General features: G+C 35.1%; 2 protein-coding genes across 2 annotated transcripts; both read left to right on the top strand.

The window, feature by feature from the left end:
- The first annotated feature begins 12586 nt into the window (after positions 1 to 12586).
- Positions 12587 to 23049, top strand: LOC131076693 (uncharacterized). The gene is made up of 11 exons (XM_059219455.1): positions 12587 to 12833; positions 12989 to 15271; positions 15365 to 15430; positions 15524 to 15642; positions 15728 to 15949; positions 20253 to 20363; positions 20818 to 21006; positions 21303 to 22034; positions 22131 to 22497; positions 22594 to 22758; positions 22898 to 23049. The coding sequence occupies exons 1-11, from the start codon at positions 12587 to 12589 to the stop codon at positions 23047 to 23049; spliced, it is 4653 nt and encodes a 1550-aa protein (XP_059075438.1).
- A 378-nt stretch (positions 23050 to 23427) lies between these two features.
- LOC131875355 (uncharacterized) lies at positions 23428 to 25607 on the top strand. The gene is made up of 6 exons (XM_059219454.1): positions 23428 to 23449; positions 23598 to 23684; positions 23824 to 23940; positions 24039 to 24176; positions 24520 to 24842; positions 24975 to 25607. Exons 1-6 carry the CDS (start codon positions 23428 to 23430, stop codon positions 25581 to 25583), a joined length of 1296 nt encoding a protein of 431 aa, XP_059075437.1. The 3' UTR covers positions 25584 to 25607.
- Positions 25608 to 72089: the final 46482 nt, after the last annotated feature.

Here is a 72089-nt window from a genome sequence, read left to right as displayed (position 1 = left end):
GAGAGAGGATTTCTTCTGCAACTTTTACCAGTAAGTATGCAGTAAATGTGTTGATTCTCCTTGTTTTTTTGGATGTTATAAACCACTGGTGTGTAGTATGAGGGTCATTTTTCACCCCTCAGTATTCCTGAGACCCCTCCTAAGCCTTATGCCTCAGTATTGTGTTGTTTTCTGCAAATTTACCAGAAACACTATGGAAACACCCAAAAGTGATTTGGTATGTACTAGGAGAGCTATGAGAAATACCATAAATGCCACCATACTCCCCAATAATTCCACTGTTCATGCCAGAAGCCCTGAGAAACATACCAAGTGTGCAGGGGTCCTGATTTGCAAATGCAAGCAAAATGACAAAAAATGCCATCCTAGAGACCAAAAATGCTAGGGTATGAACCAAAAACACCATGGTAAGTACCAAAAACACTAGCATACATACCAAGGGAGCCAATCTATGTACCAGGAGCACTAAACTGCCCCGGGGGTCTCTGAAAGTCTATTTTTAGCCTGTTTGAGTGCATTTTTGGATTGTGTGATTACTCTAGAGGTTGTGCAGTGTGTATTGATATTCTCAAAGATTATTATGATGTATTTTTATCCCTTATTATGTTTCAAATTCTCTGATAAGAGGCTTCATCCCTTACCATTGAGGTGTTTCCTATGTGATTTGATGCTCCGGTGAGAGGGAGAATGCCTCACTATTGAGGGATTGATTATATGACTCTAGTGGGATGTGTTATACCTCAATTTTGAGGATTTGATGCTTTTTGGATTTATTTTATATTTTTCATTCATGATCATCTTATCTTTGATGTTGCATTGGTGAAGGCCTCCTTCGTTAAGTTTCATTCATGAGTCCATTTTGCTTAGTTTGTGCTCAATTTTTGTAACTATTATTGTATATTTTTTGGGCCTTCATAATGATATTATGTGTTCATTTGATATTTATTTCACCCTATGGTAATGGTCCATGGTAAGGAGAGTGGGCTCTTACATGTGTGTGTAAGGAAAGCACAGTGCAGAAAAACACTTCCCTAATGTCAATTTGCAGGGGAAATAAGACTAGTATGTTTTAAAACTTTACAGAATACTAAGACTAGCATATACAAAATAGAAACAATATCAGAATTTAAACATACACAGAGATAAACACCATGAATTTACATGGGAAACCCTTTCGATAAAAAACCCACCACCGACAACAAGAGCATTTTATTCACAGCAAAGAATTTTTACAATAAAGTTTGTTATCACAGCACACATGTTCACTCTGATCACTTCAGCTACACACCACAGTATACGGCTTATCATCAGACAACAACCATATTCGATTTTCCTCTTGGCTTCATATACATTTTTCATGTTGACCGTTCAACTGTCAGTTTGCACCAATAATTTAGACATCAAACTATCTGCATCAGTCTACATTCGTGAGAAAATAATTATCCCACATGCACCCAGGAATCGCACTGGTTTGTATTCAAATACACTGGCAGGAACTTCTAATGTGACCATGAGCTCATCTTTTGGACTTCGGTTCGAAGTGAGCACCCACGGTTAGTCGCACCTTATCGGTCATCGAAAGACCCTCAACGAGGTTACCTCGATCCCCGATAAACAAGTATGTGGTTCCTAAACATGCAGCTCTAGACAAGTCGACTCCATCGGGTATCGACATAAATCCAAAACTGCATCTTTGATGACTGAAGATAGACCTGATCGCTGAAGGCGACTTCATCAGGTATCGGTGTAACACCGAACAAGTCCACTGGATAGCCGATGTCAACCCGATTTCCTAAGGCGATTTCACTGGGTATCGATGTAACACCGAACAAGTCCACCCGATAGTCGATGCCAACCTGATCGCCTAAGGTGACTTTATCGGGTATCGGCGTAACACCAAACAAGTCCACTTGATAGTCGATGCTACCCCGATGACCGAAGATGACTTCGTCGGGTCATTGGGATGACTTCAAACCTTCTTCTCCAAGCTTTGTTGCACTTCAAGACATAGGAAGGAGGACTCATCGGGTATCAGTATAGTAGAATGAGACCACTCCCGATAGCTGATACCTACTGCGATATGTCAAGTTCATTGGCAAAGGTTGTGCCAATAGAGCTCGCAAATTTTCTTCACATTGTTTCATCGGCCAAAGTTAACCCAATCAGTATGAACAAAGGTCAAGTGAATTTGAGGAACATTTCCAACAAACTCCCTCTTGATGAGGAATTCACTAGATTGCTTGAGCACTTTCCAAACATTATAGAGAGGGATGGGTACTGAGACCCATCAAGTTAGAACACCACCTGAACTTGTGAGTGTTCACCGGTTTTGTTAATGCATCCACAACATTTTCCTACCTTGTTCAGATTAACCTTTCCATCTTCTACCATGTCACACACAAAATGGAATTGCACATCTATGTGTTTAGTCCTAGCATGGAATGTAGGATTCTTCACTAAACATATAGCACTCTAACTGTCACTTCGCACTTCAACTTGCCCTGCATCAAAGCCAACATCTATACTCAAACGCCTAAGCCAAATAGCTTCTTTACAAGCATGTGTGGCTGCCATGTATTCTGTCTCTGTAGTGGACAAAGCGACTACAGATTGTCGCTTGCTCATCCAACTTATTGCTCCACCATTCAAAACAAAAATATATCCACTAGTGGATCTTCTGCTGTCAATGTCCCCTGCCAAATCAGAATCCACATAACCATGAATGCTAAGAGTTCCCTTTGAATCATTCAGATTACCATGATAAGATAATACAATGTTTGAAGTACCCTTCAGATATCTAAAAACTCTCTTTATAGCATCCCAATGCGGTCTTCCTAGATTTGACATAAATCTTCTTAATACTCCCACTGTTTGGGCAATGTCTAGCCTTGTACAAACCATTGCATACATCAAGCTACCAATAGCACTTGCATAAGGTATACTCTTCATGTCATCTATCTCTTCTGGAGATTTTGGACTATCATGCACAGACAATTTGGTTCCCTACAAAATAAGAACAACCTGTGTTTACAGTCAGACATATTAAACTTATCAAGAACACTGGTGATGTATTTTCTTTGGCTGAGCTAGAGTTTTCTCTTAGACCTATCCCTCTTGATTTCCGTTCCCAAAATGTAGTTTGTTGACCCTAAATCTTTCATTTCAAACTTCAAGGATAATTAGGACTTCAAGTCTGAGATCATACCTTTGTTATTTCCAATGAACAACATGTCATCAACATACAAAGCAATAATAAGTATCTTATCATCTTCAACCTTTTAGTACACATAATGATTAGCTTTCGATCTCACAAATCCTAAAGATAACACAAATGTATCATATTTTTGATACCACATTCTGGGAGACTATTTCAAACCATAAAGAGACTTCTTTAGTTTGCATACCAAATGTTCTTTACCTTTCTTCACAAAATTCTCAGGCTAGGACATATAGATTTATTCTTCAAGGTCCCCATGAAGAAATGTTGTTTTCACATCCATTTGCTCGAATTTCCAATCATATACAGCTGCAAGAGACAAAAGAAATCTAATAGATGTCAGCTTAGCTACAGGAGAGAAGATTTCTCCATAGTCAATACCTTCTTTTTGAGAATACCCCTTCGCAACCAATTTGCCCTTGTACTTGTCAATGCTACCATGTGGACCATACTTCCTTTTGAAAACCCATTTACAACCCATAGGATTTTTGCCTTTAGGCAAGGATACGAGATCCCATGTTCCATTCTTGTCCAATGATTTTATTTCATCATTCATGGCTTCCAATCAAGAATCTGAATCTAACATATCCATGGCTTCTTTTACAGTCCTAGGCTCATCAGTATCAGCAAGTAAAGCATAGGCACAATTTACATTCAACATTGAAAAATTATACCTATCTGGAGTAAACCTATCAAGTTGTCGCCTCTCTCGTGTGGATCTTCTTAACACTTGGGTTGAGGCTTCATTTTGTTCTTCTTCTGAACTTTTAGAGCTACTTGAACTCTCTTCATTCTCATCTTTAGGTACATCTAGAGTTTTCACTTCTTTTCCTAGTGGAACTTCAACCACATCCTTCTCTTTTTCCTTCTCTATTGGTTTATCTATAGACATAGGTTTCAACTCACGGAAGATGACACTTCTGTTGTACACAACCTTTCCGGTCTTAGGATTCCAAAACTTGTATCCTTTAACTCCAACTCCATAGCTAATGAAAATACATTTGACTGCTTTGTTATCCAATTTAGATCTTTTAACATCAGGCACATGTGCATATGCCTCTGAACCAAAAACACGAATGTGTCTTAGAGAAGGTTTCTTACCAGACCATGATTCCATAGGTGTCTTATCTACTAACGTTGTGGTAGGAGACCGGTTCAATAGGTTACATGTTGTGGCAACTACTTCTGCCCAAAACTTCTGTTTCAGCCCAACACTACTCAACATGCTTCTTGCTTTCTCCATCAGAGACTGATTCAACCTTTCAGCAACTCCATTTTGTTGTGGAGTATAAGGCATAGTTCTATGCCTTTTGATTCCATGGTCTACACAGTACTTGTCAAAATCTGTATTGCAATACTCACCACCATTATCAGTTCTTAAACATTTTATTCTTCTTCCAGTCTAATTTTCAACCAAGTTTTTAAATTCCTTAAATCAGCTGAACACTTATGACTTACTGTTCATAAAATAAACAAATGTCATTCTCGAATAATCATCAACAAAGGATACATAATACTTTGATTTAGACAAAGAAGGTACATCCACTAGACCAAACACATCAGAATGCACATAGTCCAGAATGTCAGAAGATTTATAAGAACTTGAATCAAATTGAACACAGTTTTGTTTTCTATATATGCAATGTTCACAGAAATCAAACTCAAGGTTACAATCAGTAAGTCCTTCTACCATATTTTTTCTCTTTAAGGTTTTCAAACCTTTTTCTCCAATGTGACCAAGCCTATAATGCCAGAGCATTGTCTTTTTTCCAGGAAGTTTAGCTTCCATAGAATTCACATCATATGTCAACTTGGTAGTTCTATCATATTTCTTAGTGACTATATTACAGCACATAGGTTCAGCATCTAACTTGTACAATGTACCAATACATTCACCCTTAGCCAAAATAATAGACCCTCTAGTCATCTTACAACCACCAAACACAAATGTTACCTGGACTCCAGCGTCATTCAGCTTACTTATAGAAAGTAGGTTTCTTGCCAAACCTCGTATGTGCAGAACTCCATTGATTCCCTTTATTCTTCCATCAGGAAATTTGATTTTAATTCTTCCTCTCCAAACAATCTCCAGTGTTGAGTCACTTGCTAAGTACACCTTCCCACCAGCATATGGTTCATACTTTGAGAACCACTCCTTATGAGCCGTCATATGGAAAGATGCCCCTAACTCAATCAACCACACATTGTCAGAAGCAGGTACTGCCAAAGCTACTACAAAGGCATTTGTATCACTATGAGAAGATTCATTGTCAGAAGAGTTCTTTCTCTTCTTCTCCTCTTTGTAGTCCTTTCGAATATGACCCTTTTGTCCACGGTTCCATCATTTCACCTTAGACTTCTTTCTAGGAGACTTGGACCTCTCTTGAGACTTAGACTTGGACTTCTTGTCCTTCTTTTTTCCTTTGTCCTTTGGTCTGCCTCAAACAGAGAGTGCCTCTTTAGTTGTCTCAGAAGATTTCTTCCTCATTTCTTCTGACAACAAAGAAGCAACTACCATATCCATATTGAATTGGTTAGTAGTGCTTCCAATGTCCATCACCAAATGTTCCCATGAATCTGGCAATGAGCATAGAAGCAACATGCAACGTTCTTCTTCTTGAATAGCCACACCAACTGATGTCAATTGAGCGAGAACCATGTTGAACGCATTCAAATGATCTGGCAACCCATTTTCAGAGAATATAACTTCTTCCTGAGGAAAAGTTTATTCACCAAGGATTTGCCTTGATAGATGTCTCCTAACTTCTTCCACAAAGCACTTGTAATCTTCTCCTCATTTACGTTCAACAGAACTGAGTCTGCAAGGCTTAGTCTTATGAGTCCTCTAGATTTGCGGTCTGCTAAGTCCCAATCTTCTTGCTTCATTACTGAAGGTTTATGTCCAATCACTACAATCCAAAAATCTCAGTCAACCAGCAGGGCCTCAACTTTAAGTTTCCACAACTCAAAATTGGAGCCATTGAACTTCTCAATATCTATTCTTCCAGAAGTGCTTTCCATCTTAATCTGTAAACAAGTAGACACACTAACAGACTCCCACTGAAATAAATTAACACAAAAAACCAACACTACCGAACAAGGATAACACAACTGGCCAGGCTCTGATATGATTTGTAAGGAAAGCATAGTGCGGAAAAATGCTTTCCTAATGTCAATTTGCAAGGGAAATAAGACTAGTATGTTTTAAAACTTTACAGAATACTAAAACTAGTATATGCAAAACATAAACAATATCATAATTTAAACACACACAAAGATAAACACCATGAATTTACGTGGGAAACCCTTTCGGGAAAAAACCCACCACCGACAACAAGATCACTTTATTCACAACAAAGAATTTTTACAATAAAGTTTGTTATCATAGCACAAACATTCACTCTAATCACTTTGGCTACACACCACAGTATATGACTGATCATCAGAACAACAACCACATTTGAGTTTCCTCTTGGCTTCATATACAGTTTTCATGTTGACCATTCAACTGTCAATTTGCACCAATCGGTTAGACATCTAACTATCTGCTTTGGTTTACATTCGTGAGAAAATAATTATCCCACATGCACCCAGGAATGGCACCGGTTCGTATTCAAATACACCAGCAGTAACTTCTAATGTGACCACGAGCTCATGTTTTGGACTTCAGTTTGAAGTGAGCACCTGTGGTCAATCGCACCTTATCAGTCATTGGAGGACCCTCAATGAGGTTACCTTGATCCCTAACAAACAAGTATGCAGTTCCTAAACACGCGGCTCCAAACAAGTCGACTCCATCGGTCATCAGCATAACTCCAAAACTGCATCTCTGATGGCCGATGACAGACCCAATCACAAAAGGTGACTTCATCGGGTATCAGTGTAATACCAAACAAGTCCACCCGATAGCCAATGCCAACCCAATCGCCTAAGGCGACTTCATCGGGTATCGACGTAACATAGAAAAAGTTCACCCGATAGCCGATGTCAACCTGATCACCTAAGGCGACTTCATCGAGTATCAGCATAACACCAAATAAGTCCACCCGATAGCCAATGTCAACCCGATCCCATAAGGCAACTTCATTGAGTATCGGTGTAACACCGAACAAGTCCACCCGATAGCCGATGCTACCCCAATGACCAAAGATGACTTCAAACCTACTTCTCCTAGCGCCATTACACTTCAAGACATAGGAAGGAGGACTCATCAGTTATCGGTATAGCAAACTGAGACTGCTCTCGATAGCTGATACCTACTCTGATATGTCGAGTTCATCAACAAAGGTTGTGCCGATAGAGTTCGTAGATTTTCTTCACACTCTTTCATCAGTCAAAGTTAACCTGATCAGTATGAACAAAGGTCAAGTGAATTAGAGGCACATTTCCAATAGTGTGGACCAGGGTCTTGAGCATTAGGCCTCTAGAAGGAGGGTCTAGACTTATTGGAACCACATGAAGAGTTTGTTGTAATTGCAAGTGATAACTTAAACAATTGATTAGTGGTTTTGGGTATTTAGGAATTCACTAAAAAAGATAATAACTAATTCTGTGCCCCTCCTCACAACCCTAGAAGCGTGTGTGCTCAAAATAAGCTTGGGAATATCATTGTAGCAATAAACCGATCTCCCTTAAAAGGATCCAAGGTTGAGATGGTTCCACATGTCTATCAGGGTGGGGCTTGGCCTCTTCTATTGTGATGATAGCATGTGATAACACTCTTTCCTTACATGTGTCCATTGCCCATATGCCTTGCTTTATTGATCTTGCCTTTGGAGGGTCTACTATTGATTTCAGCCTTGTGTTGCTTTTTGTATTGTGATCTCTTGTTGGAGTCTTTTTTAGTCTTGATGTATCCTTTGGTTTATAGGTGTCATCTTAGGTCATGAGTGTGAGTTGGAACCTTTATCATCTCCTAGCATGGGGGGTGGTTCCTTGATTGGTTCCACATGGTCGGGTGCTTGAATGCCTTCTTCCATTAGGGTACTATTCTTGGTGTAGCATGCGTGGATTGGATCCTTCATGTGACTATACTTCAGAGCTTATTCATGTGTTCTTGGAAGAGAAGACATTGTATTATAAGTGAATTGAACATGTATAAGAGATGATGTATTCATTTATAAGATCTACCATGTATTTGAAAATAATTTGTAATAGGACTTGATGTTGAGACTAGATAAAGTACTTGGATTATTCCTTGATGTATCAGTTGTTCATTATGTAATGTAAGATAGGGAATCTATTTGGAATAAAATGGTTTTGAGTTGTATTACATTTATGAGATGGTTTAGTATCATATTATGTTGTAGAGTGAATGATAGAAAGAATTGAATAGGTAGCATCAATCTTTACTTGAGTAACTAGGAGATCATTGATATTAACTAGATAAATAAATGATGAGATGTTTCTATTAGTGTTTATTATGTGATATAGACGTATGAGTTCTATCTTGTATATACATTTGTGTTGCATTTCTATTGAGCGTTAGTATCTTGCTACGTTGTCCTAGGAAATGAATATTGGAAAGGATAGTGGTGGTTTCTTGAATCCTAAGTGAAATGGTGATGCAGAGGTCTGCAAGGGAAGCACAATCAAGCCCTAACTCCAACCTTCTACATATGATCAATCCCTTTGTTCACTCTGACCCAATGAACAATGTTACTTTACTTAGCATGCTAAGGCTAATGGTTGACTAGACTACTTAGCAAAACATGGAAATACTTGAACCCTTTGGTTTAGGGAGTGGACAGGCTCCCCTATCTTGTTTCAGACTTGTTTTGATCAACCCAACAACTCCTAGACCCACAACACCCAAGTGCTGCTTTACTGTCATACCAAACTGATTTCAGCTTATAGCCCTCCAAACACTATTTTCTACAAAACAGCCCCAACTTCTCCAAAGAATGAAGAAAATAAACTTCAAATCTAAGTACCCTTTATTGAGTACTTTCATATTCTAAAAGGACAGGTTCCAATTCCTTTTGCTCACCTCTGAACTCCTCTAGGTCAGACAGGCCTAATAAGGGCAACTAGGTCTAGTTCTGAAGCAGCAAACTACAAATGAATTCACAAGGATAAATAAACATTTGGTTTAGGTCTAAGGATGCTCCTGCACACACAATCCAACCTTAGATTTGTTCAGTCCACTCCCAGAGTCCTTCTGCACTCCTACTTCCTAAATTCTAAGACCAAGCACACGGGCAGGCTTGGCCTACGGTATGGTGTGGAACCTAAGTGCTGACACTTCCCAGGATGCAACTACCAGAATCGTAACATGCATTGCTCTAACTTGAACTCCTCTAAATGCAGGAATCTCAAGTTAGAGCCATTGCTGGATGAAACCTTGATTGCACTTCACCCTGGTTGTCAGATTAGAACAAAGAAATTTCTGATTCAGATGTGTCCACCTGGACCCTAAGTCAATTGAAAATAAATGTAATTACACAACTCTAAACCTTCATGCCCATGCCAAGTCCTACCAATACGACTTATTGATTTTTCAACACAAAAGATGTTCTGTGAAACCAAAAAAACTTGCAACTATATTTATGTCTGCACCAAAAGATCAAATTACAATCGTTGAATCAATCTCCACTCCCCCTTGGAAATGATTCAAACATGTTCAAATAGGTCTCCACCAATGTCCTCAACCGAAATTCAAACCGGCCTAGCCGTTGGGAGGAGTTGGGAGATTGAATTCCTATTCGGTTATAGTTTCTGGTAGTTGGTAACTTCCATCAAGTCATCGGCATAGGTCAAAAATATGACCTCCAATGCGCGATGGCAAGTTTTACAAACATACGATTTTATCAAGTCATCGAGTTAACTCAAAAACAAGGCTCCCAATGTCCAATCACAAACTCCGCCAGTGGTGCATCTCTATCGGGTCTTTGGGGTAACTCAAACACCCGCTCTTCCGATGCCCAATGACTAGTGGAGCTCTTTGGGGTAACTCAAACGCCCACTTTGCCGATGCTTGATGACTAGTGGACACAAGCCTGCTTTTCCATCGTGTCATCAGGATGACTTCCCAACACTTTCTCCGATTGCCAATGCTAAAACTTTAAGTGTGCTGACTTATTGGGTCATCGGGGTAAGTCATGATCCTCGACTTCTGATCCTCGATGTCGACTCCTTCAATATGGTACTCTATTGGGTCACCATGAGTAGAGCAAAACAACTACACCGATACTCGATAAAAATCCTTTGAAATGTCACCCCTCCATTGGGTTATCGGGCGGCACTCAAAATGGGTTACACTAATACCTGATGACAAGTTTTCAAGAAGACGACTCTATCTAGATAAGTTACGCCAAAAATGCAACTTTTTGCAACATTTGGTCTATCAACCATTTATGCATTTTCCTGCACTCCAAAGGTTTCCAAATGAACCCTAAGCACACAAACATTGACTCTTCCTAGTCTACCATAGATTAGCTGACGAAGTTTGACCAAGTGGTTTATAGGTGTACCAACTTGACAATTGGTCTTACAAAAATGGATCTTTATTACAAAAACATGAAAATGGAAAAGGGGCTTCATTGTTAGGGTGCTCCTGCACCAAATGGTTAAGTAAATCTAAGATGCATTATGATAAAGGAAGTAATATTATGTGCATATGTAATTCGTAATATTAAGCATTTAGGATGTGATGTAGCAATAGAGACTATGTGCTTGTTCTATATACCCGTATGTATTAGGTCTTGATGAAATGGAAACAACGGTTTTGTAATGAAATGATGCATTAATCTTTGGTTCATGTTTAAGAAATGTTCATTATGTTGGGATTGAAATACTATGTTAATGGAATATTTAGGATATGTTATAGTATTAAATATGATTCTTGAAATTGTTAGTAGCATGGTATCCTAGTTGGAAGGTGATAAGTATTTGCTATTTTAATCTTATATAAGAATATGAAGAATATTCTTGATAAGTAATGTAATGGTTGTGCTTAAGGAAATGCGATGTGATGAGTTATGCATATGAGTTAATGTTATCCTAGTTGCATGAAATGTAAATAAATAGTTGAATGATAAGAGGTGATGATGTTCTAGGTGAAGAGGTGTTATGTGTTATGATGACAAGTAGTGACATTAAGATAGCCTAGGGAATGGATGTTTTTGCAAGAGTATATTTGAAGATATGTTGATATTTAGAAAGATTTAATATGCTTGCATAATATAGTTTTATGATTATGTACATGTTGGTTTATGTGATCTTGCAAATGGTTAATGTTGCATTGATGCATGTTAATGTTAACATAGAGTAATGAATGTTTAAAAAAAATTAAAAAATAATCTCCATTTGTTAGTAGATTTTAGATTATTTCTCTAGGGTATTTTGGCACGCATTACACAAACCATCATGTAAAACAATGAAATAGTTTGACAAAACATTTTTCCACTAGGTAGAGGAAGATCTAAGATGAGAGCCACAGGGACAAGTCGAGGCCAAATGTCCAGTAGTAAAATAGCATTTACAATGAAAAAGAATGCCCTCTTGATCAATCATTTGAGTTCAAGGACACTCATTCACTTGAAGAAAAATCTTGCATGGTAAATCCTTTGATAGATCCATATTCATAAGGATACAAGAAATGAAGAATGAGAGAAATTACTAGCCTTCAAATCCACAAAGATATGGGCAAAGGGAGTATCAATTATATGTCTTATTATTTGATATGAAAAAACATTTTTGAAAATTTATCAACCCGCCCTTTTGTTTAGTAAGTAGTTCCACGGAGGGAGGATTCCTAAAATAATTTAATGAGAATTATTCAAAACTTTTAGTAGTTTTCACAAGAAGGCAATCCCATTGATTTTCTAATCATAAATAAGTTTAAAACTTTAAACTTAAAAAATTTTAAAAATTGATAGTCTAATTTAAGAAACGATAAAAAAAAAATCTTCATCAAATTTTAGCTTAATAATAAAAATTAAAAAAATATAAATAAATGACTTGTATCAACAAATTTTCTTAAAGAGTGAAAATAAAAAGACATACCTAGAAAACACACTTGAAAATCTAAAATCTGCAAAGTAAAAACTTTTTCTTTTAGGTAAAATTTAAATTTACCTTTTGTTGTCTGCTAAGACACCTACACCACAAAATTAATTCCCGAAATAGAGCCCACAAGACCGCTTCTTTAAAATATTTTACTGACTTACAAAATCTTTCCGACTCCTCTCCGACTGTACTTCGTTTAAAGTGCCTCTATTTCTCTGTTTTTTTAAATAGGAATACAGATGTCATTTGTACAAACGGAATTACGCATTTGTGCATTTGTGCTCCTAGTCTAGTTTGCAATCTTGTTTTGGGTTCGCTTCTGCTTCTTCTTAACGTCTTGGCTTTGATAACCAGCTGAATATGGCCATTAGAAATTTCAGAAAGGTTGAAAGGAGCTCCCAAACTCCACCCGGATGGCGTTTGGCAACTGTGAAAGAAGCGCAAGAATATTCAATAAGACATATTTTAGACGATTGGGACAGAGTCCGTCTACTAGATGGCTGGATCGGAGGCTCTGGTTACTACGTCAATGTCCAAGAGCGTTTCAGACCGTGTCTTGGATACATGTTAGTCGTTGAGTCACCAACTCCCCAGATATCCGACGCAGGTCTGTATAACGTCTTTTTGCTTGATAAACTTGAATATAATAAAGTAGTTGAATATAGATGACAAAATATGTTTACTGAAAATTTCAAAGCTTCCAGTTAGTGGTGATGTTGCAATGTAAACTTTTGGCTGACGCTCTTATATTATCCGCAAAAGATGACAGGAAGGCACTCCTATATTCTGAGGTTCCTGAATTGAGTGAAGAGGGAAGAAGTGCTGCGTTCCTATTATGCTGTGAAGACTGGAACGAGGAGGTCCTTCATTGGTTGCTGCCAGGACTGGATATTCGTGCAATACACAAAGATGATCAAACGAAAGCGGCAAGCGAAGTAGTAAGCGCCATAGCCAGGAAGTGGCAGGATGTGCATGCAAAGAGCAGAGAACGAGAAAGGGAATTTTCTTTCGATGTCTTGGGGATGGGCTTTCAAGAGTCTTTGAAAGCATTGACAGTCGACACCAAAAAGTATTTGAGAGCCTTGATCAACGATGAAAATTCAGAGCAAGGAAAGATTATAGATGAGATTCTACAAGAACTCAACCGTGAAAGTGACTGGACAGAGAACTTCGAGATGTTTCAAGACTTTAGACTGGAGGTCGGTGATGAAAGTGTCTGGTATGTTGTGGTTGAAAACATGGCTTGGCAAACGTTCTACATTCTGTGCTCCGGATTATATGGTAAAGTGGTGATGCATTCTGATCCATTACTGACAGAACTGATTCACTACGCCTACTCTTTTTTAGGGAAAACCCAAAAAGAAGTAACAGCAGCGGCAAAAGAGGCCGACCCCGATTTCAAGCGGTTTGATGAGATTTTACGGTTCTCACTGTTCAGCTATAAAGGCAAGCCTGATGTTTTAAGCGCCTGTCTTCTTCGGGCGGCACAGAAAGGCGATGCAAATCTGGTTAAACGGCTCATAGATATGGACGTACAACCCTCTGCAGCAGATAATCTCCTTGATGGATCCACAGCGTTGCACCAAGCAGCAAATCTGAAAGATGAATCCAATGGGCTTAAAATCGCAGAGATGCTGCTTAGAAAAGACGAAACCCTTGCAAACGCAGTTGACAGTATAAAGAGGACGACTCTGCATAAGGCTGCCTATAGTGGCAAGGACAGAATGTGCGCACTCCTCCTCCACCACAACGCAAGCTTGACCGCCAAAGATGAGGATGGGTTTACTCCGCTTCACTACGCAATAGAAAAGAGAAGAGAGGAGGTTGTTGGTGTTCTACTTTCAGCAGGAGGAGAGGACAGTATTGAAGGGAGCGCTTGTTTGATGGATGTCGAGGACAATAAAGCAAAGACGCCCCTGGATTATGCTATTAGCGTAGGCTCCAATGAGAGTATGGTGGCGTGGCTGCTGTCAGTGTCCAGCCAACCACAATCTTATTTTGCGAAGCTGGAGGAGTACCAACCACTGTCAGCGTATCTGCGCGAGAGTTCGCGAATGGGGTATCTGGATCTCGTTCAAAAGCTGCTCGATGGAGGAGCCGATCCTCTTGAAGGAGACGATGAAGGAAAGACATCACTCCACTACGCTGCCGAGGGTGCAGACGAGGATGTGGCATGGAAAATTATTGAAAAACTGCTGTTTGATAAAAAGCAAGGAAGTATAAACTGGAGGAAAGCATCAGCGGGTGATAAATACGGAAGAAACGTGCTTCACGTCGCAGCTTTCCTTGGAAGGAGATGGCCTTGTCAACGGCTTTCAGAGGGTAACAGAAATCTTATAGATACCAAGGATCGTGATGGACAGAATGCTATGTTTCATGCAGTAGCTGGAGCCCATGACGATACCGATGTTTTAGACTACTTATTTGAAAGAAAAGAACCTAGAAATCATGTTTTGGCCAAAGATTTCAGCCAAACCACCCTTTTGCACGTGGCTGCTGCTAAAGGCAACGTAAAAATGGTTTACAAGCTTCTTTCGTTGATTTCAACAGAAGAGAGTAAGAAGAAATATGTTGGGGCACCAGACGTGCTGGGTCAAACAGCACTGCTCAAAGCAGCAAGAGGAGGCCACGGGAAAGTTGTTAAAAAGCTTCTTGAGGAGGGAGCCAATCCGTTAAAAGAACGGGATTGTGATGGCAAAACAGCTTTACATTTTGCGGCTCAAGCAGATGACGAACAAGCCGTGAAAATAGCTGAGATGCTTTTGGAAAACTGTAAATCGGAAAAACAGAAAAGCCTGCTTTTGTTTGCTTCTGCAGTTGGAATTAGTTTTCCCGTTTCTTCTCGGCTTGAAGAATATCTTAAACAGGAAAAAACTAAAATAGAGAAAACAATAGGCCTGGGGAATTCGCTTAGAGTAGCGGCAACACTAGGCGACACAGATATGACACTGGAGTGCGTCACCAGAGGCGCAAATATTGCTCTCATTCGCAATGACCAATGGATAACCACTCTCTCAGAAGACGAAAAAAAGAATGTCGAAGATGGTACGCTAGCTTATACTTTCTTTTTGCTTCTTTTCCCTATCAAAATTTTGAGCAGATAGCCGTGAATAATTTATCTTTTTTGTCCTTACACAGTTCTGAGCCAAATAAAGACTCTTGTTGAACAAGGGACTGACAAACCGGCTGTGGAGGATAACCTTGGTAGGTGTAATTATTTTGACTCCATAATTATCTAGTTGAATAATAGTTGAATATGTAGAATTTGCCAACATTTTCTATTATAACATTGGTCAGGACGAAGTCCCTTTGCCATTGGTCTGTCTGCATTATTTTTGAATCCTTTTGTGAAATCCCCTGTTACCGTGGGAATCTCGGGAGAATGGGGAATGGGCAAATCCAGTGTTATGCTTCAGGTAATCATCCTTTCTAAAGATTTTAGCACATTTACTTTACATTAATTATTAGATGTGGTATTGATCTGGTTCATTGTGCTTGCAGACAGAGAGCAATCTTCTAAAGGCAGCATCACAGTTAGCATTCTCAAAATCATTTAAAAAAGACAGTTTATTTGGAGCAGGCGAATCTGAATTATCTATCATTGGAAAAGGCAAGCGTAGGAAAATAGCATATGCAATAGAGAGGTTTGAAAGGAGGGATGACCCTGGTATAAACGAAAACATTGGAATGTCGATTAAACGAGTAAAGAACTTCACAGCAAAGGTAGATGTACACCCTACATTCATATATTAGATGCCCTTATTTACAGTTAATAATTGGTTTGATTATAAAGAAACGAGATGAATAATATCTTTTTAGAATCATGTAATAAATAATTTGATTTTAATATAAAATTTATATAAATATGTTAAATACATATTATCTATCTAAAGAAACGCATATCAATTAAAATTATTTTATTTATCTTAAAAGTATTTTATTTTACTTTAAATCATATTTACTACATATAAAAACATTTAAATTTAATTGTATCTATCTTGTTTTTTTCTCTTGATACAAATTTTTATTTTAATTTCTTAAATTTTGATTATTTGCTTACAATTTTTAATATTTAGATTTGAAACTTCTTATCATTATTAAGAAAATTATTAAAAATATAAATTTATAAAATATTTTTTAAGTGAAATAATTATTTTTTATTAATAACTTTTAAAAATTATTTACTATTAAGGATAATTATAAAATGGTATGTTAATTATTTAAGATTATCTATATTTTGTATTTTATATTTATAAATCTATGTGATGACGGTATATCTTTGTTTTTAAGTGGTGTTTATTTTAAGGTATATTTTTGTTTTTCAATGGTGTTTATTTTGAAATATAGTGTTTATAATTAATGTTAATATATCATGCTAGGATAGTCTTGCTACTAATCTTGTCATCTTATAATCTAGTTTATTGCATTTTTAAGATCATGCATAGCTTAGGATGCATTTCATTGTAAAATCAATTAGAACATCCCTCGTTCTTGCATTTGTCATCCCTAAACCATTTTGCTCAGTGATCTGAGAGCAAAAACATTGGTTTGAGGGACCTTGTGAGATAGAGAACCATGGAACCATCCTTGGGAAGTTGAGTCATCCTTCATGACTCCATAACTTGCACCAAGAAGTCTTGTTGGTGTGTGAGCAAGGCTCCTTAGGCTTCATTTTTCACATTTTAAGTTCTATTGACCTGCTTTTTCCACATACAGTTAATATTTTGACATGTGAATGGTTGTCAAACTTAAGTCAAAAGGTAAAAATTTTTGTTTGGACTAACACACTGACACATTACATTCCACCCCTTGCTGCCATTGTAGAATATCTCTTGGCATTAATAATCTATTTTAAAAGAAAACAAAACTAAAATATATAACACAATTTTAACTATCTCTATAAAATGACTCAAACAAATTCATAATGTATTTTAGAGAAGAAAAATGAGTTTTAATTCAAAACTTGTCATATTTTGTGTGTAAGAAAATAAAATCATTAAACCCTTTAGTTAATAATGTACCTCAATATCTAATGGGTCACATCAACTCTTTCTTAAATGATTCATAATGCATCTTACATTCAACTATGTAAACAAATATGTTCTTTAGACATAATTGCACCCATGATCTCCTTGTTTCTTCCATTCAAACATCTTTCACATATTTTGTTTATCACCTATTGACTTATATGCCAATAATTCAAAATTGAGAGTCCAAGATCTTTATTTAAGGACAAGCTCTAGGTCGATGGAATCATTGAAATATATCATTAGAATATATAAATATATTATAAAAATTCATTTACATTCACATGGAAACCTAATGGTAAAAAATGATACCATTTATTTATGCATGGATTATTTATGAAACTTTTGTTCTTTAGAATACACTTATTCTCTAAAACCCTAACCTAATTATTGTAATAAATTAGTTGTATTTAATATAATTTCAATATTTAATTTTGTATAATATTTATTTTAATGGATAATTGTTCCTTATATTAATATAGCAAAAAAATACATTGTATGTCTCTTGTATAACCATTTCATCATAGTATAGAAACAGACGTGTCTATTCTGGTTCCAAAATGACAGTACGGATTAGTCATGCATTTTACACCGTCATTTTGCAATTAACGGCTGCAAAATTGACTACCCTGTTTCTAACACGCTATACGAAAACTCCGTTTTGAAACCAGAAGAGACGCAGCCTATAGAAACCACTACCCTACTATCATCTACTCCCAGACATAAAACTAACTGTAAATTGGACTCGAAGTCCCTAATCAAATCATCACCAAAAATGCCTAGCCCCAGAAACTAACTGAATTGTTTGGCAATTGGGCACGCAATCCCCATTCAAAACATAATAAAAATTAAAAACTTATCCGTCACATGGTGCTCGTCTTCTGCGTCATGATACTTTTGCCTCGGTCTTTCATCTCATCTGCTACCATCACATTCCTAGGTTCATCTATCAGACTCTCCATGTGGAAGTACGAGGAACCCTCAAGGAGTCTCCTCCGTTTAGCCGAATATGAACCCACCAACTGACCATGTTTATGTTTTATGGGAGACGACTCAGCGTTTTCTTGGCCTTTATTTCTTGGAAACCACTTCGCAACCTCCTCCCGTACCATCTGTGCCTTCCTCGACTTTAGAAAGTCCTTGACTCATTGTAAACCAATTTGGGCCAATGCTCGACAGACCTCCTTGTTCCCATTAGCACTCCATACTAAAAATGATCTTAGTGGCGGAATGAACTCACTGACATGCAACCAATCACTATAGGAGCACAAAAAGCGTTCACCCCTTCTCGCCATTCCTAAGGTTAGCCATTCCTCAAGAGTCAACACCATTCATCCTTCACATAACTATGCATGATCCAGAATACAAAATCGTTCGACTCCAATTTTAAAGACCAGACCATAAAGATTGATGCAATATCAATGTCGGTACACTACCTATATTGAGCATTCAAGTATTCGTCACCCAACACAATTTTCACACTGTTTAGGAAAGATTGGTCACTAATCTTGAATACATGAGACGACTGTTCATCTGATATCTTCCCCCATAAAGCAACCATCGATTTTGTAGTCTGCAAAGAAAAAATTGCTTGCATTTTGTCGCCTGCTCTTCCTTATCCCTCTAAAATTAGTGGCTTCTCGCAGACCCTTTGTGTTTCTACCAAGCACCTTGGCATTGAATGACGATCCACAAACCTGATTCCTCTCGAGCATGCTACGTTATTACTATCAGCTACTTCAATTTGAAAAGATATGGGCAATCCCACTCAAATAGAAACTTGCTCCTTGCCTTTAAAATACCATCTGGCTGTCCCCAACTTCAGCAATAAATAAGTTAGAATTCTTGTTAAAGATTAGATTTACTGCTATATCCATCCAGTACCAAGTGCGCTATCCTTCCAAGCTTCGGCACTCTCACCTCGTCCTTTCGCACATGCGAGAAGTTAATGCTCCCTCAAGCTACCATAATCACCCTCGAAGCTTTACCATCCACAAATGCACATTGTCTCTCTGGTTCACTCTGCCACCTTCATTTATGATCATCTTTCCCGAAATTTCTTCACTACTAAGTCTCTAACGTGCCCAAATTTAAATTCAAAATGATCGCTAATGTTTGAGGCCAACTCTTTTAACACATCAGTCTCGAAGTATTGCCACTTGATTTCACCAACCCGGAGAGAAAAAGTCGAATTGTCTTGTGAACCACTTCTTTATTACCCTCCCTTAGAACATGGGACACCTTGAAATTATTAAAATCGGCCAAGCTTTGGATGTTCATTTGAATGATCTAATCAACTTTACAATTGTTTGCCATCCCTTTTAATATCGTATTCACAATAATTTGTGAATCACCTTCAAGATGAAAGTTTTCCACATTCAACTATTTTCCATACGAACTGCCATAAGAGCAGCCACTGCCTCTGCTTCATTATTAGAATCCCAGACCTCTGGCTATAATTCTACCTTCACGATCCCTAGCTACGTAACCTGCACTAGTAGGTCTCAGGTTCCCTTTTGCCATGCTATCGAAATTGACCTTGATGAAACTTTGATCCAGAAGTTTCCATTTTCTTAATTTTACATCACCTGTCAAAGGATTAACCCTTTTAGACCCATTAGCAGGTCTAAATATGTTGCCCATCTTGGGGTTGGAACCCACTTAATTTGTACAATTTTGTCCAATACGGTAACTCTTTATAATAATCATAATTTCTAATATGTAGTAACTCTTTAGTTTACATCAACAATCACAACTATTGATAACTTATAAAGTTGTATCTCCTTACAATTATACTTTGATATGTTTCTTAGAGAAAATAGTGAAAATAAGAACAATGAAATCTAAATTGCTCATGGTTTCTCTTTTAAGATTGTGAAGTATAATATAAAATCTTAATAAGATATATGATGAATAGTGTCTTGACCATATTATTTTTGAACTATTGAGAACTTATTAATGTTTCTGATCACATACTGATATTAAATTGGAAAGAACAGGTTTCGAAAACAATTTTTGAAAAGAGCAAGAAACAAGCAGCAGAGCAAGCAGACTCGAAAAATCCCTCCAAGGTGAATAATTTGAGCGAGAAACAAGCAACAGCCTCCGAGGTAAATAATTTGAGTAATAAAAAAGCAATGGAACACCCAGACTCAAAAATATCCTCGAAGATAAATAATATACGTGATCTAATTATAATGTTTTAACTTCAATTCATCAATATTATCAATAATTTTTGTGAAATTTAATTTAATAAATTATATTGTTAGAATGTTTGATTTCCTCTTTGAGAGCATCCTATTTCAGGTGGATCTATCTCTATTTTATAGAGAAGGCATCTCTCAACTAAAGCTTGTATCATGGGTTAGGAAAATGACATGGATAGAAGATTCTTTGAAATATTCGTTATTTTCCATTCAATTCGAAATTAATGGTGGAAGAGTATTAATTGCACTGAAAAAATTAATTGAATCAGGTCGAATTAAGTTGTTTGATGGTCTTTGAACCAAACTTTCGCCATTGATATCCAAATTAAGAGTGACTCCATTGTACGGATTGTTGCAGGTGACGGATACCCACATTTCTTCAGGGTTCCCCTCAAGGTTTCGCAAATTTTGGAGTAAGCTCCGAGCACTATGGGAGGAATCTGCACCTTTCGATTTGCCCAAGTTTAATGAGTTCTTAGGAGGAAAATATGAACTTAAACATCATCAAATTTTTAAGTCCCTGGCCGTCATTGACAGGCGTGATATGGTAAGCAATACTTCAACAATTGTAAATGTCGTTGACTTTTTAACCCTCTCCTATATTCCAACTCATCCACGCAACTGGACTGTTGACATTCTGATGGTTTTATTTAAAAGTATGATATGGTACTTAAGAGTACGAGCTGAAAACCTAGTAGTAGAGAGTTCGACCTACTTTACATGGATATATTTTCTATAAAACATTTAAACTTATAAATTCCTTAAGATGATCGATTCTATCTCCATTTCTCAGCATATTTTAATTTAACGATTTGTATTTGTTCTGGATCTGGCGAGATTCAGTTTGAACAAGAGGAAGCAAGTGGGTCTGGAAATCAAATGGTCAGTGAAATGCCATGGGAGGAATACTCGTTGCAGGGGAACACACCTTCCATTTTGACAGTACAATACAATGCCTGGCATTACAGAGATGAAACCGAGGCATGGGCTGGTCTCGCAGTAGAAATCACAAAAGAATTGGAAGCAACGATGACGGTGGCGCACAAGCTGAGGACTAGCTGGATATATAATTGGATAAACCGCAGAGACATAATCTGTTTGAATGTAATCTTCCCATTCATTCTCGCATTACTGGTGGCCATCTTTCTCACTATCATTGTATGGTTAGTATTTGATACAGCCCATAATAAAGATATAAAGAAACTTAAATATGGAGGTTTACCAACATCGATGATTGTATTTGCTTGGGGTTTAGGGAAGTTGGTCATCTCTTTTGTCAAACCTATCAGTTCTCAGGTCGTCGATTATATATGTCTGCCAGACCATAGGCAAAAGCTTGGTTATCAAAAGCAGGTTATTTCTGATATCAACTTTTTGAAAAAAAATCTGAGTTATAAATTCTCCTGGAAGTGGGAGGCGTTTGCTTTTATATGGTGCTGCATTACTTGGAGATGGAAAGATAACTATGTTCCAGGAACAAAGATTCCCAAGATGCCCCCTGCTTCTGGTAATAAACTCAGGATGATAGTCTTCGTCGACGATCTCGATCGTTGCGAAGAAAATGTTATTCTGCAGGTATAACTTTTAAAACCCCGTCTATTTGTAGTTGCTGTAATTATCAAATATTAGTCTCAAGTTTTCTAAATTTCTTAAATAACTTTTGAATTGCAGGTATTGTCAGCAGTGAATCTGGTTTTGGCCGCTTGCGAGATCAACGTTATTTTGAGCATGGAAAAGAGCATGATCCAAAGGGCAATATTAAGGAAGTACGGGAACATCAAGAACAAAGATAATAAGTCCAATGAGGAGTTAGCAGAGAAATATTTAAGGAAGATAGTTCAGCTGCCGCTACACCTTCCAGACCCTAGCGACTCAGAGTCCAGTGACTTTTTGAAATGGCAGCTAGGTATGTGGGATAGTATACATGGTTCTACGGGTCTAGCAGAAGAAACAGAAAAGAATACTGCTCATGAGTGTAACAAACTGAATCCGAAGTTTCAAATTTCAACTCCTCCACCTTTAGAGAAATTTAAACAAGGTGGATATCTCTAACTCTACATAAGTGGGATTAGTCATATTTTATATTTGCTCTAACAGATGAATTCTCTTTCTTCCAATAAAAATGTTCTTGTAGGTAGAGAAGCAAGAAAAGAATATTTTAGAGAATGTGTAGCTAAAATCCGAAGAGACCTAGCCAAGTCAGAAAATGGGAGACGATCCATCTCTGGAGTTGAAGATGCAACGACTGAGACAGATGAGACAACCGACAGTGAACACTCAATAGATGAAGAAGGCACAGGTTTCAAATTTATCATATTAATTTTGTTATCTATGACTTTCCGAATCCAGATTGCTTACATTATAAGTTTTATTTTTCTTCATAAAATATATGTAAATTGTATTTTAATTTATATGTACAAAATGTTTGTTACCAAAAGGCTCCGGAGTTGAAGAAGAAACGACAGAGATACACGAGACAACCGACCGTGAACATGCAATAGATGAAGAAGGTGCGGGCATTGTGAAACGTGACACACCTGGCATTGAGAAAGCAGGTGAATATATCATTCAAATATACAGAGCATTTTAGTGATGATTTGTGCAATGTACGATCACACAATTCACAACCCGTTCTCATTCAAAATGTTTCTTAGCAGAAGGCTCCGGAGTTGAAGATGCAATGATCGAGATAGATGATGCACCGAATATTGAACAGACAATCAAAAGAGATGAACAACAAAAAGAAAATGAAAAAGCAGGTGCATATATCATTCAAAAACGCAGAACATTTCTAGGTAATAATCTATGCAATGTGAGATCACACAATTCACTACCCGTTTTCATTCAAAATGTTTGTCAGCAGAGAGGGCATCTCCGATGACACAAATATTCTGTTTTTGCAACAAATATCTCCGATCACACAAGGAGATAGATAAAGCAATCGAGATTGAACAGCCAATCATAGGAGATGAACAAGGCGCAGGTTTCAAGTTTAATAGGCTAGCTATTCTTTTCTTTATAAAATATATGCAAACTGTATCTTAATTTACATCTACATAATCATGCCCGACTGCGACTATAAAATGTCTGTTCATTGAAAAAACTGCAAGAAAAATAACAGCTTGACGTTTGTTGCAGGTGATCAACAACAGCTAGTAGGCAGCAAGGGCAAGCGCAAGACAAGTCTTATGGATGATCTCTCCTCGATAGATGAAGAAGGCACAGGTTTCAAATTTATTATATTGATTTTGTTTTCTATGACTTTCCGAATCCAGATTCCTTACATTATAAGTTTTATTTTTCTTCATAAAATATATGTAGATTGTATTTTAATTTATATGTACAAAATATTTATTACCAAAAGGCTCCGGAGTTGAAGAAGAAACGACAGAGATACACGAGACAACCGACCGTGAACATGCAATAGATGAAGAAGGTGCGGGCATTGTGAAACGTGACACACCTGGCATTGAGAAAGCAGGTGAATATATCATTCAAATACACAGCATTTTTAGTGATGATTTGTGCAATGTACGATCACACAATTCACAATCCGTTCTCATTCAAAATGTTTGTTAGCAGCAGGCTCCGGATTTGAAGGTGCAATGGTTAAGATAGATATGACACCCAATATTGAAAAGAGAATCAAAAGAGATGAACAAAAAGAAATTGAAAAAGCAGGTGCATATATCATTAAGAAACGCAGAAAATTTCTAGGTAATAATTTATGCATTGTGCGATCACACAATTCACTACCCGTTTTCATTCAAAATGTTTGTTAGCAGACAGGGCATCTCCGATGACACAAATATTCTGTTTTTGCAACAAATATCTCCGATCACACAAGGAGATAGATAAAGCAACCGAGATTGGAGAGCCAATCAAAGGAGATGAACAAGGCGCAGGTTTCAAGTTTAATAGGCTAGCTATACTTTTCTTTATAAAATATATGCGAACTGTATCTTAATTTACATCTACATAATCATGCCCGACTGCGACTATAAAATGTCTGATCATTGAAAAAACTGCAAGAAAAATAACAGCTTGACGTTTGTTGCAGGTGATCAACAACAGCTAGTAGGCAGCAAGGGCAAGCCCAAGACAAGTCTTATGGATGATCTCTCCTCGATAATCAGTGCATTGCTCATCCCTAGATATACCCCAGGAGAAACGAGTGCCTTTCGCTTTCTTCATACTCGGTGCACACGTAGTAGAAAACTTCCCCGAGAGTGGAAATGTTTGATGGCATACCATCGCCTAGCATGGAATATTTTGTCTCTAACCCCCGACAGTATCAACAGAGTGGAAGGATGGCAGGTTCAACTTATTGCATGGATTTTCGTTTGCTGGGAGTGGAGGGACCTCATAACAATTCTTATTAAAGTAAGATACCATCACAACCAGTTTTTACTCGTGTTCACTTGAACGGACAGCAGTAGTTAATTTATTTCCGTAAGCACAAAATTTTACATCTTATAAGCAAAAATTAAAAATTCTTTGTATGCACTGATGCAGGATTGGAACAAGCTTAAGGTTTTAAGAAATTGGAAAGCTAAAGAGGGGCCTTCTCTGAGAGAGATTGTTGAGCATTATATCGATGAGAGGTGGCCAGCTGACAAGGAGAGCGAGAATTTTCGGGGAAACGAGAAGAGCGCCACAAAAAAGGAGGATGATGCCACTGAAAAAGAGGAGAAGACAAGTGGGAACATGATAACAATTTCCAGCGAGGACACAGAGGGAGATGATTATCTAAAAAAGATTTTGAAAGAGCAGAAGGAGATGAGGGAAGCTCTAGCAAAGGTTCAGGAAGATATGAGGGAAGCTCTAAGAAAGGTTCAGGAGGATATGAGGGAGATGAGGGAAATGGTCAAGAATAAAGTATTCAAAGGGGAAGAACACAACAAAGGAGAAAGCTCTCAACCACAGGGCACAACAGTAGAAGACATGGAAGGACAAAACACAGTGCAACAGTACACAACTGCTGAGGAGCGAGAAGAATGGAATAAGTTGAGAGACGCATTGCGGCGATACAATGTTTCAATGGATGGCTTTCAAGCCTTCCAAAAATTTAGGTTTTACTGCCAGCCTGGACATCTTCCATGGCCATTGCCCGAACAAGCCTAAAACTCACCTGCCATGCAAGGCATTTCTGTTGCTTTTCTATGGTACTATTCATTTCAAAAAATTGATTACAGATTGATCCATGAGCAAAAATACATTGTCATAAATTTTTGTTTTATGATTTGAATAACCTTATTTATGATATTACATAAGAATTGTTGACTATTGTGTCTTTTCCTTATCTGTAAGGATGAGCTTCAAGCAGAAATTAGCTTCAAAAACCTGTATTTGTAGCAGTGCACATATAAAATTAAACTAAGATTAATGATCATTGTTATCGGTACTTTAATCCTGATGAAGGAGAGATTTTAAAATATTGGATAGAATAAGATTAAAAAATATGGTCTGTTGCACCAAACAAAAACATGTTCCAGTTTGTTTGCTGCAATTTTGATTTGTTCTGGTCTTATTCGGCATTTCTCAGCTTTGCAGGAGTTTCATCTTCGCCGTCGCCCAAGTGTCTAAACCTCTTAAATATCTTTGATCACATTGTTTTTTGCGGTCACGATTATAAATATTGCAACAGTCGGCAACGAGTAATGTAGATTAAGCCAAGTGAATCCAGAACAAGGATGCTGAACTGATTGAGAAAATGCCTTACAAGGATAGGAGTGAAAATGGCCGCCATGATATTTGTTTTATGTTGCAATGAGAAGGTTCAGCTTTGGTTTAATTAAGGATCCGACTTTAAATAAATCGGTTGAAACGCATTTAATAGTATCCAGTGGTAAGCCCGGTGAATTCACAATGGCATAGTGCCCAATTCTCTTAACTCAACACCCTTGAGGTCTGCCTCCAGCACCTGTGCGATTCCATACTGCAATTTGTTACTATAAATTGCATAGGCTTGCCTATGTTCTTCATGGAGGTTTCTAATTTCGATCGACATACATTTGGGAGGATAGGTTGGGATGTTTTTTTTGGCTAGGTGTGTTAATCATAAATCAGCTGATACCAAATTCAAGTCAATAATCGTGCCTATCTTTGTTGATTGCTGTTGGGATTTTTCCCTTTTCCCTTGTGCTTTTTCTTTTGGCGTTATTCTTTCTTAGCTTCTTGAATGTCGTTGTTTTTGGTTGCAGGGGTTCCCCTTTATCATTCAAAGAGATCATTTGTTCTGACCAACCCTCCTCTTTTAGGTGAGATGTAGCAAATGAATTCAGTTTAGAATAATATTCTGAACATCATATTAATTTTTCTTTTTACTGGTTGTCAGGAAAAGAGTGCAAATAGATCAATTATCAAATGATTTGCTTTAAATTTGAGAATGTGTTCTGATTTAAAAGTTCATGGGTATTTGGATTTCCTTGTTCCTCTTGAACGTATAGACTCAAAGAAATTGACAGCCTAAGTGGAATATAGAATTTATTTTAGTTGTGAATGGATACTTTTTTTTGTTGTTTTTTTACAACAGCAGATTGTAATATGACCTTTTAAAGGGCTTTGTATTTTCATAATCAAACAAGATTATTTATTAGGACATAGCATGTGGATTCAAATCTGATGGAAGAACTCCCTTCAAAAATTCCAGCTTGAATTTGTAATAAACAAATTCATATAGAATTTTGGAGAAATGGTATTTTGTAGCAGTTTTTACAATCCTTCAGCAACTTTTTCAGATTTTATGGAGATAAAAATCATGCTTGTGTTTTGATTTGATTCACTTCATATGAACTTTATTCTTGCATATTTGTTGGAATATGAAAACATTAAATCTTCATCCTTTATTTTGACATCATATAAGGTTGGAAACATGGAGTATATGGAGTATTCGCTTTTGTGATTAATGATTATGATGAGAGGCATTCCTATATAGTCTCAACACATTGATAAAAGAAAAAAAATATTAATTTTTTATGAGTATGGAATTTGAAAGGTCAGTCATTTCATATGTCATAGCTATGTATGTGTTTTTCTATTATGTTTTCTTTACAAATTCCATGATTGCTTGCAGATTGGAGAAATTGAGAGAGTAAATTGCTGAATTAGATGTTTTGAAGTTTTATTTCTACAACTTATTTATCAATTTAGATGATTTCAAAGAGCTGTGGGATGCATAAAAAATGCTACAAATGCTTTTCCAAGGCTGTGACATTGTATTTAATTAGTTATTGTATTGTTTTTATTTCAGCTGCAACAAAAGAAAATCTGTGTTCAAAAAATAGAGCATCCCACCTTTAAATATAGAGCAGTCTGCTGTTAATGAATTTCATTCATTTTTCGATTTCTTATTTTCAGAATTATGTGTGAATTTGCTAAAAGCAAACAACTTACATCTTGTTTCCTTTGTCTGTTGAACAAATATCTGCATTGGACACCATAGTAGGAAATCAAATGCACCAATCACTGTAGTGATTAGGGCAAACCATCAAATGATAAGATGGGAATGTTGAATGAAGTTGATCAGAATTTTCTCAAGGAAGAATACAATTCCTCAAAATAATTCCCAAGAGTTTTATTTTGAATCTATACATAGACAGTTCTCCTATTTTTGTTGAAATTTTTAATTTTTTTTCTATTTATTTAAATGATCTATTCACTAATTTCTATGGATCTATTAATATTTAATATTGGGTGAGCCTTGGAAACTAATGTTCAGATGCAAAATTTTACCCAATTTTCATATATTTTTTTGTTGTGCAAATTCATTAAAATGTTGATATTATTTATTTATTTATTTATTGTTTGGTCTTGGTCTAATTGTTCAGTGAACAATTTCACATTCTTATAAAAACTCAATTCTTCTTATTAGTCTCTTTTGCTATTTTGTTTTGGTTATTGGGATTTAGCTATTTTGCCAAGAAGACAGATTGCAGTTCATATAACTTTACTAGGATCTAAAATCATTCTCAAACTGTAAAAAGTATGGTAGTAAATAGAGACAAGTTTTGTTCCTTTTAGTGTACATGAATATAGAAAGGGAGGCAATGCATAGATCTTATTATCATTCAAGTAGATAAAAATGGAGTTGAAATTTTAGAACGTGAAATTTGATTGTTTTGTTTTGATTTGTTGTAACATTACTACAAGATATAAGCGTCATTTTTGGCATCTTCCATAAGCTCCATTAAACCCCAAATAAATGCATTGAGAGAATACATGCCTTATAAGCATCATTTTTAGCATCATCCATAAGCTCCATTAAACCCCAAATAAATTTTTCCTATCTTGAGCTTTGTATAACAACATGCATCTGAGAGAAAATACATGCCTTTTTTGTATATTGAATTTAGAGCATAATGATCAAATCATGAATGTATTAATGATCAAATCATGAATGTATTAATCTATATTCCAAAAGGAATTTTTGTTGTTGTGTAAAATTTCCAATCTGAATTAAAAAGATTGAAAGTTTCAATATGTCTCAATTGTTGAAGTACTACTTCTTTCTAAAAATTAATATACATAGTCATTTCACTTTAATATTTTAGATCTAATGTCTTTTAATGTCTTCTATGTTGTTTAGCAATGTTGGTGTAAATAATTATTCATCCTGGATATTATTACACCTTACTTAAGCTTACTTAGGAAATGCATTTCATAGTAGTTTAGGTATGAGACACTTGGGTGTTTGTGCCACATTGGGATAGTGTGTGTAGGAGAATTTCCACCTTTCATGGTGTTGAGCTTGTTGTTACACTCCACATTCAGTGGGTGATCCACCTCATGTGGACTATTATATTGTTTCTCCTACCTACCCACACCTATTTCCTACCTACCCTTGTTTCTTATTGAGCCACATGTCATGTTTGTGTGCTCACATATTCATATAGCCTTGCCTATATAAGTGGGCTTATATTCATTGTATGTAATGCTTAATGATCCAGTTGATCAGTATTTTCATCTTGATAGAATATAGTTTATTTCTATCATATATTTTGTCTCTCTTATTTGTGCTTTCCATTGCCTCTTGATCTTGGCAAAATCTCACATGGTATCAGAGTGGGTCCATGTCTCACATGAGCTACTGAAAAAGGCAATCCAAGGTCTAGTGGAGATGAATGTAGAACAATATCCAAAGACTCATATGTCTCCTCATAAGATAAAGAGACCTCTTTCAAGTGTTGTACAAAAGTATCCACAATCATGTCAACCTCTAAAGATTGATCATATAGAGAATGCACAAGAGGGTCAGAGTTATCCCTTGCAACAATCAAAGAAGGATCATCTTCATCAAAGAGAAGATGAATGTCATGAATGGTGTCTCCCAAATCTGAAATGTAGGAGTCCACAAACAGACCTGCAATGTCTGTCAAGTAGGCATCCCAATCAACTGAAGCTGGAAGACATGAAATATCCTGCTGCACTGAATCATAAGAAGGCAAAACTATCGCACTAGCTGCATCATCAGGTGCAATAGGTGGTGTGATATCAATAGAAGGAGATGATATGCAAGGCTCAAGAATGGGATCACATGTGAGAATCCCCAAGTTCAAATGCCCAAAGTTCTCCTCAAAATCAGAATCATCAACATAGGAAGAATCAAACTCATCAATAGGACCAAAATCTAAAAAAGAGTACAACCGAGATGCATGATCAACCACCCCAGTAGCAATGATAGCTCCACTCTCCAAGTATCTAATGATAACTGAATCAGGTGTGAACTCCACAGTTTTCCTAGTTGCCCCATGTGTGATTTGATAGATGGAAAGAAGATTATTTGTCAAGTGGGGTACACACAACACATCATTGAAGGAGTTATCCCCAATGGCAATGGATCCTTTCCCAATCACATCCATGTATGTATGATTGCCCGTCAAAATCTGCAACATGTGGCAAGGCTCAAATGTAGAAAATATAGATTGCGAAGATGCCATATGATGAGAAGCCCCTGAATCTAGAAGCCATCTCCCTAAATCATGACTTGTAGTAGCACAAAGAGCTTGTCCCTTTCCTTTATCTGTCCCAAAAGAGTGATCCTTTCCTTTATCCTTGGAAGAAGAAGCTGATGTAGACATTCTAGAAGGTAGGTTGATTCTATTCTTCTCAAGAAGATTCTTCAACTCATCAATATCCTTCTTATAACAATGATGTTCATCATGTCTTGACTTCTTGCAATATCCACAAAACAAATTGTCCTTATATGATTTCCTCTTAGGTGATAATAGTGAATCACCTTGTTGTGGAGAGGAAGATTGTGCTCCATCTTGTTGTGGTTTAGACTTAGGTTTCTTTTGATTCTTTCCTTTTCCTTGATTGCTTTGATTCCCTTTATTAGCTACCAAACCTTGTGACTTTGAAGATTTGAGAATCCCCATCGTGGTCAACTTAGATTGCTCAAGTATCAACATCTCTGTGAATTAATCAAATGAGGGAGAAGTGTATGAGGAACCTTGAGCTAACCTATGGGTGTGAAAGCTAGATACAAAGGTTGCATACTCTAAAGGAAGCTTGTCCAACAAGTTATAAACCAATTGAGCATCATTTTTGTCAATTCCACAATCCTTTAGCTTTGCTCTTAGCTCAGTTGCTTTTGTGACATAATCTTGGATTGTATCAAAATCCTTAGGATCCAAAGTTGTGAGTTCACTATCAAGCTTGTAGCCCTTAATCTCATCAACTTGACCATACAATTTCTTTAAAATATCCCAAGCCTCTTTAATTATTGTACACTTATTAATGTGAAAAATGAGGTCATCTGATACATACTTTCTAAGTGTTCCAAGTGCCATAGCATTCTTAGTAAGCCATTCAATTTGAGCATTAGGATCAACCTTATGATCAGGTGGTGTTGTAAAAGTTTCATTTACATAATGAATAAGTCCTTTTTCCATTATTTTACTCCATGCCTTAACTTTCCATGATGCATAATTATGAGGAGTTAAAAATGGAAATTTAGGAGAACCCATAGCACCAAAATGAAAAAACACAAGATAGAGAGAGGCACAATCATACAAGACACCCCCCCAAAATACTCAATCAAGAAATCCCCCCAAAATGGTGATTTTGGCACTTCATACTTAGTGCGTATACAATGGGCCACTTGAAAAACAAGGCAAAGTGGACTTTTGATTTCAATTTACAACTTCTCAAAATGAGATCTAAGAGACTTCAATAAATACTGCTAGTGATCTAAACTGAGATCCAAGCAAAAATGCAAGTACCAAATATGCCAAAATGGCCAAATACTGAAAGTACAATTTTTACTTAAAATCATTGCAAATAGATGGCAGATTATGAAAGTAGATGAAAAAATATCCACTTTCAAAAAAAATGGCACTTGAAAAGGAGTCCATATGAGCCCAAACGAACCCTCCAAAGTTGTAAAAATCGGGATTTCATGATTTTCGAAACACCTATATCCGAAAATCAGAAAAATCCTACCCCATTGTACATATCACGAAATTCTACCCCAAAACAAAAAAAATTGCTCGAAAAAACGAGTCTGGATGAGTGAGATATTGCTATTTGAAAATTGCCTACAAAATTATAATTTCTGGAAAATTTCCGCCACAGCGTCAAACTTCAAATGCCTCTAGATTTGGTCTTCGAAGTCCGATTTGGATGAAACAAAAAGTAAAACTGACTTTCTTGGTCCTCCTCAATCCAATGGTAACCTCAGATTTGACCCATCAAGCTTCAATAATAACCTGCAATAGAAAACTCCAAACTACAAACCCCAAATAACATCAAATTTCTCTCAATTAGCAAACCAATGACATTCTAATAGCTCTGATACCATGTGAGACATGGACCAACTTGGATACCATGTGAGATTTTGCCAAGATCAAGAGGCAATGGAAAGCACAAATAAGAGAGACAAAATATATGATAGAAATAAACTTTATTCTTTCAAGATGAAAATACTGATCAACTGGATCATTAAGCATTACATACAATGAATATAAGCCCGCTTATATAGGCAAGGCTATATGGATATGTGAGCACACAAACATGACATGTGGCTCAATAAGAAACAAGGGTAGGTAGGAAATAGGTGTGGGTAGGTAGGAGAAACAATATAATAGTCCACATGAGGTGGATCACCCACTGAATGTGGAGTGTAACAACAAGCTCAACACCATGAAAGGTGGAAATTCTCCTACACACACTATCCCAATGTGGCACAAACACCCAAGTGTCTCATACCTAAACTACTATGAAATGCATTTCCTAAGTAAACTTAAGTAAGGTGTAATAATATCCAAGATGAATAATTATTTACACCAAGAAGCAAAAATATAGAAAGGTTCTATTTATATCTAGATTTTAGTTTTAAATTTATTCTAAAAGATTGACTATTCATTTAAAAAATAGAAATTTTGTATTCATACCTAGATTTTAGTTTTAAATTTATTCTACAATTGATTGTTTATTTATTTATAAATTTTAAAAAAATAGTTTAATTTTATAATTTAAATTTATTTGGTATATTTAGAAATATCAAAAAGATTTTTTTTGCTTTTGTTTCTATATTTCAATCATAAAAATATAAAGTTTCTAAATTCAAAAAATCAAAATTACATGTACAAAGAATAAAATGGTGTATAATTTTAATTTTCAATTTAAAAAAATAGAAAAAACTATGTTTCTAAAGTTTAATCATAAAAATATAATGTTTCTAAATTCAAAAAATCAAAGTTACATGCATTCATAAATATTTCAAAAATATGATATAGATGTGATTTTTCTATTTATATCTCATTTATCTCTTAGTTGAGTTTGAATATTTTATTATATATTAATAAAAATTTCACTTTTTCTAGAAACTCTAAACCTAATATTATCATTGAAACAAAAAGTTAATAAGATTTTAAATTTATATTAATAATATTATTTTAATTAAAATAAAGTTTAAGCTATTTTAAAATGTATTTATTTTATTAGAACAAACTTTAAAGCTATTTATTTCATAAATTGAAAAAAGGAGAAAAAATTAACCCTACTTACAACTTGAACCCTAATCTAACCATAATTGAACTTTAACCCTATTTGAACCCTAAAACTAATTATAACCCTAATTAAACCCTAATTGAATTGTAATACTAAATCTATTCATAATGGAACCTAAGCCATAATGCTCCCACTAATTTTAATGGAGCCTCAACCTTTACCTTGAGCATTATCCTTCAATATTTACCCTAATTATACCCTAACATTAACATTGAACCTAATCTTACCAAATTAAAACCTAACCCTAAACTTAAGTATAACCCTAGAGAATTAAACACTACCTATAACTTCAACCCTCATCTAATTATTGAGTCATAAGCCCAAACTAAACCTTAACACTAATTGAAACCTAATTATAAACTAACCTTAAATTTTACTATAACTCTACAATTAATTTCTAATTACAACTTGAACCCTAAAATAACCACAATTGAATCCTATCCCTCAACTTAAACCCAACCCTAATTGAACTATTTAATCCTAATTAAACTATAATTCTAAGCTATTCTAAACCCTAATCTACTCTATACCTTGATCCTAATTGAACTCTGATCCTAACCCTAACTATAATTAAATTGTTACCATAATCAAATCTTAATTGTAATTGAACCCTAAATCTAATTAACTATAACCTTAACCCTTAACCCTAATCCCTCTAATTGAATGTCAACCATAACCTAACCATAAACTTAACTCTATCCATATAATTAAACCCTAATCCTAACAATAACCCTAATCCTATGTTAATCCTAATAGTAACCGTTAAAACATACCATAACCATGATATAATAAATAACCCTAACTCTACCCCTAAATTAAATTATATCTCTAATTATAACACTAATCATAAATCCTAACCCTAACTCTAACCTTGAATCTATCTCCAAGATAAAACCTAACCCTAAAGTTAAGTCTAACCCTATCCATTAATCTAAACCTAACTATGATATAAACCTTAACCATAATCCTAAATCGTAACTCTAACCATAATCCTAAAGTCTAATCCTAACTAAACCCCAAAATCTAACCCTAATCCTAACACTATACCCTAACCCTAACCATGACCCTACCCCTAACCTGAGCCACTATCCTAACCACAATCCTAACCCTAAGGCTAACCATAATCCTTACCCCAACCCTAACACCAACCATAATCCTAACTATAACCCTAAACACTAATAATAATCCTAACCTTAACCCCAATCCTAATGCTAGCCTAAACATAATCCTAAACCCTAACCCTAACAATAAACCTTAGCTCTAAATCTAAAACCTCACCCTAACCATAACCCTAAATCTAATCTGAAACCTTAATCTTAACCCTAAACTTGATCATAATCCAAACACTAAATCTAACCCTAACTGTAATTGTTAACTTAACCTAACCATGATGTTAACCCTTACCATAATCGTAACCCCAAACCTAACCATAATCCAAACCCTAAACCTAACCCTAACACTAATTATTAACTTGACCTTAACAATGATGTTAACTTGAGACTAACAATATCCCTAAGTATGATAGAAACCCTAACCCTAACCCTAACCATATTCCTAACTCTGACCATGAATTCTAACCCTAACCATATTCCTAACCCTAACCCTAAACCTATCCCTAATATTAACCTTAACCCTAACACTAACCCTTAACCCTGGAGATGATGTAAACCCTAATATTAATCTTAACACTAACTCTTAACCATTATCTAAATCCCAATCCTAACCCTAACCTTATCCCTTACATTAACCCTAACCCTATACCTAACCCTTACCCTAACTCTAGCCATAACCCTAACCCAAACCCTAACCATTACCATATCCCAAAACCTATCCCTCATCCTAAGAGTAAATCCTAATCCTAACCCTAAACCTTAACTCTAACCCTATCCTTAATCATAAACCCTAACCATAATCCTTGAACCCTAACCCTAAGCCTAAACCTAACTCTAACCATGGTGTTAATTATGACCCTAACTTGAATCATAACCCTAATCCTAACCTTAACCCTAACCCTAGACATAATCTAACTAATAACCCTAGCCCTATTTGACTTTAGGGTGTCAAATTGATTAAAAATAAGCGCCTCGAGAAGGATATCTCTCTGCATATTTTATATAGATTAAATTAAAATTTAAGGTGTATATGCTAGTTAATAAACATTTATATTCATAAAACCCACTATGCATGATAACGATACGGATGCTCAGTATTACCATATTACATTATATTTTTTGGATTTCGTTTACGCAGGATAACACGTGGAATATTATTTATAACATTAAATACAATGAACTGGGCTCAATTTTGACTGTTACACTGAAATTTCTTATTTGAAAATTGTCACCCACGGGAAACTTCTGTGCCATTCCAAACATTAAATGAGGTGAAAGAATTTTGTGTAAATGCAAACCTGTCTTGGTAACTGTGAGCTGACCCTTAAAAATAAAATAATAAGCAAGCATTACTTAAAAAAATAAAATAATAAGCAAGCATTACCATAATAATAGCAATTTGTACCTTTTCAAAGTAATTAATAAAGTAAAATTTCTGTGTTTTTAAGAAAAATTAAATATTATACCTACTATTTTCAATAGAAATCAATAAGAACAAAGAAAATCATATTTTATAATCATTCAAAATAAATATTATATATGAATTATAAAAACTTTGTTCAATAAATTTAATTCTTTAAAATGATTAACTAAACTAATTGAAAAAATAAATTAACAGGAACTAATAAGACATCAACATTATTAATTAGCAATCACAATGACCACGAATTCTGCCAATGGCTTACGGTTAAGGCAAACTAGGGATCAAATGCATTTGCACATTTATAGGATTAAAACTGATGTTACATGTTACTTCCAGGTAATCTAGCAAAGGGTAGGTATATGAATAGTTTTTACTTTTTCCCTCCAAAAACTTTAGAAAAGGTGTTTTGGTAATATTTTATTTTAGCTTTTCATTGTTCACATAAGATGTCATAAAATATCGTTCGATTGTATGAGATGCCTATTATCTTCCACGACGGTGATGCACATGACAAGTTGTGTCTGAAAAAGACACACATTATGATAGAAACCAAACCATCAAATTTCATTTCAGAGAGTCGCGAGAAAAATAAAATTTCATTTCAGTGAGTCGTTAGAAAAATAAATGATGCATATGACAAGTTGTGTTCGAAAAAGACATGCACCACGATAGAAACAAAACCATCAAATTTCATTTCAGAGTCATGAGAAATAAATGATGCACATGATAAGTTGTGTCTGAAAAAGACACGCACTACGATAGAAACAAAACCATCAAATTCCATTTTAGAGAATCGCAAGAAAAATAAATGATACACATGACAAGTTGTGTCTGAAAAAGACACGCACTAGATAGAAACACAACCATCAAATTTAGAAACACAACCATCAAATTTCATTTCAGAGAGTGACGAAGAAAAATAATTATTCGAGGCATATGTATGAATTGACTCATGACAACTTGAAAACAACATCCAATAAAAAGTAGAGTGAAAGTCCTTCAATAATGGATTATAGCGTGAGACAACTTTACCATTGAAACCCCTTCGGTAATGGATTACAACGTGGCACAGTCAAATAGGCTGCAAAAAAACATAGTCAAGAACTCAAATGTCGGTGTCGCTTTCATTTTCAGTTGTCACTTGTCTGTAGCTTGCATTTTCCACGAACTTGGACTATTACATATCACGAGCCATTGTGTAGAGCTTTTTTCTATTAAATCATTGTACTCAGCATCACAGAAAATGAAGAGGTTAGAAAATGCCAAAATGGACAACAACTATAGAACCAAGACTGGACGGACAAAGAAGACAGGCATTTTCCATGAAGTAGGAGTATTATCATGAACCATTGTGGACGTTCTTATCAAATTATTGTACTTAGCATATATGCCCCACAGCCATGGAAAATGCATGGAATGGCAGCTTAAAAACTATTATTGAACTATCATGGACATTCACAACTAGTCTATTTTGTTTAAAGCCTTTTCCTATCAAATTACTGTACATAGCATAAATGTCCCACAACCATGGAAAATGCATGGAATGGCAACTTAAAAACTATAATGAGATATTGTGGACATTCACATAACAGTCTATTCTATTTAAATCTTTCTCCTATCAAATTATTGTACATAGCATGCATGGAATAGCAGGTCAGAAAAGGCCAGAAAAGGCCAAAATGGTACACCAAGAAAAGTGGACGGACAAAATGATTGGAAAGTGCCTTTAACATATGTACCTGCATGTCATTAAGTTTGCCCTATTGTATTCTCAATGTATTACTTCTAGGATGAATATTCAAGATCATTTTAAAGGATTAACCTTATGTATTAAGAGTTGACGGTAAACATAAAAATGTAGCACCTGGTTAAAATGTAATCTAATGGTAGATGGATATATCTTTACATTTCTAGTCATTAATAAACAAGTTAAATAAGAATGAAGAAATAAAATCCATTTAAGATTATAAGAATATTGCCATCCAAAGAAAAGTCACCATAGATTTAATAGCTCAAAAAATTCAAGCAAATAATGATATAAACATTAGTGTTTCAATTTTTTGGTGACCCTAATTTTTGACTAATTGAGTGATCATACCCTCTCTTACTCTCCATTTTGGTTGTTTGATCTCTAACCTTTGTGCTTTATATTAATAAAACTTTTGTTTTTTGAAAAAAAATTAAAATAGAGAAGAAAAGGATAAAGAAAGGTTAAAAAGTTGTCTTATATGAAAATTGGTATAAAGATTTATGTGTATATGTGGCAACATGATATGGGTTTGAGTATGAGCATGCAATATAAGTTCCATGTGATGTGGTAGTATGATAGTGTTCTATGTTATTGTAGGCAATGTGATCAACATTCTATGCAATACACTTATTTGATCATTTTTCATTCAATTTGATAGTTTGATACATTTCCAAATAATGTGAACATGTAATGAGATCAACCACCAATTAATGTGAAATAGATGTAATGATGATTCTTTATTTAGTGCAAATTCATGATGGGTCTTTGTCTTGTGCATGTCACTATTTAAAATATCAACCATGAAAAAGCATTAGTAACCATATGTTCCTCCCCTCAATCAGTGGCATAAGTAGTATGAAATGAATTGGAGAATAGATAAAATGAGACATGATATGATAAAAAGAAGTTTTCCAAAGTATATGTAAGCATCTAAGCTCACATATAACATTTAAATATGTACTATCATATAACAAGCATGTAAGAGCATAAGTTGGTGATAAGATGTATCAAAATATAATGTTCCCCCTCATATAGGAAAAACATGAAGGAAGCAGGTCCTAAAGGTTAGATAAGGATCATGGAAGTATATTAAAAATATAATTGAATGAAGAGATAAATATATAAACATATTGTAGACACTTAAAAATGTCTTATTGATCATGTACTAATTATTCGTCTAACTAATTAAATAATTCTTTAATTCTTTAATTAAGTTAATTAATCTTATTCTTCTAATTTCATATTTCCTCATAATCTTACTAATTATTCTATTTCTTATTCTTTCATCATTTAATCATTTTTAACTATTTTCTAATGTTAATTAAATATTTGTTATTTAATCAATTCTGATTAATTCCATAATTTAAATAATCTTTATTATTTAAATTACTTCTATTTTCAATTTCTATCTCTAATCAACTAAATCATTAACCCTTTTCTAAATATTAATTAAATATTTATTATTTAATTAATTATGATTTAATCCTTTAATTTAAATGATCTTTATTATTTAATTAAAGTCCATTTCTGAATAGTTAAATAGTTTCTTTAAATTATTTAATTAGCTAAATAATTTCTTCCAATTCTTCTGATTTCATTTTTTTCCATAATTTCTTCTAAATTCTAACACATGTGCATGATTTCAAAAATCAAAATTGAAAATCAAAGTCAAGTTCTAAATATATTCAAATACTAAATTGATTTAAAATTAATTCAATTATTTGAATAAATTTCATGCAAAGATTAAATTGAAAATCTAAGTCTAAGTGCAAGCACATGCTAAATTAATTAATTCAATCAATTAATTAATTAAATCATTTTTCTCTCCAATCTCTATTTCCATCTTCTAGTTAACTATTTCATCTTCTTTATTTCCTCCAATCATTATTTTTCTTCCTTCAGTTAGCTTTTTCTCAATCAGTTGACTCAGTTTATCTATTCAATATATTATGATTCACCTCCAAATCAACAGTTCAACTATCAATCAGCATGACAGCTCACCTGAGTTCCACCTCTTGATTCTTTTGTTCTACCTTTCAATCAATTTCCTCTCCAAAAATCTATAAATTAAGCATTCAATCTTCGTTTTCAATAATCACGAACTTTGAATCTTTGTGCCATTTGCAAGTTGCCAGGGTAATATCTGAGAGCCATCATACCACGAAGAGAAGAAGAGCAATGGAAGCTATATGCGATCTTGGAATAGGGAGTTTCATTGAATAATTTTAATTCCTATTTGTTTGTTATTGCATCATTTCATTGTATGTTTGTTGAATTCTGATTAGGATAGGGATTCATGATTTTCCCTTTCATTCCTAGTTTGTTTTACATTTAGATGAATTTCAACATGTGACATTTTGGTGAACCCGATGTGAACAACAACTAATTAACCTTCTCTATTTTTTTGTGTGATTTCTGCAGGTTGTATGGATTTTCTTAATTTTTTTGTAGGTTTTGCATGGATTTCAAGAACAGATTTCTCATCATGCAATCGGGCTTACATCATCACACAATTGCATAGACAGGGCTACACAATCGACCTGACAGGGTTACGGATTTGTGTGGAACCCATCACACAATCACCCTTACATTGTCACGCAATCGACCTTTTAGCGTTACACAATCACCCTGTACTTATTAGGCATTCACAAGGAAAATTAGTGTTTTACGGTTTCCATCCTCATGACCTTTCTGTCTTCTGATTTGTTTAATTCTATCTAAAATTAAGTAAATCTAGAAATGGATTATTGCATGATTTTTTTTTATAACAGTTTATGAAACCTAAGGTACAATTTAAGATTTTAGGAGCCAGAAGGACTAAGGAACAAAGGAGACAGGCCAGATGCTATCAAAGGATTCTCAAAGCAGAAAAATAAATACAAGATTGGGAGGACCAACTAGCTATTGACAGATATAACAGCTTAGTGCTCTCATATACAGTTAAATATGATTTAATTAACATTGAATGGATCATGAGAGATCTAGCTAGGGCCTCACAATCTGTTTTGCAGGTTTCTAATCAAACTTAAATTTCTTTTTTATTTTTTTTGCTCTCCCTGTGTGTTACACAATCGCCCTGTTATTATCACGCATTCAACCTATTAGGGTCATGCAATCAACCTGTCAGTATTATGCATTTGACCTAACAAAATTACACAATCGCTTATCCAAGGTCACGCAATCGTGTAGGTATCATTACGCATTCGCCTCTGTCAATTTTTGATTCTCTGTTTTCTGTCGATTTGAGTTTACTGCTAATCATATGTTTGTAGCTTGTGGCGAATTTACAGAACATATCGGATTAGTATTAGATCATTTGCACTCATAATCTAACAATTTATTTTTTGGTGCTTAAAATCAACAATGAGTTAAAATGGACATGCATGCATAATCTCACACTTCATTTTTTGGTGCTTAAAATTAACAATGAGTTAAAATGGACATGCATGCATAATCTCACACTTCATTTTTTGGTGCTTAAAATTAACAATGAATTAAAATGGACATGCATGCATAATCTCACACTTCATTTTTTGGTGCTTAAAATCAACAATGAGTTAAAATTGACATGCATGTATAACACTTTGATTTGGGTTTAAAATCAAATAAATGGTTAAAATTGACATGCATGCCTTCACATTTCAATTTGGTGTTTAAAATGGACATGCACATGCGTATTCAACACCTCACTTTGGGCTTAAAATGAACGTGAATCAAGCTATATTAGATTAAACCACATTTGTTTTTCTTAAGGGAAAGAATCTTTTATCGTGTCTAGAGTGGACCCACTATTGCATTAACTAACTTTCCACCCGCCTTTGGGGTCTTGGGAGAAAGGAAAGAGGTGACAACGATGCTCAATTTTATTTTATTCCACGTAGAGAGGGGTATCTTTGACTAGGGATTTCATCACCCCATAGAGGTACTTCGAATTGGGATGCGTTGGGGATATCATCTCTCCTAGCGTACTCTCGAGTGGGTTTTTTGAGCCGCTATATAAATATACTGCTCAAGCGGCTAGAGTATTGAGTGAATTCAATGTATGTGGGGGCCTTCCCTGCACTGGTAAGCTCAACTAAAGTCTTAAGTGGCTTGCTCTAAGAATCTGTCGTTGGATCGAGACCCCTCAAAATTTTACAATACGAACCAACTTAGTGGCCCAAAACCCTACATTCAGTGATTCCGGGAGTGTGGATCATACCCCATAGATACCCTTCATGTACCTTGCATTATGATACATAAATCTCTTGGTTATAAGATTTTTGGATCTTCGGGGTAAGAGAGACTGGCATGCCCGAGAAGTGTGTGTCGTGGAGTGGAGCCAGTGCTGCCAGACTCTCTATTTGTCCATTTTGTTTCGGTGTTTTATTGTAAGGGCCTCATATGAATGGTTTCCAATTTCTAGCCTAAGCTTTTCTTCTGTGTCTTTTTATGTATCGTTGTCTTAGACCAGTATTGAGTCAATTCATTGGGCTATTTCAGGCCCTATCCTACATATCTCAAAATTCTCTAAGATTGTTTGATAAACCAATTCAGTCAGCTATATTTACCTCCAAACAATTGTTCTCAGACTTGGAAAACCACAAAACTTGTCCTACCCACAGAATAACTGAAAATGAAGTCCATTTTGAAACATCAGATAGTCCAACAAACTCAAAAGTTTTACACACTTGTGACCATAGGAAATCCTTGCATAGTCTTCATTTACGTCCTTACTATCATCCTAAGTCCTTGCATAGTCCTCATTTACATCCTTACTATTATCCTAAGTCCTTGCATAGTACTCATTTATGTCCTTACTATCATCCTAAGTCCTTGCATAGCCCTCATTTAGGTCTTTATTATCATTCTTAGTCCTTGCATAGTCCTCATTTACATCCTTATTATCATCTTTAGTCCTTGTCTAAACCTCATATACGTCTGTCTTCCTTGCATAATCATCCTAGAGAGTTATAACATGCATCTTAATGGGTCTACTAGGTGATGGTTTGCTCCCTTTTGAGTAGCCTAATCTAGCGCCAAACGGTGGTTAGCGAGAAATGATTGAAGGTCTAGTTAACTTAGCCTAGAACTCAAAGAGAAATGCACCCTAGTATATAGGAGTTGAATACGAGATAAATATCAAGTATAAAATTGCCCGTAGGATTGATAGAGAGATTGAGACAGAACGTCTAAGACAAGAAATGGAAAAAATTGCATTACAGAAATCCCGAAATACTCAACAAGTCTCAAGTCAAAATTGCCAATAAAGAGTCTAGTCTTGTTTTGCATACCCCATACCTACGTATAGAGTCTATCATTAGTCATCATCTTGCATAAAACCACCCTCATATAGTAATCTTAAATGCCCGTCATAAGGTCACAAAAGGCAAAAGGTATAATGGACCCAAACAACGACTTATCAGTAAATCCAACTTGGAATATGGACATACCAACTAGTCAACAATCAGGTTCTCAAGCAATGCCTACCCTAAATGAATTACAACAACACTTAACACAAGAAGAGATTGAATCAGCTCAACAAGACCCACATTTCCTTATGATTTTAGATGCGCTCATACATAGTGATAGGGACAAATGTCTCTTGTTGTTATTACAAAATAGGGAAAGGTTACCTAAAGACTTTGATGTCACAAAAATCTTACCATCAAGAAATACTCTAGGTCAAGATAGTGGTCAAATACCGCATATGATAGAAACACAAGCAACGACCTCAAGTTTTCCTCAGAACGCACCAGCATCGTCTACACAAACAAATGCAAACTTTCAATCAAGTGCATCATCTTCAACAATAAATGTTAGCACACCAATACAGATCGTACCAATAATATCAAGTGTCTCAGCACCAACTCAAACATAGATTCCTCATATAGTGTGAGTCAACCTCTGGTTTCCTATTCTATAGGATCGACATATAGTCACCAAAATGCAAATCTAGGTCTTACCAATACAACAAGTACAACTCAATTAAATATGGGTTCGCATATCACTTATTTCATGGTACTTAGTGGAACGTACAACACACAAAATTCTAATCATGGTACCTTTCAACAACCTCTTAGTTATGCAACCACGAATCCTTTTGTGGGACATACACATACACAAGGAGTACATCTAACCCAAACAGATATTCTGACACAATAATTATAGAATTTGCAACAAGAAGTGACAACCATGCAGACTGGTAACGATAAAAAGAGCTACACAATGCAGGACTTACGTCCTTAGCCTTGTGATCACACATTATACAAGCCGCCTTTCCCACTGCATTTTGAAATGCCCAAATTTGATATATATCGAGGGAAAGGTGATCCTAGAGACCACATCAAAGAGTTTTTTATGGCATGTATAGAGGTTGCAACAAAAGACACTTAATTAATGAGACTATTCCCTAAAAGTCAGGGGGGCCCAGCTTTAGAGTGGTTCTCACATTTACCACCTACCATCACATCATGGGGAGAATTAGCTAAACACTTTAATGCAAACTTCTCGCATAACATTGAAACACCAGTTACTTTGATGGACTTGTGTGCCGCAAAATAATATGAGAATGAAACATTTGCATCCTTCATACAATGATGGAGGGCTCTCTATAGGAGATGTAAGACAATTATCCCTGAAATAGGGCAAGTAGATATGTTCACAGAAAACTTGATCCCTAAGATTAAATATCCGATACAAATGCAATGTTTAACCACCTTCAAACAAATCACAGAAAAAGCTCTAAAATGTGAGAAGGGGCTAGTGGAACAAGGTCTTATTATGGCAACACCAACAATAATGACAAATCCAAATTTTGGTCGAAAAACAAGAATGTGACCAAGGATGAAGATAATGTGTAGTTTTCTCTTCAGTGTCTTAACACCTTTTGCTTAGCTTCTGGTTCGGCCATTCAGTGGCACAAGACGTAGTGTTACAAACAGTCCTTTCTTCCCACTCCATCTTGGATCCTTTAGTATGACTGGAAATGGATTCAGTATGGCAAAATATTTCTCTTTTTGGGCATTCCTTTTGCCTTCCAAGCTTCGCCTTCAGATCTCTGGCAGGTGGTCTTAGCCAGAATCGAGAAAAAGCTTGCATACTGGATCACCAAGCCTCTCTCTTTGGCTGGTAAATTCCAAGTCCGTTCCAAAGTGTTGGCCGCCAACTATGTTTACTATTCTTCATGTTGGGCTCCTTCAAAGGCCTCTTACATGAAGTTGGAAAGACTTTTGCAGGCCTTTCTTTGGGCCTCTAGGTCTGACCATCATGGTTTTCACAGGGTTGCTTGGGATTACTGTTGTCTCCCCAAGGAGTCTGGAGGACTCATCCTTATTTCTACCCAGAACCAAGGGCTAGCCTTATGTGCTAAATGGGTTATTAGAGCCTTATTTGGCAACGAGGCCTGGAAAATTCTTCTCCGGCATTGCATTTCTTCAGGCTTTCCTTCCAAAAGGCCAGCCTAGAAAGGGATTGGCTTGCAAACCTTGCTCACCATGAAAGATCCTGTTAAGATACAAGGCACTTTTGTGGTCAAAAGTATCTGGCATGCTTGGGAAGCTATCAAGCCCTGGCTACGATGGGTCGGTGATGGTTTTCGGGATGACTTATCCATGAATCAGCACAACCTTTGGTGGTCCCCTCTTTTTCAGGTACAAGGGTTACCTTTGGCCAAAATTCAGGGTATTAGTGCTCTACACTTTCACAAGCGCAACATTCGTACAACTAAGGATCTTTTTTCTAGATCTACCATGAGCCTTCGGTCCTGGGAAGACCTCCAGGTCTAGTTTCACCTGTCTCGGCCAGATCGACAGACTTATGACCTTCTCGTCTCATCCCTTCCCTCAAATTTACTTCATAAGCTCAATATTTGGTCTGTTAGACCTTGGTGGAAAGACTGGAAGTGGTATCCTTGGACTCCTTTTACCAACTACAAACCCAAAATGGGTTATCTCTAATTGGTTTCTCATTTGCCTATGGTTCATACTCTCAATCAATGGTGACACTTGCGGTCTTCCCAAACTGCCTGGAGATTTAGGTTTTTGGTTGTTTGGTCCGCCATCACCAAACCTAAGATTGCACATTTTTCTTGGTGTGTTCTCTTTCTAGGTCTGCCTTTGGGTTCCAAACTCAAGCATCTAGGAGTGCCTGATCCTCGATGCCCTTTTTGTGGTCACCCAGAAACTTTTATGCACATCTTTTGGTTTTGTAGAAGAGCTCAACAGTATTGGAGCTCCAGATTCATGACTTTTTTTGGCCTGAGCCATTTTCCTGGCACATGGCTCGTTTGGGTGATTCACCTAGAATCCCCTATAAGTTCTCCTAGATATGGCATGCTTTCGAATGGAGATCCTATTCACTCTTTGGAAGGATAGAAATGCTGTTATTTTTTCTCACAGCTACTTGGATATTAATGTTTCACTTTATGCTAAAGCTTGCATTTGTAACAATGTATTAATGCAGATTCAGGTACAAGCTGACAAGGTGGCCCACCTATAGGAGCTCCTTCAACACTGGGGCAATGCCCCTTGTGCGATTGCCCGAGTACCGTCAGACTTTATCTCTGCCGACCATACTCCGCCCCATGGTCGTCGTCGCGGTCACATCTCCTCTGCCCACCGCTCTCAGACCCCGCGGTCCTAGCCTCCCCTCTGCCCCTTAGGTAGAAGAGATGATGCTTGGCGTCGCCATTCGGCTTCCCCACCGCAGCGTGGCTCTGGCTCGGGGTGGCCCTTTGATGCTCCTGTGGCCTTTGCTCCTGCTGCTGCTGCTGATTCTTGGTGGCCCTCTGCCACCACCTCCAAGTTTCCTCACTTGGCTTTGGCGATCTCACCTCCCAAGCAAGAGGAAGGAGAAATTGAGAGAGATCCAAAAGATGGGTGTTTTGTGCCGGACCCGACTCCTGACCCATTGATGTATGGGGCAAAAGATATGACCCTGACCCTCCACCCTTAGCTGCCTCTACTTTGGCTACCTGAGGAAATTTTTTGATGAATAGCTTGTTGTTTTTTTGTTTCCGGCCGATGGATGAGTGACTCTAGCAGGGTGATCTCGTATCCCCCAGCCTTTTTTTTTGTGAATATGTACTTTAATATTTCTAATTAATAGAAAAGGCCTATTCATAAAAAAATATTCACCCACACCTAGGGCACTGGCTATGAGGCCCTTTAAACAACACCCCATAGCCTCCCTACGGTCCCTATAATTCTTATGCCTTTGTATACAATCTATTGTGCCCATTGTTCATAGAAAATGTGCCTACTCGACAAATGTGCCAGGCTCCGAAAACTATAGGTCAACCAGTTTTTAAAGGGATAGTTTCGTGGGGGATGTGGGGTGGGGCCGCCATTTAGGACAATGACATATATTTAGGACAATGACATATATTTCAACATGAACCTTAACTTATTTTAAGAGATAAATCATATCATTTGTAAACCATCTTTACCATATTATAATTGTGTGCATTTTAAGTTTATCTAGTTTATAATTACATATATTAAAAAAAAATTAATATAAATAAAATATGTTAAAAAATTACTAAAAATATAACTAAAATTTATTAATATATATATATATATATAAAATTTAAAATGCATTAAAAAATTAAAAAAAAAATATTAGAAATAAAATATATTTAACAAAAACATAATATAACTAAAATACATTATAAAATAAAAAAATACATATATTAAAAATTTAATAAAAAATAAATATAAAATGTAAAAAAAGTAAAAATAAAAATAAAAACCCTTGGTTTTTAAATGGGAGGGGGTGCTGGTGCTGGCGGACTCCCACCATCCCCTGCGAAACTAACTTTCCTTTAAAAACCTGACTTGCAGTTTTCTGAGCCTGGCATGTTTTCCCAGCACGCACATGTTCTACGGATAGTGGGCACAGCAAACCGTATTATAAGGATCGTAGGGAGGCTCTGGGGTGCTGTTTAAAGGGCCCCAGCTAGTGGAGGCATGTGTGGCAACTCTTAAATTTTATATCATCTAGAAATGAGGTAATTATTTCTTATCCGTTGCCTGACATAAATCTTTAATAAAACTGCAATAAAATCATAGCTAGTATTAGTTTCTTTGACAACGGGCAAGTAACAATAAATTTTTATTATATTTGCAATTACGTCAGTAATCAGTAACAAGTGGGGCATTGAATAAGAGTCAGAGTCAGTTAATTAATCACATGCTCTTGCCAAGGACATGTACTGCGTAGAAGTGGAGAACTCGAGAGTCAAAGAAGGACAGGTCGCTGTGCATTGGATAAATGGTTATTGCTTGAAATGTTACAGCAACTCAATAGTACTTCTTCTTTATTATTATTAATGAACACATAAATATAATATTTTACATTAAAAAAATTAAATTTTCTACCCAATATTTTCATATCAGTGAATAGTAAACAAGAAAAAATGGCATTTTCACATGGCATTTTCCACCAACTTGTACTATTATGAAAGGCTCATTTAAAGCTTTCTCTTATCAAATTATTATACTTACAATAGAAAATGAAAAAGCTTAGAAAACCCCATAATGGAGCACAACTAAGGGAAGAGCATCAGTAGTTGAGCATGTACCAATTGTTGTAGTTGAGCATGTACCAATTGTTGTCAGGGTTGTTGATACCTTTTGTTTCAAAAATTGAACAAATAAAACTTATTGTTTGAAAAAAAAAATATCAATTTTTGTTAAGAATGTACCAACAGTTGTTAGGAAATGTACTAATATTGTAAAAAGTAACCGGGTGATGCCATATCAGCTGCACAACTATTGGGGTCTCTTTTGTATGCCTATTGGTCTCACTTTTTTTTTGGCTATTTTGGACACCTTGACAAAAAAGCATGTTGATGTGGCATCATATTTGATGATGTGGCCCTGAAACCTTAGTTATAAGCAGGGGACTTGCCAAGTAAGCTGCTATAAAAAAAATCGGAGTGATTTGAAATTTCCAAGTAAGATTTTGAGAAGTGTGAAGTTAGGGTGCAAAACTACTGGGTCCTTTCCCCTACATACAACACGAATGACAAATAGAGAAGGCCAAAGTTCAGTGCAATTATTATGGCTCAATAACTATGTACCTGCATGTGATTGAGTTTACCCTATAGTATAATAGATGTCCTACTAGGATGATCATCCAATATATCTTTTTAGAGGATTAACAGTTGACGATATAGATAAAAATGTAGCACTTGGCATAAATGTAATCTAGTGGTAGATGACAAGTTAAAAGTTAGAAAAGAATGAAGAAAAAAATTTCATTCAAGAATTTCAGAATATTGGTATTGACAGGAAAGCCACCTTGGATTTAATAGTTCAAAAAATTAAAGCAAATAATGATGTAAATATTAGTGTCTCCAATTTCTTGGTGACCTTTTTTTTATCATGCAATCACATCATTTTGTATTCCTTATTTTGGGTTGTTTGATCTCTAATTTTTGTATTTTATATTTAATAAAATTTTAATTTAAAAAAAATATATATAAAAAATGAGAAGGAAGGATAAAGAAGGTTTAAAAGTTGTCTTGTATGAAAATTGATATAACAAGGGACCAATGCATCAAGTTCCTATCAATAAAGTGATTAGTGTAGAGTAAATAAAAGTAGAGATGAAGATTAAGGGGGAGGAAAAGAGAGAGATTTAGATGGAGAAATAGAGAGAGGTACAGGGATAGATAAAAATAGAAAAATAGAGATGAAGATAGAGAAATAGAGAGGAAGAGGTAGGGGGAGAGATAAATATAGAGAGAGATATAGAGATAGATATGTATGGAATGTGTGAGTGAGAGATATATATAGAAGATGAGATAGGCAAAGAGAGATTGTGTGTGTGTGTGTGAGAGAGAGAGAGAGAGGGGAAAAACTATTAGTAATTTTTTTTTTTTCATTTATATGGATAATTGAAATATTTATATAGATTGTATAAATTAATTCAACTTATTAAAAGTATAAAATTTATCATCCTCATCACTAAATTTTGGAGTAATCACTATCAATGCTATTTGACAAATAATAAGTTAAAAATGAAGTTTTTTGTTTGTATAGAAAATGAAAATAGTTTTATAGATTGTATAAATTAATTTAACTTATTAAAAATTTGTAATTCATCATCCTCATCATTAAATGTAGGAATAATCATTATGAATGCTATTTGACAAAAAATAATAAATTAGCAATGGAAATATATATAGAATAAAGTTTATATTGATTAATAATAAAATATCAAATAAAAAGAATTGGTATTAAACAATGTATCTATCTAGACTATATGTTGACCAAAATTGACTTTCCATTGAAAATATTTGAATGCATTATACTATTAAATTAGTTTCAAATATGACATAACTTTAACTTTCACCCATAAAATATTAAGAACAATTAAAAATAAAATTACTAAATTCTTATTATACCCATGACTTTATTTAAATATAATAAATTGAGCAGTTGAAATTTTCAATCATTTATCCTCAAAATTGTAAGAAAATAAAAAATAGATCTTCAAGTAAAAGGCTTCATGAAACACAATTTTTTTTTTTTTCCATTAAAACTATTTACTAAACCTTGAAGCAACACAAATCACGTACAAATTTATAAAAATATTTGTTTCTAGGAAAAAAATTTGATATGTTGTGCTCCACATGGAGCACATAATATAGAAAAATAAGGCAACTTAAATGCCAGATGTGTACATGGAAATTACAAATTATTCACAGTCATTAATAAGGATCTACGACTCATGTTAAATGGACTTTTTTTGTGGGGCAGGGAGGGGAGTTTTGAAATTTATAGAGAGTGGCGCCCATGGGAAACCAAGATCAATGGTGGAGAATTTATCCCCACGCACAGACAACATTAAAGTTGATCATGTCAGTAGAAATTAAACAATGTATGTGCTTGATAAATATAAAAGAGCCACCTGTCCAATGTAATAATTTCATATGTCATTCAAATAATCAATTGAGTACAAAATTGGTGTATTTTTTTTTTAAATTGAATTTTCCACTTACTCTAACCAATAAGAAGAAAGAAAATATTTAAAATAAAATTTTAAATATATTATAGGTTTCTTGTTCACAAAATTTTATTCTTTGCACTCATTGACTAAACTAATTAAAGAATTGGATTGAATGGATGCTGCCTTCGTAACAACTAAAAATATTATGTCTATTATGCCAACGTGATACAGGTATGTTTATGACCATATAAAAGAAATTCCATGTGATGTGGTAGTGTAATATTGTACTATGTGATGTAGGCAATGTGATCAACATTCTATGCAATGATAGTGTGATACATTTCCACATTATGTCGACATGTAATGTGGTCATCCACCAAGTATTGTGAAAAAATTATAGATATTTACATGACGTGAGTACACAATACAATCAAGTTTCATCTAGATACAATGATGACTCTTTATCGAGTGCAAATTCGTCTTCAGTCTTCGTTTAGTGCAAATCACTATTTAAGATCTCAGCCATGAAAAGGTAATTGTAACCATATGTCCCTCCCCTCAATTGGCTGCATACATTATATGAAATCAAATAGGAGGATAGAGAGAATGATATGTGATATGATAAAAATAAGTAGTTCAAAGTATATGGAATCATCTAAGCTCACATATAGCATGTAAATATATGTATCATCATATAACAAGCATGGAAGATCATAAATTGGTGATAAGATACATCAAAGCATAATGTTCCCCACTAATATAGGAAAATCATGAAGAGGCTAGATAAGGATCATGGAAGCATATTGAAAATATAATTGAGTGAAGAGATAAATATGTAAATATACGAAACCAAGGAAGAGAAGATGCCTCGATGTTGCCTCAAATGGAAAAAATCATGTCCTAATATTGGAAAACTCAAATATCTAGATTTACACACTATTAAATATAAAATGATAATAATATTATTGAGATTTGATTTTCATTGTATTTTAATATGGCTTTTATAAAGATTCTCCCTCATAACTTCCCTAGCAACCAACCTATGACAATGTAACTAATTATTTTTATAACAAAAAATAAACAACTCATAAAATTGAATTTATTAAAGTGAATCTTAATATTCCAATACTCACCATTAAGGTTTAAATTCCATAAAACAAACATGTTGACTTAAATAAACAAATACATATTCGTTAGAAGTTTTTTTCTTTGCAAAGATAATATTGAACTTGAAGAGAAAGGTATAATATTTTGTTATTGATTAATAAATAACATACAAATATATAAAGGAGAAATGTTACAAGCATAATCGACACACCTATCATTGACATAACTTTGTAATTATAAATCAATGTAATATACTAACATAATTTCCACTATATTACATTGTTCTCACAAATATACCCTCGAAACAACTAAAATTTTACCCTGCCAAGGAAACTTCCCTAAAGGTTTACATCACACAAAACAAATATGTCGACTACACAAAAAAAAAACATATTATTGGAAAGATCTTGCTTTAAGGATTAAATCCTAAATTAGGTGGATCTCCATGAAGGTATCTTGTAACCCTTGACTATCCTATCAATATCCTCCATCTCATATTCTCCACATTATCCAAACCCATCCCCTTTCCTATCTTTTGATCTTGATCTAACTAGATAAAAAAATTATCCATGCATGCTTTGGACAATACAAGCCTTGCTTCCTCTACCATTTATATCCCTTGTAAATTATCCTTCCATCTCATACATATTTATCCACCATCCCTTCATCCTTAATTGAACTACCTATAGCGTCAAGGTTTCATTCCTTTGCAGTTGACATAGTCCTTGGATCCTCGTCCACCTATCCTTCATCCCTTAGTCCATCTTTCTCCTATCTAATAAACATCTCTATAATTCCATCCTTTTACCAAACTTCAGTTCTCCCTTGTCATTGGTTCCCATTCTTTCCTCTATCCTATCCATCATATCCTCCATACAATCCTATCATGTTTAATCCATTTATCCTCCTTTTACCCTCTCCAATCCTCCATGCAATCCTACTTTATCCAATCCATTTATCCTTCTTTCATCCATTCAACCAAAAAATCCCATATCAATCAATTTAATTGCAACCAATCCTAATCCATGCAATCCAATCTTGCAATCAAGCTTGTTTTCCTTAATAAACCCATCATTTTGATCCAAAATAACTGATAATTTAGTGATCAATTTTAATCCAATTATTGTCATAGGAATGTATATTTCCCAATCCTTGGGGTATGCATTTTTCTTATCATTAACATTGTTATCCTACTCATCATCAATCGATCAATTGGTTCTCAACTTGACTAGGGGTAAAATTTTGTTATCTTTTGATTTGTTGTGTATGCTTGCTTGGCTCTTGTATGTGTTACTATTGTTTTCATTTATCATTTTATTTTCATGATATAAAAGCATCTTGGTCTTTAATATTATGGTGCCATGAAGCATATGTGTTTGCACTTGACCTTTTTGATCATGTACTTGGCACATTATCATCTTATTTCCTCATACTTTGGTACATAACATCAAGTAAAATATCAAATTGAAAGCAATAAAAATAAAGACCTAAATGATAGTTTGAATATTAAATTTAACACAAAACTACATCTTTGTACCTTTATGCTCCATGGATTGAATTAAAATGGTTACACCCTTGACCATTTGATTTGTTCTTGATTTTGCTGGTTATGTGGTTTTCTCTCCTAATTGCATAACAATTGATGGATTTGGGGTGATTATGAAAGAATGATGATAACATAAAATTGTGTTGTGGATACGGAGGAGAAGGCTCCAATTTAAAGAAATTTGGAAGGAAAATGGACAGTTGAGATTGAAAGTTGATAGAGGGATAGCATTGAAGGTGAGGATATGAGTTGGATTGAAGACTTAGCCTTGTGACAAGTGTCACAAGGCAAAGGCATTGGGAAGAAAAAATTTCATGGGGAAGATGGCAAGGTGTGCTCACACATGTGTGAGCACACCTTGGGAGGAACATGATGATGGCAAGTGGAAACAAAAGTGGTGAAGTGGAAGAGATGTAAGAGGGTGGAGATGACAAATGGATGAAATAGGAAAGTCTAGGGAGGCTCTATTGGGGAAAGCATTCTCACACATGCGTGAGCACCCATTATTTTATTTGGTCAAAAGGTGAGTTAGAAGTGGGAAAGTGACTTGTGCATGAAATTCATTTAAGAGGAGTGTCACATGTGGACTTGGGTAGGTGTGAAGAACTCAAAATTAGGAGAAATATTGATGAGGATTAATTAGCTTAAATAAATTAATTAAGTATTAATTAATCGAGATGTATGATATGGAAGATCACCTATAGTCAAATATTTTAGAATCCTTGGACACAAGTGTTATATTTGAAGAGATGAAGAATATTTGGGAAAGTTTGATGTAATATCCAATGAAAGAATATTTCTAGGATACTCTACAAATAGCAAGGCATACCAATGCTACAACAAAAGGATAAAGAGGATTGTGGAATGTACAAATGTCAAAGTAAATGAAGAATGGGAGTAGGTTGTACTGGAACCTAACATTGAGATAGAAGATATCCACATTACTGCATAAGATAAGTATGTTTAAGAAGATAAAGAAGAATCAAATGTAAAAGAGAAGGAACCCAAATGAGCATTCAAGACACCTAATCTTGCATTTTCTCACGGGATCTTGCATTTCACTATTCCTTTCTGCATTTTCTTGCATTTGCTCACCGGATCTTTGCAAAGTTGGATTTTGCTTGTGAACATGATTACCTTCCTTACCCCAAGTCCATGGGACATTTGGATCTTTTACCAGCAAGTTATCACTTTTGGATTTCGAGACAATTTTATGGCTTAGAACACCGGAACTACTTGGACCTATTTTGTTATTGGCGAATCTTGCAGATCCTTTTCGTAGCTTGTGGAGATCCAGTTCATTGTTCCAATGTTCCTTGGCATGTGGTCGGCCTTCCCTTTGGTCTGCACTTCTTCCTTTGGATTTTTCGAAGGATTTCATTGGTGGAGGCTGACCTGGTGGTTTTACACGTTTCATTTTGTTCATCGGTATTTGGTTCATCTTGGGCCGATGCAAATCCTGATAGTTCTGATACTAAATGTTTAGTATAGATGCTAAGCTAACAAGATGAGAGGGGGGGGGTGAATCATACAAACTTAATCTTCCATAAAAACAACAGATTCAACCTCGGTAACCTTATCAGAAAAATAGTAAAGCATGTAGACTCATAAATAGATAAGATCACAAAACATATAACACCAGATTTAATGTGGAAACCCAAATATGGAAAAACCACTATGGGATTTCGGACCCACTAAGAAATATACTCTTCCAAAGTATGCTCGGTTAAAAGCAAATCATGTTAAAGATTACAAACACATTGCTAGATGTGATCTGGTTAAGGGATTTCCCTCAGATATGTTAGGATCTTCATCTTGTTAGAAGTGACCTTGTTAAAGGATTTCAAACACTCACTTAGAATGTCACCTTGCTAGAGGGTTTTACAAATAAGACTATTAAGTCCACTCGGTTAAGAGATTTTCTGTTACTTCACAAAATAAAAGTAATAAAAATATATCTGCAACTTCACATCCAAAAATGCTAAAGCAGATTCTTATTTGCTCAATACAATCTAGTCATAGGACTTATCTTGTCCTTCTGCTGGGCTCTATACTCTGTTAATCAAACAGGTCTTCAAGATTTTGTGTTGGTAATCACTATGTAGCATCCCTGTGCTTACATTTGCCCACATACATTGTTTATCAACAATTTCTTATTTATAAACAATTTGCTAACTGCTAAATCTTATTGATCACAATTCCCATGATCAATCTTAGCCATCAAATCTTTAAACTTGACTAGGTTCAATGTATCCTTCAATTTGAAAATGTTTTACCTCACCTTGGAACTTGCATACATTTCTTGGAACTTGTGCTAAGGTATTGCGGTTCAATCTAAGCTGTAGATCTTCCTGCTAATCTTTCATTGCCATAGATTCTTAATAAACTTCATACACGTTGTATCAATCATTTAATCATAACCAGCTCATCAACTTCCATCATTAAATAACACTTTTATTCATTCAATGCATACTGTTATTACTCGGTTGCAACTCGGTACTTACTAAACTTGACTCGGTAGATATTCCGCCTTCATTAACTGATAGCGATAACCTTAGTGTTTACCGACTAGGTTCTTTGCTCAGTAACATAGTATAGTATTAACCTTACAAACAATAGCATATGTAGGATATCTAAACAATCTAAACATCATGATCTCATCATTGTTTAACTCGGTAATAGTTGCCCATTGAATAACTTATTCCTCCCCTTATTCATCATATTCTTTTTGTGTCTTTTACCAACATCTTAATTCTCTGCAAAACATACTTCTTAAGATATGGCAACATCATACTAAATCAGAAAATCAATTTCTTGACATCAATGACAAAATAAATATATTAAGACAGTAAACATCCTTAATCAGTTATATTTATAATCATCAACAACCTTCTCAATATCCTTATTGAAATGCCAACAATCTCTTATTGTAACTAGAATGCCAACAATCTCCCTTTGTCTGTTATAATGCCAACAATCTCCCCCTTTCGCATTGATGGCAAAACCAATTGATTTGACCTAATTGATTCGGATTCGGATTGCTGTGAGATTCTGAAATGCTCTCCTCCTGTCATCAGATTTCTCCCCCATACATTAGTCTTATCTTCCTTGTCTTCTCCTCCTTGTCTTCTCCCCCTTTGACAACAATGCCAAAAAGTAAAGAACTAAAACATGATTTCTTCCTGTGACAAGTGATTCCTTTTCTATTCGGTATCAACTCAGTCTTGGTCAGAGCATTTTGTCTTCAATTCCTGTTTCCTGTTTTGTTTCCTGCACACCTTTAGAAAACCTCCTAAAGTGTGTAAATCAGCATCAACTCCTACAAGATATTATGTAGAGTCATCGAATTGATGCTTTCATTGAACTCGGTCAGTGAGTGGAAGATAGGGGTAGGACCCCTAACTTGCTTCTGAGATACTCAAAAGTGTCCCTTGGTAGTGGCTTGGTGAAGATATCTGCAATTTGTTCCTTTGTGCTAACATACTCCAACACCACTTTCTTCTCTTGAACTTCTTCTCTAAGATAATGATATTTGATAGAGATGTGCTTTGTCTTAGAGTGCATAACAGGATTCTTTGAAATGTCAATGGCACTAGTATTGTCACAGAATATAGTTACTGGCTAAGTAACTTTCTCATTTGTGCCTTCCAACAATTGTTTGATCCATGCTATATTAGTACAATTCAATGCTGCAGCAACATATTCAACTTCTGTTGTTGACTGTGAAACACATCCTTGTTTCTTGATAAGACAACTCACTAGTCTTTCTCCTAAAAAGAAAGCTCCTCTGCTTGTGCTTTTCCTATCATCAATGTTGCCTGCCCAATCAGCATCAGTATAAACTTTTAACTCAAAATCATTTCTCTTGTGATATACGAAGCCATAATCCTCAGTGCCTCTCAGGTATCTGAAAATTCTCTTGATTGTTGTCATGTGTGTTTCTTTGGGATCTGTAGAGAATCTTGCAACTATACCTGCTGCATGTGCTATATTCGATCTGTTGTGAACAACATATTGTAACTTTCCAATCATAGATCAGTAAAGTGTCTCATCAACAGATGCAGATTCATCACTCTTTGATAGTTTACAATTGGTAGTCATAGGAGTGCTAACAGGTTTTGAGTCCTCCATTCCAAATTTCTTCAAAATTTCCTTTATGTACTTGGATTGAGTAATGAAAATCTCATCTTTCATTTGCAGTATCTATAAACCTATAAAATACTTTATCTCACCAATTAGTGACATCTCAAATTCTTTGCTCATTTCATTTCCAAAGTTCTTGCATAGAGAATCATTTCCACAAAATATAATGTCATCAACAAATATGGCTGAGATCAGTATTCCATTGTCTTCATCATTCTTCATGTACATATTGATGTTTTCACTTGTTCTTATAAAACCAATCTTGATCAAATAAGAATGCAATCTCTCATACCATGCTCTAGGTGCTTGTTTCAAACCATATAATGCTTTGCTCAATTTACATACCTGATCTTTATTCTTGTCTTCAACAAATCCTTTAGGTTGTTCAATAAAAACTTCTTCTTCTAATATACCATTCAAAAATGTAGATTTGACATCCATTTGATATACTTTGAAATTTTTGAAAGCAGCATATGCCAACAATGTTCTTACTCCTTCAAGTCTTGCCACAGGTGCAAAAGTCTCACCATAATCAATTCCTTCTTCTTGAGCATAACCTTTGCAAACTAGTCTTACTTTATATCGAATGACCTCACCTTTTTCATTTAGCTTGTTTCTGAAAATCCACTTTGTACTGATTACATTTTTTCCCTTCGGTCTTGGGACAAGTGTCCATTTGTCATTCTTCTTGATTTGATCAATTTCTTCTGTCATAGCATTTATCCAATCTTCACTGTTGAATGCTTCTTTCACTATCATCGGTTCAAATTCAGATATCAGACATGTGTTCTGTCTCAGTTTATTCCTTGTCATCACTGGATCATCCTTATCTCCTATATTCTAACTTGATGCATGATTCCTTTTGACATACTTGGCTAATATTGGCTCGGTAGGCTCTGTATGATCTTCTTCATCACTCGGTAACCGGATATTCTCTTCATTTCCTTCAATAGTCTTCTCGGTAGAACTTCTCGGTTGAACATATACAAATCCTTCATAATCTTCTGGTTCTTTGGAGTTTCCTTCATCATTTCTTTCTGCAAATTCATCAATTTTCACATTTGCACTTTCTACTATTTTGTTAGACGATTTGATCAGACATTTAAATGCTTTGCTTCTAGAAGAATAACCTAGAAACATTCCTTCCTCACTTTTCTGATCAAACTTTCCATTTCTATCATCTTTGTGAACATAGCATCTACTTCCAAAGATTTTAAAATAACTTACATTAGGTTTCTTATCATACCAGATTTCATAAGGTGTCTTCAAAGTTCCTTTCTTCAATTGTACTCAGTTCAGGGTGTAAACTACTATGCTTATTGCTTCTCTCCAAAATGTTTGAGGTACCTTCTTTTCTATCATCAAGGTTCTGGCACAATCCACAATAGATCTATTTCTTCTCTCATCTATTCCATTTTGTTGTGGAGTTCTCGGTGCAGAGACTTGTCTTTTTATACCATGATCATTGCAGTATAAATTAAACTCATCAGATGTGAACTCTCCTCCTCTATCTGATCTAAGATATTTCAGTTGTCTTCCTCTTTCATTTTCAACTATTGCCTTGTACCATTTAAACATTTGAAAAGCTTCTGATTTTTCTTTTAAAAACATAACTGACATCATCCTTGAATAATCATCCACAAATAATATGAAATATTTGTCACCATAATAACTTTGAACTTTCATTGGACCACAAAGATTAGTATGCACAAGATCTAAAATTCCCTTAGAAGTGTAAGACTTACTTGTAAAGCTTGATCTTGTCATTTTTCCCATCTGACATCCTCAACATATATCATTCTTAGGTTTTTCCAAACTCGATAGACCTCTTACTCGATGCTTCTTACTTATTTTGATTAGATTATCAAAATTTACATGACAAAACCTTTTATGCCATAACCAGGTATCATCTATCTTTGCATAAAGACAATTCTTCCAAGTTGAGTCAAGGTGAAATGTGTTACCTTTTGTTTGTGTCCCAGTAGCTGCTAACTTTCCATGCTTGTCATGAACATTGACAATTCCTTTTTGAAACTCTATTCTGTAACCTGTGTTGTTTAGCTGTGCTACACTCAACAAATTGTATTTCAAACCTTCAACCCAATAAACATCATCACATTTAGCATTGTCAAGAAGTGTTATGGATCCTTTACCTTTTACAGGACATGGTGCATCATTACCAAATCTTACATAACCTCCATCATAATCTTCTAATATAACAAACTTTTGTTTATCACCTGTCATGTGATGTGAGCATCCACTGTCTATGATCCAAGAGTCATTGGTATTTATATGAGATATTAAAGGTTTTTCTTCATACCTTTCTTCATCTGATCTATCTTTTATAGCCACATAAACTACTTCCTTTGTATCAGTTTCATCAGATTTATCATCATTGGATTCCTCATCGGCTATTAGGCATGCCTTTTTATCTCTTCTCCTAAAGTCTCTGTGTCCTCTGTAATGATTATCTTTCTGTTTGTCATCTTGGTAATCTCTCTTTTCACTAAATTCTTTGTCAGGATAGTTAGAAGCCATATGTCCAATTCTATCACAGTTAAAACATTTCAAAGGTAGTTTTCCTTTGTACTTACCTTTGCCTCTTGGTAACCTTCTGGCTAATAGTGCTTCAAACTCTTCTTGCTTTCTGATTTCCTCATACAATTTGTGCACTTTTTCCATATTCTTACGAAATCTTTCACTTGCTCCACTGTGATCCCCTTCAGATTATTTACTCATTCTATCATTGTAATCATCAGATTCACCAATATGAAAAGAACTGAAAGCAGATTCAAGTTTATTTACCGAAGACCCACTGTTATCAAAATTACTTAACTCAAATGCATGTAGTTTACCGATAGTAGCATCTAAAGAAACTGGCATATTGGGTATAGACCTCAATTCATTGATTGTAGAGACTCGGATTGCATAAGCTGGTAGAAGGGTTCTTAAAGACTTACTTGTTATATCCTTTTCTTCAATAGTTCCACCTGCTCCTTTGATTTGATTGACAATCTCCTTTAGTCTTGTACTATACTGGGTTATGTTCTCACCTTCATTCATCCTCATAGATTCAAGTTGTCCTCTTAAGCTATCCACTTTTTCTCTTTGAACATGTTCATCACCACCATACACAGATATGAGCTTGTCCCACATTGCCTTGGCATCATTGCAGCCTTCTAGATCATTAAACTCTGAGTCGGTCAATGCAGATGTTATTTCAATCATTGCTTAAATATGGTCTTGCTTTGCCTTTATCTCTTCCATTGTCAATGGATAGGTTCTTGGTGTAATGAAATCATTCTCCAGATAATATACAACATATTCTCCAACTCCTAATAAGTGAAACTTCATCCTTTTCTGTCATGTAGAGAAACTTGACTTGTTCAGCTTCGGTGCATCCCTCTTATACATCTTTGGATCTTTGCCTCAAGTACCTTTAAACTTTACTTCCGGAGTCCAAAGCTCTGATACCAATTGATAGTTCTGATACTAAATGTTTAGTACAGATGCCAAGCTAACAAGATGAGAGGGGGGGGGGGTGAATCATACAAACTTAATCTTCCATAAAAACAACAAATTCAACCTCAGTAACCTTATCAGAAAAATAGTAAAGCATGCAGACTCATAAACAAATAAGATCACAAAACATATAACACTAGATTTAACGTGGAAACCCAAATAGGGAAAAACCAATATGGGATTTTGGACCCACTAAGAAATATACTCTTCTAGAGTATGCTCGGTTAAAAGCAAATCCTATTAAAGATTACAAACACATTGCTAGATGTGACCCGGTTAAGGGATTTCCCTCAGATCTATTAGGATCTTCACCTTGTTAGAAGTGACTTTGTTAAAGGATTTCAAACACTCACTCAGAATGTCACCTTGCTAGAGGGTTTTACAAATAAGATTGTTAAGTCCACTCGGTTAAGAGATTTTCTGTTACTTCACAAAATGAAAGTAATAAAAATATATCTGCAACTTCACATCTAAAAATGCTAAAGCAGATTCTTATTTTCTCAATGCAATCTAGTCATATGACTTATCTTGTCCTTCTGCTAGGCTCTATACTCTATTAATCAAATAGGTCTTCAAGCTTCTGTGCTCGATAATCACTATGTAGCATCCTTGTGCTTACATTTGCCCGCATACATTGTTTATCAACAATTTCTTATTTATAAACAATTTGCTAACCGCTGAATCTTATTGATCGCAATTCCCATGATCAATCTTAGCCATCAGATCTTCAAACTTGACTAGGTTCAATGTATCCTTCGACCTGAAAATGTTTTACCTCACCTTGGAACTTGCATACATTTCTTGGAACTTGTGCTAAGGTATTGCGGTTCAATCTGAGCTGTAGATCTTCCTGCCGATCTTTCATTGCCATAGAATCTTAACAAACTTCATACACGTTGTATCAATCATTTAATCATAACCAGCTCATCAACTTCCATCATTAAATAACGCTTTTATTCATTCAATGCATTCTGTTATTACTCAGTTGCAACTCGGTAAATACTAAACTTCACTCGGTAGACATTCCGCCTTCATTAACCGATAGCGATAACCCTAGGGTTTACTGACTAGGTTCCTTAGGGTTTACCGACTAGGTTCTTTGCTCGGTAACATAGTATAGTATTAACCTTACAAACAATAGCATATGTAGGATATCTAAACAATCTAAACATCATGATCTCATCATTGTCTAAATTGGTAATAGTTGCCCATTGAATAACTTATTCCTCCCCTTATTCATCATATTCTTTCTGTGTCTTTTACCTACATCTTAATTCTCTTCAAAACATACTTCTTAAGATATGGCAACATCATACTGAATCAGAAAATTAATTTCTTGACATCAATGACAAAATAATAATATTAAGACAATAAACATCCTTAATCAGTTATATCCATAATCATCAACAACCTTCTCAATATCCTTATTGAAATGCCAACAATCTCTTATTGTAATTGGAATGCCAACAATCTCCCTTTGTCTTCTATAATGCCAACAAATCCCTCTAGATCATATAAATCAATGTAATCTAGCATGTAATAGGCAATGATTACGATATAGAAAATAAATCTAAGGATTAGGTGATTCGAAGTTGGCTCACTTTCTTGCTTGAGTCGGATGTTGCATAACATGTATATACTATAATTAGTCTTGTGAGACAAATGTGGTAGCCTGCATGTTTCCAACAAATTATAATTTCTTTTGATGATATAATTCAATCAGGTCTTCATTGCCTCCATCATGTTGTCTTGTTTTCATTGTGTTTACTCTTGCTACACGATCCAGATTGATCTCCATGAGGTCCCTCCTAACCGTGACTACACCATATAAACAAGCCTATTAGAGCTCTAGTAAAAAGAGAAAAATTACATATGTACCTTAAGATATTAGCATTATTGCTTCTTGATAATTGAATTTGTTTGATTTTACAACACATTCCCAAGAAAGACAAAATATAGTACTCAAAATAATCTCTAGACCATATTACTAAAAGAGAACCTTGGACTAAAAATTGCTTGGACTTCTCACCAATCAAATTAATGCATATTCATTAGGCCAATTGAGTCAAATCTCATGAAGGGAAAGTAGCTACACTTGTAATGCAACCAAGGATGTCGATTTGTGCATGCAAATGTAAATAGAAATAATAAAGATGTCACACAAGTAAACCTACTTCAATATCCATGTCAAAATAATGAGATGCCATATGCAAGGAAAGATGAAAATCAAAAAGATTTTGTAATTAACTAAAAGGCTACCATATTTTTCAAATTAAAAATATACTATGTTATTAAATGTGGCAAGATAAGTCTAGTAGCTAGGCTTAAAGTATCCCTTGAATTGTTAAAATTTGCAATAGGGACATCCAATAGTGGATAAAAAACTACCTAACAACACCTTCCTATGGTTTACAATACGTGTTCAAAATCTTTAGAAGACATAGACATAATGTTTTGGTGCAGGCACAGTTAGGAGGGACCTCATTGAGATCTATCTAGACCATGCAGCAAGAGTAAACACAACGAAAGCAAGACAAGATGATGGAGGTAATGTAGAACTAATTGATTATATCATGACAATTGTTTACAATCTTCCGACAACATGCGGGCTACCAGATTTGGCTCATTGGCCTAATACAAACATGCTCAATTATAGTCTTGGCCAATACTGAACCTTTTAACCTCACGATAGATCTTCTCGGATATAAAGACCTACTACTACAAGTGAAATTACATTGATTTATATGGTCTATAGGGATTCAGGTCGGCCCAAGAAGAATCAAACAATGATGAAACATGTAAAACCACCAGGTTGGCCTCTGCCAATGAAAATCCTCCAAAACTCCAAAGGAAGAAGTGTGGATCAAAGGGAAGGTCGGCAATATACCAAGGAATGTTGGAATCAATGAACTAAATCTCCTCAAGCTATGGAAAGGATCTGCAAGATTCACCAATAGAAAATAGGTCCAAGCGGTTCCAGAACTCTAAGTTAGAAAACTGTCTCAGAATCCAGAATCGATAACTTTCTAGAAAAAGATCCAAACATTCTGTGATTCAAGAATAAGGAAGATAATCATGATTACAAGCAAAATCCATCTTTGCAAGATCCGGTGAGCAAATGCAAGAAAATGCAGGAAGAAATGCTAAAACTGCAAAACAAAAAACAAGTTGAAAAGAAATGTTTTTGGTTGATGCAAGATTGCCAAGAATCAGGGATGCTCCTGCATCATATTTCATGCCTAAAAATATAATATCAAGAAACATTGTTAAAATGGCTTAAAGACCAACCCTTTGAATATGAAATCCCAAGCATGCCTGACATACTTTAATTATGATTATATGCTTGTCAAATCATTTTAGATAACTTAGCTCAATTAGTTGTCAAGGTATAAAGGTTTAATAGCCTTAGGTTTGAGGGCTTAGTGGGTGCAAGAGTCCTATAAAATATTGCATAATTGTAAATCAATTCTAGTATCCTAAGGCTATATTCTAAAGTATTCCAAAGAGGGCACCTATTTTCTTAGGATTAACCTCAACATAAAAAACATGACATGCACCCAATCTTTAGGTTTATTGACTATTAGAATCTTAGGAACAAACATATTCTCAATCCTAGTGTATTTGGGAGCTCAATTTTAGAACTTAAAGGATTTATCTTTAGAGTTTCATAGACCTAAGTCACCTACTAAATTTGACTCATTTTTCCACTCAAGTTTGAACTTACAAATAATTAGCTTCCAAGTATCATCTATCTATAACCACATGTATGTGAAGATTCACTCTAGAAAATTATTGGATACATATTCAATTTGGGCATCAATAGTTAGAAAACCCACTAGTACTTGACAAAAATGTAGAAACTTTATAAATTTTGACATATTGAGGCACTTAGCTCCAAAAGTATTATAACATTATGAATAATAACATACCATGGATATCTGCAACCTTGAAAATATTAACTTATTAGAACTCTCAAGGTTCAATCTTCACATGTGATTGTATTTTAAATTTTCTACAAATGTGTTTATTACTTTGTAAGTGTGAGTACTCTTCCTCTTAGTAGATTCAGATGTGATGGGTTTGCTTCAATTGACCTATTATTCATGGCACTAAAATTAGATTCATGGTATTGGATAGAGAAATTATCCATATTTAAGGTTCTCAAAGGTTTGGTGAGTTCTTAAAACCCATCACTAGGTGTTTTGGCACTTCATGAACCTAGGAAGAGATTCTCAATAAAGGAATTATTTTACATGGAAAAGATTATTAGGCCATTAAGTTTATGAAAAGAAGGATAAGATGGGTTAAATAGGAGGATGAAACCTACAATCATATGATTCTCAATTGCAACAATATATATAGAGGAATGGAACTATCTTTCTCATGGTTTATTGGTAGAGAACAAGAGTTAATGAGTTGGTTCTTACGAGCATTAGGAGGCAATGAAGATGACTTTATTTTCTTTCTGGTCGATTCATTGGTATAATTTATAAAGTCAATCTTTATGCTCAAAAAAAAAAAAATTTAGTTGACATCTCTTAGTCTTATAGTCATAACAAATGTCCTTGATAGTGTCCAATATAACTTTCAAAGCGTCCATAGAAAATATGATACCCCCAAAGTGTCCACAAGAATTCTATTGGTTATGTTTAGAGAAACACATAAATGTGTATAATTGTTTAATGCTAAGTTTTCAATTATATCAAATTATTCTATGTATATGTTAAACTAATTGCCTAGATCAATAAGAAAACCTTCACATTGTTGACCATGAAGAAAACCATGACCATAAAGTAGACCATAATAATTATGGTTTGGAATCTCCTCATAAAATAAAATAATCTAAGGTACACAAGGAGGTGACATTCTAGACTACTAACCTTAAACATATTTGTAAAAGTGTGGGAAGAAGAACAAACATGGTTTGTATCCATAGGATCTTGATCCATGTGTATAAAAATAGAATTAGTAGGATGCTTGAATACGTAATAGTGTTCAATATTGTTAGATAGTTCATATGTAATAAAATTATCAGCATAAATTTTTCAATTTAATTTTAGTGAACAACCAAACAATTTCCCCTATCCCTTCACACCATCAACATGAATCATATTTTTACTAATAAGATCTATGATATATGAGTAAAACCCACGGTGGGGAAAAAAATCAGTCAGAAATGCTACTAGAGTCTACTACTCCAATCCAACCTCACAATGAAATCTGATTACAAAGTTTAGCGCATCAACCCCTGAATTTTATGGGCACCAACCCCTATAGTTAATGGGCACCAACCCAAAGGATCACCAACCCCTAGCTCTGAGCACCCACTCAGAGATTTACAATAATATCAAATTTAACAATACAATGAAAAGCCTTGTTACAAATGTGTTTTGTAACACATAAATTATGTCCTTCGTATTGATCTGATTCTTCACTTCTATGTTCTTTGCTCTTTGATCTTTGCTGTCAATCTCTGCTCTTAGCCTTCTTCGTATCTCTTCTTTTATCTCTTTGTTTTCTGATCTAATCACTCTTTCTACTATGCCTCTATGCTTTGGCTTTGCACGCTTAGACCTTTGGTCTTCGCTATTCTTTGTCTCACTCTCTTTTCTCTAGAACTTACTTCACTTTTATTCTATTGTACACTTCTCAACTCAGCTGCTACACCCTCTTCTCTATTTACCTTACTTTTTTCTCTATAACTTTCCTCTACTCTCTCTATTTTGCAGCTACTTCTATTCTTGACTCTACTCTACAACAATTTTGCTACACTTTTTCTCTTTGTCTATCTCTTCTCTCTATCCTCTACACTCATCTTTTTAATAACTGACTTCATCTTGTAATCATTGCTCTCCTCTTTTCCTTCTCTCTACTTCTACTTCATGTTTCCTCTGATCTCCTCTTTCACTTTCATATTTTTCTATGCACAAATTTTCTGTGATGTTATTGACCACTCGAGCTTTGTGTTATTGACACCTACGAAAAATACTTTTCTGCAGCCTCTTCACTTCTCTCTATCTCTTTAGGTCTATATAACTTCTTCTTTTTGTATAGCTACTTCTTCTGCACACCTACAACACACACACACTCTCCAACCACTCTTTTTTTTCACCCACTAATTTCACTTGGTGGTAATCTATGTAATTCCGAGATTTTCCCTCCAAACAGATATTAAGAAAAATCTTTTTGAGCTCCTAACAAATATGTCCTACAGACTGATTGGATGCCATCATTCATTGCACCATCTTCCATCTTTAGAATGATATTTGGATTTAGATTACTATCTTTAGTAATCTTCACCTAACTCTACCTATGATGTCTTGTCAACTGGAGGTATTTCAAATCTTTTTTATGGTAATGATATCTTCTTTTTGAGCTTCTCGAGCTGCTAAATGATTTTGCTTGTCTGTTCATTAAATGCCTTCTTACTTCTTCCAGCAACCTCTCCAATCTGATTTTATTTTACACTCAACCCCCATTCTATGAATATAATTTTAACTACAAATCTTCTCAGCATTTATTTCATTTTTTTTCTTCGCAGCTCAATCTAAAAGATCTTTTGCTACGTGTGCTCATGGCTTTAATAGTCAATCAAACATTTTGCCCACAAAGCATCCACATGTCACTCTACCATTCAAGGTGAATGGTGGGAATCATCTACATAACCATCTATGCATAAAAGGTCCACGTGTGAGAAAATTCCACATTGGATTCGTGGGCTACACAACTGTGTTTTGCAAGTCACATAACACGCATGTTAAATGTGTCATGAAACAACAACTCTTCCTTCATGCGGGCTGGTGGGATAAAGTAATGTTTACTATTTTTATTATCCCGCATCACATTATTGAAGGCCTTCTTACCCATGTGGGTTGGCAGGATGTAGTTTTACCCCACACGACCATCTCTCTCCAAGTTTGCATGGTGTGGGATAGCGGGGTGCTTTATTTTCTTTTGTTAAGTGTTACCCCGTAGGGTTATATTACTTGTGAATAAGAGACTGCGGGATGGTGGGATAACCTCACACTTCTACCTTCATGTTATCTCGCAAGGCAGTCTTCTACCAAGCTCCTTGGTTAGGATAGTGGGAAACATAACCCGTTGTGTTATTGGCTTCTCCGTCGCAGTTTAGCGACTAGCCCACAAAGTGTTTTGCCTTAAGTGTTTCTTGTTGCAAGATGGGAGGGTGACTAACCTATCGTGTTATTGACTTCATCTGCCACAATGCAACATTACCCCGATCTTCAATCATTCATGTTGCGAGATAGCAGGGGCCATATAACCATTGTGTTATTGACATCCCTTAGTTTACCCTTACCCTACAGAGAATTTTGTTGTTGGTCCATATTGTTGTGGGATGGCAGGGGACCATAACCATTGTGTTATTGACTTCTTGATAGACCAATTGTTGCCAAAATGAAACCTCCATCACCAAGACTTGAAGACAATCACACCGAAATAGAGGATTTTAGTATAATCCAAAGGGGCAGCCAAAGGGAAAAAGGGTCTTGTCGAAAGGCAGACTTACACCAAAATCAAGATACAAAGACCATACATCCAATCCATCTCACGGAAAAGGAAACCTTGTCGGTATAGCATATAAATAACTGTATAGCCCGAAATGAGTCACAACAATAGACCGTGTTACACCAAAATGGATGATATCGCTGAGAGAGAAACACACTCATGTCGAAAAATTGCCAAACAATGGATTTTTAACATTTCTCGACTTGTAAATTCATAGCGATAACCTACATGTTATTGAAAACTGTGATTGATACTCCATGTGACTAACATAGTGTTTTATACACAACTATAGCTAACTTTTTCTAAGTCAGACCAGATTTCACAATACATTTCCAACACAAATACTTGTGTCCTCCTTGTCCATTTTCATGTCCCAATGACACACTTCATGCATTCCTTCTATATCTTCTTGTGCATATAACACGGTCTATTATATGATGTTGCAACAATACTTATTCTCTTGGTCAATCATGTCTGGCTCATGACATCACATCTCTATGCCCTTGGTCCCCTAATCACCTGTAGGTCAAATAGAAAACTCCATTGTCCTCTCGATCGTATTTGAGGCCATTAACTCCATACAACCTCCATGAATATACATTCAACCTACATAGCTCTACCATCCAAATGCAACACCATATGGTCCAATCTGATCTTCCTATGAGACCTCATCATCTTGCATCATTGTAACCATTGCAGCTTCTTAACTGATGATACCAATCAAATCTTTATGCCAACTGCATCTTCATCCAGTGGGTGTTCTATATGTCTCTTTGCATATCCATCAACTCAGCCTTACATACACACATGTTGACATCAATGACAACCTCAATGCCAACAAAAACCTTCTTTGCATTTCTAGCTAGGTTCCCACCAAAGGAAATTGCAAAATTTGATCATATGTGTGAGTTATGCAAGATTGTTTGTTTCATGTTATGGGAAGACTGTTATAAGACCTAGGTGAAAGAGGGTTCAACAAATAATGCACTGTTTTGAGTTGTTTGATGAAATTATTGGTTGTAGATCATCAATATACATTGTGAGAGAATTAGAACAGCCCAAGAATGTATATTTTGGATTGGGCTTGAATCATGTGTACACGCGAAGGCCTAAAAGAAATATGTTTATGATGAACTAAGATGTACCTAGTTATTGAGTGCAATGAATCATTGTATGAAATGTGTCAAGTTAAGGTAGAATGATCTTTAATCTACATCACCTATCAAGCATCATCACCTCTAGTGATTATGAAACTTTAGTACTAGTATTTAGTGAATAAAATTTAATAATTTTTTTCCCCTATCATAGTCTTGATAAGTTTGATTTGTTAATGATTCATAAATATGGACATTATCATATATTCTTATCAATATGTTTTGTAAGGTCAAGTTTTTATATTGAAATTATATATTCAACGATACTTATTTTTAGCTTTAGACTAATTATATAGATCTTTCAATAGGAATATCTCAATAGAGAATCTACTTAACAGGATAGATTATTTTACTAGGATTCATACCTAAGATTAGCTTGTAGGAACTTAGGAATTTTTACATTGCTTGTTAGAGTATGATATCTTTCTCTATTGTTGATTAATAAGATCAATTGGTCACATTGTCCAAAATAGAGAATTTGATATGTTTCAAAATTTAAACTAATAATAAATAGATGTATTAACACAATCATTGATATGTTGAAGTAGAAAAATAAAGGAATAGACATTAATATGGTTTTTTTTCTTAAGGTTTCAAAAATGATAGACATACTAAGGGATTAGTAGAGTAGTGCATGTGTGATAAAATTCTCAATTGAGAAAAACGTTAAAATAAAAAAATGATGCCAATATTATAAATTAGAACAAAATTTTAAAGCTATTATAATATCATGAACAAAGACTCCAAGTGGTCTATCATTATGAAATTTCAATGTAGTTGATTGGATTGCTCCATCTACATTTACTACATATCTGCAATATCAATATGTATTGATTTGTATGGCTTTCATTTATAATAAGAAACAAGAAAATCCTCATTTCTCTCAGAATGGTTACAAACCTCTTAAGTAGAGGAGCCATTCAAAACAGGATGAGTAATCATTTCCTAGTACAACAACCACTCAAATCACATGCCTAAGATGCTCAAATGCTCCATTAGTGGTTGAACGCGAATTTAATAAATTTGAACATATTTAATTATCAAGAAATGTGTGGTCAAAATTGAAATGATGGGAAATGGGTCCCTTGCCTAGAGATATAATCTAAGATCCCAAATTAATATCAATTTCACTAGGGGAAATAGCGAACAAGGTCCAAATTTAGTCCTAAAGAAGTGTTGGATAGATTGTCTGATATAGTCAATTGTGAATAAGAAATGATTGCATAAAATGGTTCAAAATTGACAATTTAATAAACATAAATAGATAGATATAAAACTAAAAGTCAACTCAAACATACACATCTAGAAATAATATACAAAAAGGACCTTTTCACTGAAATATGAGTTTGAAAATGTTGGACAAGTGTGTTGGTTGCCCTAGTCTTGGAGGTGCTTTTGTCAACTAAAACTTCAAGATTTGAATCAAGATTCTTTGTAGATTACTTCCTTTCAAATTTAGCTAAAAGATGTCAAATAATTGTGCTAATCATCCTAGTCCCTAATTTTTTTCCCATTCAAAATCTAGAAGTGTGTCCTAGTTTGATAATTGCAAATCGACAACTTCCAGTTATCGAATCTATAACATGCACACAAAGAAGAGGAAAAAACATTGTGTTGTATAGGGGCTTGCCTAAGTCAAACCTTGAATAAATGTTAATCTCCAGTGAAACTATGATTTAATAGGAAAGAGGGCTTGTCCCTAGTAGGGTTTAGGCTAAATGTGAAAGGAAATGTTGAATTGACAAGATTATACCTTTTGGTTGATAATAGTGGTGATACAATGATTTTTACGTAATTCGTCCAAGTGTTGATGCTATAACATGATAGATCATAAAAAATTCATCATGAAAACATACTCGAAGATGACTTGTTGTAGCTTGATTCTCCTTGTACTCAAATCTGCTCTTGGATGAAACCATTGAATGCTTGAATGTAACTTGTTGATTATGAAATATGATCAAATAAATTAGAGATGATGCTTTATATAGGGTTCTAAAGGAATTTTCATTTTTAGTTTGACTTTCAATGGCCATAACAAAATATCGAGATCACATCACAAATGGTGGGAACCAACACGCCAGCATATTCAAATTTGGGCCTCAAGTTAATGAACTAAGGTGCTAAGTTCTTCTATTCCACTAGAAAGGGACCAAATCAAGGTGATTGCACAATGTGTAAGACCAAGACATTAAATTAGGTCACCTTATGAACATATGGTGACAGTTTAGATGAGATAAGGTCAAAATAGGCTCAAAATGACCCACAAGGAGGCACATTAAATCAAGGACCCAAAAAAGAATGTGAAATTATCAGGTGTCATAATTTATGAAACTACAAAATTATTTGAATCTAAATATGCTTAATTGTTAAATGATTATAATACATGTAATAGAAAT

This window comes from Cryptomeria japonica, chromosome 4 (assembly GCF_030272615.1).
Source record: "Cryptomeria japonica chromosome 4, Sugi_1.0, whole genome shotgun sequence".
In the NCBI taxonomy this organism is placed as follows: domain Eukaryota; kingdom Viridiplantae; phylum Streptophyta; class Pinopsida; order Cupressales; family Cupressaceae; genus Cryptomeria; species Cryptomeria japonica.
Note: the sequence above shows the minus strand (reverse complement) of the source record. Positions and strands in the feature narration are given on the sequence as shown.

Bases quoted from the DNA above. Each gene is read 5' to 3' on its own strand.
- LOC131076693 (XM_059219455.1), top strand. From the start codon at position 12,587: ATGGCCATTAGAAATTTCAGAAAGGTTGAAAGGAGCTCCCAAACTCCA. The intron at 15,643-15,727 runs GTAATCATCCTT...TTGTGCTTGCAG, and splicing joins AATCCAGTGTTATGCTTCAG to ACAGAGAGCAATCTTCTAAA. The intron at 21,007-21,302 runs GTAAGCAATACT...GGCGAGATTCAG, and splicing joins TCATTGACAGGCGTGATATG to TTTGAACAAGAGGAAGCAAG.
- LOC131875355 (XM_059219454.1), top strand. From the start codon at position 23,428: ATGAACAAGGCGCAGGTTTCAA. The intron at 23,450-23,597 runs GTTTAATAGGCT...CGTTTGTTGCAG, and splicing joins GAACAAGGCGCAGGTTTCAA to GTGATCAACAACAGCTAGTA. The intron at 24,177-24,519 runs GTAATAATTTAT...CGTTTGTTGCAG, and splicing joins GAAACGCAGAAAATTTCTAG to GTGATCAACAACAGCTAGTA.